Consider the following 72089-nt stretch of genomic DNA (forward strand, 5'->3'; position numbering starts at 1 on the left):
CTGTATAAAAACACTGAAAAAATGTGATTATAAATAAAACTACTTAAATATATTTTATCTTTATTAATATTGTAATATTAGATTTTTTTTTGTCTTAATTATATGCAACGGCTACCGATCATATGACCAAATTCATTTCCTTAGTAAAGCCCCACCCCTAACCAATCCTGTAATCACACCCCATGAAACCGAACAACCTCATTGGCCGTTTAAAATGTCGGGAGATCATTTTTGGTAGATACCTGGAGTGGCTTGCCAGCGGAAGTGGTAGGGTCATAACCATCTACAGTATTTTGGTTTTGGAGATATTTGGTTTAGTCGCGGGAAAGGAGCGGCGAGACACAAAAAAAGGAGGAGAGAGAGAGAGAGAAATGAATGAAAACGGGGGAAAAAAGAAGAAAAAAAGAAAATCTCAAAAAAGGAAAATGTTAAAATGACATTTTTTTGGCTTCGATGTAACAAAATCATCGCCACCTTTACCAAAAACCCATAAATAATCCCCTGTATCGTGTCCCTTCCATGTTGCGATCGAAACCTCTTAATAATTTATGTCAAATCCCCATTTTTAACAGAATATTGGGAAGAAAAGTCAGTTTGGGCTGTGCTTACAGAGCCACCTAGTGGTGACCGCTGTGTACTGCACGTCCGACCCATTAACCCGTAATGAATGGCCCAGGTTTACTTTGTGCCAATGTTTTGGAACAAAATCGCCCCGTAATTTAAGGTGAATTATTGCATCTCATCTGAAGAAGAGACCGCTGAGGCCTTTTTCTATTTAAGACTCCATTGTAAGAACCCCGTGGGGGATATTACGCAGACGCTCTCCACCAGAGATCCATCGGCCAGCGGACGAAGGGTGTGTACCCCGAGTCTTCTGGTAGGTTAGATGAAATACGGAATGTATAGTTGGGGTCTCCGCATTACATCGGCTCTTAGAGGTGCTGTCCCGCTTAGATGGTACATTCGTACATTAAGGTGTAATCGCATGAAAGGGTTACGTTCTGCAGAGTAGGTGGAACGGCAGCTTTAAAACAATTAATCAGGACTGTTGGAAGAACGTGGTGACCCGAGGGCGATTCAATCGAACCACATCGGTTAAAGTGACTTCCACGGCTTTATTGACTTGTCCATTTAATATTGGCGGCTTGTGCTGCTATTCTGCATTCCTGTTTGTCTCACGAGTCTCCCTAATGGGCATCTCATTATATACCTCCCAAGTGTCCCTCTTCAGGAGGGACAGTCCCTCTTTCAGATCCAAATCCCTCTTTCTTCGCCCAATGCTTTCGCTGATCAGAACTGTGCCGTTGGGAGGCAGTCACTCCCAGCCAGCTCCAGCGCTCGCCCATGCAACATTTCCAGGGGGTCCGAGTAGACCCCAATGTGCGAGAGCGATTCCTGCACAGCAATTGGCTGCATCGAGCATAGGGGCGTTCCTGTGCAGCCGCAGCGTTTTAGGGTAAATTTTAATGTTTTTAAGGCTCCGAGTACAAAATACATTACAGTGCTTACTAAGTGATATAAGTTTAATGAGGCTGTTTCCTGCCACTGATTGGTTACTGGGGTGTCGCTCCTCTATAGCAACATTTTAAATATTAACCATTACTCTGCTGATGGATTTTACAATAGATGCAAGAAGAAGGGATTTTTCTGTTAATTTGGCTCTCGCTGCACATCTTCACCGAATGCACTAAACGCTAACAATGAAGAGCTGTCCGTCCGAGCCGCGCCTGCTGGATCAACATAACAAGACTACTGAGTCCTGCCGCTCTGTATATACCAGCATCTTAAGGGAACAGTCCCGCCATATAGTCCTTAACCCAAATGTATCATAAACACGGTATATGAGCGGCTCGGGGGGGGGGCTTTACTAATAATAATGTAAGCTATTTATATGACCCATTGAAGAATTATGATTATTTACAGATCTCCTGCTGTTTCTATACTCATTATCGGGGCTTCTATGGCTTCAGGACCCTCCGACACCCTCATACCCAGCAAACATTCTAAGCTCCTGGAAAAAAGGGGGCATTGGGGAGAAAAAACGGATCGGGGTCCCAAGTTGGTTGTAACGATGGAGATTTAGTTAAAGGAGGCCCCGGCCGAGCCTGCTGGATGTCTGATGGGTTTGGTTCCTGGTCTCCGTAGCTGGGGTCTGACCTGGAGTCTCCGGGTCCTGTGTCTCTTTCTCCAGGCCAGGGAAGTTGTGCTTAGCCACGCCCACTTCCCCTCCTCTACTTAGCCCCACCTCCTCACAAAGCCACACCCCCAGAAGTGGGAGAGCCCCTGGCAGCCTGCCCTGGGGCCGCTGATCTCGGGTAACAGAGGGACTGCGGTGAGATGGCGCGCATGCATCTGCCCTAAGCATTTGTGTGCGCTCGGCTATTCCCTCCCCCCCGTGAGATCGAGGGGAGGGCAGTAAGTATTATAACAGCCCCCCCCTGAATAATATTGCCTGTCCCTTTAACATATTAACTGATACGATACATAATAGAATGTGTGAGTAATTGTGTAGCTACTCATTATTGCTGTATATCACGGCGCGCTGTGTGTTAATACTCAGTACCGTCATACACCGCGTGCACAGGTCCTTGTTATCATTATACGCTGCGGCCTGCGCTCTGCCCTCCCGCGGGGCCGCCGTGTAAATCTATCTTCATTACACTAATTGCTGCTTCATTAGCTGATGTTCTGACTGCGCAGACTGTGTACACCCAGCGCACCCACTGCTGCACACAGCCCGCCGCGCTCTATAACACCGCCGAGTATCCGCGCACAGCCCGCCGTGCTCTATAACACCGCCGAGTATTCACGCACAACCCGGCGCGCTCTATAACCCTGCCGAGTATCCGCGCACAGCCCGCCGCGCTCTATAACACCGCCGAGTATCCGCGCACAGCCCGGCGCGCTCTATAACACCGCTGAGTATCCGCGCACAGCCCGCCACGCTCTATAACCCTGCCGAGTATCCGCGCACAGCCCGCCGCGCTCTATAACACCGCCGAGTATCCGCGCACAGCCCGGCGCGCTCTATAACACCGCTGAGTATCCGCGCACAGCCCGCCACGCGCTATAACCCTGCCGAGTATCCGCGCACAGCCCGCCGCGCTCTATAACACCGCCGAGTATCCACGCACAGCCCGCCGTGCTCTATAACACCGCCGAGTATCCACGCACAGCCTGGCGCGCTCTATAACACCGCCGAGTATCCACGCACAGCACGCCTTGCTCTATAACCCTGCCGAGTATCCGCGCACATCCCGGCGCGCTCTATAACACCGCCGAGTATCCACGCACAACCCGGCGCGCTCTATAACACCGCCGAGTATCCGCGCACAGCCCGCCACGCTCTATAACCCTGCCGAGTATCCGCGCACAGCCCGCCGCGCTCTATAACACCGCCGAGTATCCGCGCACAGCCCGCCGCGCTCTATAACCCCACCGAGTATCTGTGCACAGCCCGCCGTGCTCTATAACACCGCCGAGTATCCACGCACAACCCGGCGCGCTCTATAACACCACCGAGTATCCGCGCACAGCCCGCCACGCTCTATAACACCGCCGAGTATCTGCGCACAGCACGCCTTGCTCTATAACACCGCCGAGTATCTGCGCACAGCACGCCTTGCTCTATAACACTGCCGAGTATCTGCGCACAGCACGCCTTGCTCTATAACACCGCCGAGTATCTGCGCGCAGTCCTGGCAGTTGACGTTATATGGCGGGTGTCCGGTATCTGGGCGAGGATGCCCGAATCGGTCACTACGCATGCATACAAGGTGTTCTGTGGGCAGAATCTCCTATGATGTCACAGCAGCGCCTATTGTAAGTGGGCAGGGCTGCACGTGACATCATACTGTTCAAAAATGGCAGTTCTGGATAATGATTTTCCTTGGAAAGTAACGTTGTATGATGTAATAAATCATCACAGAGCGCTGGGTGGCAGTTCCATTGTCCGCCCAGAGGCTCAGGTTAATCTGCCCCGGTTAGTTTGCCCCAGCGCCCAGCATAGTGAAGGTATATCTAACGCCCAGCGTGTATCATGCAGCTGAAGCTCCTGCTTGAATATAAGTGACTTAATTCACAAGTCAGAGCGTTCATAGTGAGTCACTAATATAGAATTCTTGTGATGGGCCAGTAAAGAGTTAATACGTCTCCAGGTCACCTCAATACTGATGAAAATTAAGGAAAGTGATGTAGCGATGACATCACGTGATTTATATGTTTTTAAAATTCATTGTGTTCCCCTTATAGCTGAGAGCTGCACATGTCTTCTGTTAAATTGTGGTCTGGCTCAGCCCAGGCTTACAAATGACACCTGTGGGATTGCTCCCCCCTGGCCCCCTGGACAGCCCCCTTTCTTATTCACTGTGCGGGGTGTACTAGAGCTCTGCGCGGGACCGTTTTCTTAATCCCGCTGAATTTCTGACCATTACCGCCCGCTCCCGCAACGTATGTGTTCCACTCCCGCTCCTGCAAACATCATTCATAAACATTCATTCCCTCATTCACAGATACTCATTCATTCCCTCAATCACGCATACTCGTTCATACAAACTCCCCCACCCCGTTACCTGAACTGCAGATTTGCCGCGCACTCCCGTAAGGCTGCCTTCGCGTTGCTCACACACAGCATCTCTTCTCTTGGACTGCCCAAGGGAAGCAGGAACGGAGCAGAGTCATGTGACTTGACGTACATTCACGTGACTCCGCTGGGTTTATGTGCGGAACAAGAGAAGAGACGCTGTGTGCGAGCAACGCGAAGGCAGCCTTGCGGGAGTGCGCGGGATTACTGGGACCCGCGGGTACAGTGCCTGACCGCCCGCAACACCCGAAAAACCGCCCGCACCCGCAAGTTTTTTTCCGGGACCCGCCTCCCAATGCAGCTCTCTAGTGTGTACCCTAATCCTGTGGACAGCAGTCATTCTTTTTCATAATTGCCCCTGACGACCTCCATCTGGATGAGCCCCCGCCAGCTACATGTACATTAATTGCCCCCGAACTCCTTGTGTTAGGAACAGCAGGGTGGGAGATCATTAGAAGCAGCGCCTTCCTACCCCCCACCCTGGAGTGTGTGTACTCTCTGTGGGGAGGGGGGGCATGGGTGAAATAATTGTCACTTTCTCTTTACAGCCACCCATTGGATAAACAGGATCTTTGGTTCCATAGCGGTCAATGCTAACAGTCCTGTGTTTGTGTGGACAGTCCCAACAACCCAGTGTTTACCCCAGGAAGTTTACAGACGCAAAAACGATCCTATAACTAGGACCCAAAAATCCAAACTAAACCCCCCGCCCCCCCCCCAGCGGATTACTGTTCGGGTAATGAATGTCTGTCCGTCCTGCCTAGAAGCTCACACCCTATTTGTACCTTGACCTCCTTTGGTAATTGTAACGTCGGGCCGTACCGGGAATGTCTTGTGTTATCTGTTGGACCCGTCCCAGGAGGCAGGAAAGATTCGGACCTTAATCAGAAGTCTCTGGGGGAAGACGCGTTCCTTAGATTCAGGAGCCGTATCCCTATCCCCTCACTGTATTAACCTCTACCACTTCTGCTGGGAGTCTGTTCCACGTATCTACCACCTTCTCAGTGAAGTATGCTAACATCGGCTCCTGAATCTAAGGCCGAGGGGACACCTGAGACCAAGGTTTGGGGTGTTTGCATCAGCACAATGTGTAGGTCGGTTTAGCGGGAGAGTTGGTTTAATATGAGTGTCTCTTTAATTTTACCTATTTTTCTTCTCTATGTATCAGCGGTGTTATTACCACCTCTGCTGAAACCCTTTTCCATAGTTAAGAACAAAATCTGCGCATGTGGATTTGATTACGGCTCGTTTGCAGGGCTCTGGGGTCTGTTTTGAAATGTTCGTGATGGTATTTTGAGAAAAAGAAAAATGTCTCATTGATCGTAATTTGTCCCAAAATGAATCCATATTTTTTTCCCAGAATGTTTTTTTCGGCTTTTCCCACATTAATGCCGGAGATTTATGACGCCACCGGCAGGGTGCGAGCGACTGGTTTTAATAATAATAATGCAAAAATCAAGATCATAGCACGGAAGATCATCCATAGACAGAGGAGGAGAGGAAAAGGGAGAGCTGGGGGAGAATGGAGCGAGAAAGTCGTGCCGCTATCCTTCCCAGCGCTCTGCTTTTTAACCATGCGCAGCACTATAGAAACTACTGACTCGGCACAGCCCTCCGTAGGGTTAACAGGCCGGTGCTACAGGGCGCCTCATTGCCCAATAGGGTGGATCCTCGTTATGTAAAAACTTGACAGGTGGCTCGGCAGCCGCCTCCACTGGATCCGGATCCTGACGTTTAAGTGAACACACAACAAAGAGACGTTGAGGAGGAAATGGAAAGACATCTACTTCCTCGGTCTGGCCACTTCTCAAGAGTTATGATTGGCTCGCGCCAGCCAGTAGAAAACTGAGCCTAGAAGCTGCTTGTCCCTGCGGTAGGTGGAGCTCTATAAGCCACGCCCCTGAGGTTCCAGCTGCGTGAGAGAGACAAAAGTGTGCTGGAAAGTGCCCACCGTGGGGGCAGTATAATTATCTAATTAGTTATTGTTAGAACAAGAGGCCATAATCTAACACTAGATGGTCAGGGGCTTAGATGTAATGGAAGGAAGTTTTACTGACCGCCTGAGAGGGTGGTAGGTAAGTGGAACAGCCTCCCAGCAGAAGTAGCAGAGGCTAATACTGTGCGGGGCTCTAAACATGCACAGGATAAGTTGGTATGTTTTTCTTTGCTCGGGTTTAACCCCCGATCAGTACGGTAACGACGGGTGGAAGGAGGGAATCTTCCATCCTAGACGTTTCCTCTTTTCGGAGGGTAGGCGCTAATTTACACGTGGAGGAAAACCACGAGCGGCCACGTGAATGAAGCGCGGTGCCGTCCTTCAAGGAGGATTAAAGAAACAGCGATACTTTGAACCGGTGAAAAACAGCAATAGAAAACCTGGTGAAAGAGCCGTTGTCATGGTAACCAGTAACTCTGCTCGTTAAAGGGGCAGTACAGTTTTCATATTAGAAAGCCGCGTCGGTCGGCGCACATGACTTTAGATTTTGCGGAGTTTGCAGCAGAATTGTTTTTTTTTTTTATATATAACCCCCGTTAAAGGACACAGATACATTCCCAAAGTAAGCAGAATCTGTTAATAAGTCTGGCCAGTGGAGCTTGCACTCTATTTCGTAGAGGAACTGCAGGAGTGGGGATCTAAAATAATGCAATACAGAGGAGAGAAGGCCCAGAGAATAGGAGGACATTATCCTGCAGAGCTAACACTCTAATAGCTGGCTGATATCGTTGTGATATGGGAGGTCTGTCTCTGCCATCTAAACGCGGTTTTCCTCCCCTGGACAGTCGGATGTGGCCGGCTCGCTGTTGGCAAAACATTTTGGCACGGACATGGCTGAGCATGTGAGCGTGGAGAGGGGGGAGGGCTGTCTTCTTGGTAATTCTTCACGTTCTGCTTTCAGTTACATGATGAGTGTTTCCCTTTTTCGCTGCCTGCCCTGTCGGTTGGGGTTTGTGAACCTGTCGGTGCTCTCAGCCCGTTCACAAACCCACAAGGCCGTCCGGCGTGGTATGAGTGCGGCAAGAAGGTTCAGAATTCCGGCAGTCAGCCGGATCTCCAGGAATCTGTCTCACGTGGGTTCCTTCACAGATACTCGATCCCGAGCTGCACCCCACCCATGTCCTTTAAATCATTTCTCGGGGATACTTTGTATCAGAAGATCGGTCAGCAGCCGGCAAGCAAGTCCTCAGCCTCCTCGACCTCAGGCCGGTCTACTATCCTTGACCTCAGTTGGCGTGCTTCAGCTTCAGCGTCTGGACCCCGCGACACACCGCCGGCCCCTTCATCTGATTAAATTATCCGATTAGCTTGTTTCTTGGTTTCAAAATGCACGTCTTGGAGGAAATCCAACCAACAGACATTTCCCCCTCTTCACCTTCTTAAAAAAGCTGATTCTTGAAGGCTTAAGCTCTCCCACCACCTACCCTTCCTGCTGTCAAGAGGGTTCCCCGGCACCCTCTCCCTCGTTTCTGTACCCAAGACCTACCACTCGCACCACAACATTACTTTCTTCCTCTCTCCAAGACACGCCTCGCCGTAGCCTCTCTCCTCTTTTCCTCCTCTTAAGAGTACTTTTTTCTTCCTTCTCCTTCCCCTTTCTCTCACTCCGGCTGAACTCCCCTCCCTCTCTCCTTCACTCTCTCGCTCTCTCCTCTTCTGCTTTATCACAGAAGGAAGCAGCGCGGTCAGACAGAGTGGGAATCCGAGTGCTTTCTCACACGAGGCAGCTGAGACGCAGAACCTTCCCGTTTCAGCGTTCCGCTGCTTTTTCTCAGGCGCCGGAGAGCGAAGGGAAGGACTTTAAGCGGAGTTGTGCTTTCAGAGCTCACCTGTTGAGTCTCGCAGCGAGGGAAGTGGCTGAGAGGACGTGGAACGCGAGCGTGGAAGGGAGGACGATCGTGGAATCAAAGGCAGAAGATTATTGTCTGCTGAGATGGCTTAATCATACGTCTTCTGGTCCTGATCCACGCGCAGAAGAATTCAACTTTTCAACAGAACTCAACCCCAGAAAACAAAGTTCAGAACAAAGTGTATCGTGAGGGTCTGCATTTTCTAGTAACTTTTTCTTTTCTTATCGTTTATTTTCTCTTTCGCTCTTTTCTGGAATTCTGGAATCGGTGCGGCCGACGCCGGCATCCCTCGGTCTGGATCGGATATTATACGGTCGTTGCATTATCTGGTCCTTATACTTTTACCGGGGCCTACCGATTCATCCGCCATTTAATTATTTCTCCATTGCAAAGCCAATATTCCTCTTTTTTTCCCCCCAAAATAATCAGATTTTTTAAGGACCTATATTTTTAAATATACATCTTTTTGAATTTCTGACACGCGAGCCGACAGAGGATTTCCTTCGTTTTTAACCCTGAGATGGGCGAATCGGACGTCCCTGGAGAAAACATGGGTGGGATGTCTGCCGTTCTGAAACTAGCGTCCAAAATGAAGTCTCTGGAGGAAGACGCGTTCCTGCCGTGGGATCTCGCGGCGGCGCGGCCAAAGATTCTGGACAGGTCTCCGCAGTCTCCTGTGTTTTTTCCATCCTATTCCCCGAGCTACCTGAAGAAACTGCAGATGAACAGAAGCATCCGCGAATTCCGCAAACACCGGAGCCTCCAATTCTGGTGAGAATCGCACGTCGAATCCGCGCGGGGTCTCCTCCTCGTGTATTCAATGTCTCACCGTAACTCCTCCCACCGTCTTATATTAGATTGTAAGCTCTTTAGGACAGCGCCGCTAACATTTACATTTTTCTCCCCCCTGTGTTATATTTGCTTTTGGCTTCAGCGTCCCGTGAAGATTTGTATCCGTTGTACATCGCTGCAGAATATGAGGGTGCTATATAAATCAGTCCGTATAATAATAATCCTCTCTGTTTTCTTTGTGTGATTTGGTAGCGTTCGTTATATTAAAGTGTAAGCTCTGCAGGCCTCAGATTTTGTATTTCCACAGCCGGCTATTCCTTAAGGAAAGCTAAGTGTATGAGGCGTTTTTCTGCGGGATTTTCTGCGTATGAAGCGTTATTTCCGTTTTTGGCGTTGATTGGAGGCGGCAGTCATCTAAATGGTGTGCAGTCCCTCTACTTACTGTGTGTTACGACCGCGTGTCCTGTGGGGCATGTTCTGCATGCTCTCCCAATCTCAATCAAGCTGTGAGCTGCCGACGTAAACTCAGATGTCAGCAAATTCAGGACTGTTGGCAGCTACTCTGTATGTTTACTGTTAGGCTCTCGGATGCCTCTTTCATTTGCTGTAATATACCGGGGGCCTGGAGACTGTTTGGGATAAAGTTACTATACCATCTAACACATAAGGGAACATGGATACTATATGGGAGCCCAAAGTGCGAGTTTCAATAATACAAATATTTTTCTCCTTGAACATACCCCCCAGCGCTGCATACAGTAATATAACCCCTAACAATGCATATGATAATATAACCCCCCCAGCGCTGCATACAGTAATATAACCCCTAACAATGCATATGATAATATAACCCCCCCAGCGCTGCATACAGTAATATAACCCCTAACAATGCATACAGTAATATAACCCCCAGCGCTGCATACAGTAATATAACCCTTAACAATGCATACGGTAATATAACCCCCAGCGCTGTATACAGTAATATAACCCCTAACAATGCATACGGTAATATAACCCCCAGCGCTGTATACAGTAATGTCGGTCAGTGACAGAAACCTGGTTTTATCTAATTTTGCTCCAATAAACTCCCTTTTTCTGCTGACAGTCGTGTGATATTTCCGGTGACTTTCCCACCTCAAACACCACACTGAGCTGATGCTTTATGGCGATGCTAATGAAGTCTAACCCTCCATAGACTTTAGTCAGAGTTAGAATTAGTGTCTGGCTGGGTGATTAAGACTGAGCCACTCTATTGTTCGCCACAGGCAGTATGATAAGGAGTCGGGGTGTTTGTCTAGTAGATTGGACTCGGATAAAAGAGCGAGAATTCATAGAAATGGCTGATGTGCAGCTTTAAAACTTTAATCTGCTACTAGTAATAAGGTGTGGTGAGCGTCCCCTTTATTATTTATTAATTATAAATATATATGATATGTATATCTCGCTGTGTAAAACACGGGGGATCTGGATACAATGTGGTTAAAACCCCAGAATTATGGGACTTGTATTTACCAAGATCATGAGGATGCCACCTTCTGCGCTCCCATGACGCATCCAGCTGCGTATCCGTGCCGGCGCTACGCAGAGAACTCACATAATATGAACAATTTCATGCCTCCGAAGCCCAGGAAATTACCTGTACACATGTTACATGGCTATAAGTGCTTATTTATCTATACACCCACTCAGCATTTATTTCTATACACGCTGCCGAACCCCCACATCTAACACACAACGCGTAATACTGCGTCTAATGCCGGAATTCTGATCAGATTGCAAGCTCTTCAGGCAAAAATGACCCCCCCCCCTCCCCCGGCTGTGAAATATTTTTCCCCATTGTATTGTTTTCATTGTAATGCCAGGTGATATGTTTGTGGGGGTGGCTGGTATTTTCTATGAGTACGTGACTAGTAGAAAGATCTGCCTAACAGATGAGTAAAAAGATGATTAACTTTAAATATATACCAAAGAAAAGCTGCCGGCCCGTGAACCCACGTGATACGTTACCTTCACGCAAGTAATATATACATATACATATATATTTATTGGCAAATAACCCTCCTGATCTCTGCATTCACACCAAATATAAATATATAATATATGAAAGGCATAATTTCAACCCAAATTTGTTGCATAAATTTGATTTGTTTATCTTGATTGTTGTGCAAATTTAAGGTAGGCATCCACCTATAAAATTATATTATATATATATATATATATATATATATATATATATATATATATAATGACTCAACGTGATCATTTCTCTTGTGTGTGTGTGTATATATATATATATATATATATATATAATTGTGTTGTGTTATTCAGATGTGATATTTAATAAAAGTATTTTTAATGGCTGTTTAAAGTTAATATCGATCCTGACATTAAAGTAAAGACCAATTTGCTCTGGAACGGAATGTTGGGTAGAAATTGTAACCCGGGCAGAAGCCACATGCAGAAGGTTAAGCTGATATTATGATAATAAATATATATATATATATATATATATACAATTAATTTCATTATATATCTTTTTTTAATTTCTATTAGTCTATCATTGACGAGTCTTCCCAGATCCTTCTCCGTAGTAGATTTCCCCAATAAGCTGTTTAGAATTGGAGACATGCTTGAGTTTCTTCCCCAAATGCATCATTTGACATTTTTGTATGTTGAAATGCATCTGTGACTTTTCTGCCCGGTCTCCTATTATGTCCACAACATCTTCAGGATGACCTAACTTTAAGATTTTATTGTGTCACGTAGTTTGGTGCCATCCGCAAAAGATTAGGAAATTGTTCTTGATCCCTGATAACTAAATTTAAAAGAATGGGGTGAAGGACGGGCCCTTGGGGCATTAACAGCATGCATCCATACGGCCTGAAGACGGACTCCCCCAACGTATCCATCTCTAATAACGGAGGGGTATATAATATCATGCGTTAACACATCTCTTTCCAGGCTCAGTCCATCAGCTTCTTGCCCTGTTGGGCTCAAAATCATTTGCCACCTTTTAGCAACGAGTGCGAGAAGACGTGACGATGAGCGGACAGCTCCAACACCAGGAGTGCGGGGGTTAACCAACATGGGCTCCTAGTGCTCCTGATCTTCATATCTCGTCACATCTAAGCGTTGGACAGTAATGGGGCGGTGTTCGATACCCTCCATCATTTCAGGTGTCCAAACTGGGGCAGCCTTGTTGGGTATGGAGCTGGAGGAAGGATTTGTGGGGCTGGAGGCAGAGTCATGGGGCATCTTCCTGCATGCCTTATCTGAAGCGCCACCCTGTGAGACCTCCGTCAAATTCACAGCTCCCTGGGCTGGTCGGAGCAGATCAGAGGACCTCGCCAACTGGCCCACGACATCCAGGGACAACTCCGCAGAAAATCGGGACTGTCCTGTAAAAACAGGAGGTTGGGAGGTATTGTTTTGAGGTGTCGCTCAATACCTTGCTCTTTTTACTGCATAAACATTGGCAGCGTAGGTCACTGCACATGCAGACAATCTTAATGAAAAGGGCTACAAAACCTTAGTTCCTGGCACAGTCTCCTCAAGCTCAGGACTGTTGGTAGCTATGCATGTGTCATAGTTTTAGTTTTCGTGGGACATCTATGACGCTGGGAGCCCATGTCTCTGAATGGCCGTACGTTTAACAGAATCACCTCTGCCTGTTATTAGCAGTGATATCCGAGAGCTATGTGTGGGGCATGATGGGACTTGCAGTCCTCCAGGGTTTTTTTTTGGAGGAAGCATTAGTCATGTGTCAAGGAGTTATGCAAGGAGAAATCAATCCTAAGATCTGTTATATGGAGAACTGAGAGATAGCCCTGTAAGGAGGTTTTACTTTACTAAAAAGATTGTGGATAAGTGGAAGAGCCTCCCAGCAGATGTGATAAAAGTCAATACAGTGAGGCAATTTAATCATGTATGAGATTGGCATAAAGTAGGAGAAACCTGCCTGCAAAATGTTTAGTGTCTGGGAAACAAGGGGTGTGGGACATTTAAAAAAAATTTTGCTTTTGCAACCACTTTTAAGGTGGAATCTAGTGACATCATAATGTGCCCGCAGTTCAGGTAGTAATGGCCATGAGGTGAGTGTGACATCACAGTAAAGTTACAGTCACACTATTATTCCTCACGTAGTAGATGGATTGTCATTCTCTGAGTCCAGGGGCTCGTGTATCTTGTAACTAATAATTAAAGCGATTTGTACTGATATTATAACACAAGATTTAATATGGAATCATTTACTGATGTCACAGCCGGTGCTGTGAAACTTCCTGTTAGCGTTAGAGCAATCGCTCGTGGGAATCTTATCTGATGTGAGTGAGTGATACTAAGGTTGCTGAAAAACATAACATAGCTCAAAAACCTGTTGTTTTTTTATTATTTTTGTTATTTTTGTGTCCTTATGAAAGCCGTTATACATAGTTTTGATGATACGCTCAGCTAGTAGTAAGTGAAATAATAGTGGATAAAAGATCTAATTCTAATATATAACATAATGATGAGTATTATTTTGCATTGCAGTATAAAGTTTGTTTATTATAGTGTAGTTGCAGCCCATTGCCAGCAGAGGGCACCATCCTCACAGATAAGCTCACTGCTGGAAACTAACAGGTTTCTGCTTGTAGTCTTTAAATAATCATTCATTTTTATTACTATTATTTATTATTATTAACCGCTTAGTAAACGTTAGTGCTCATCATTCAAACACTACCCCTCATGATATTGGAAGGGCAGCTCTCACCTGAGATGGTGCTGTATATGGGGTTTTAATGACATAAATTCATACTACATAGGTTAATATGGTTAAAATAAATAATATAAATGTTTGGAACACGAAGTAAACCCTTCTTTGTGTTTTTGTCTTGTAGGTAAGTCAACCCAAGCCTGTTTCTGCCTTCTTGCTCTTTCTAAAAGCTGACGGGTAAGGTAGGTTCACATGACCGCATCTATATATTCAGCGCGGTCCAGCGCACCCTGTCCATGATCTGTTCTGCATTATGGTGGCTCGGTTGGGATGGCTCTTCTCTCTGGGTTGAGAAGACTCTCCTGTTTGCAGTCTTCTCCCTTTCAATAAATATTTTTAGTGGGTTCGGTGATGTCACCGTGACATCGTCTCATACAAAGTCCCATAGTAATGTTTCACTGCTCCCCCTGAATATATATTGCAGTGTATTTTTGTCCCAGTATTTATTTTCTATATCTAAGTGCCAATAAATAATTTAGAAATTGTAAAATAAATAAAAACTGTAAATCGTGTTTGATCGATCGTATGCTACAGCTGGCAGAAAAAAAGCTGTTTGGGCATGAAGGGGTTAACCATACATTATATAGGGCCAGCCAGCTCAGCCCTTCTTGCAGGAGAAGCTCACTTATAACGCGTAGCGGTGTCAGGGAACGGTGAAACGCTCTGCTCATCTGCAGACACCCGCTTTAATGAATAGACCTCTATATATAAAGCCACCTGGCCAAGAAGGAACCTTTTCCCCAAAAGCTCGCAGACTTTTCCCGGCATCCGCCGCAGGACAGCCGGTTTTGTAATATATATAAATATTGCTTCACTCACCTCTCACACGCATCTCCATGCCGAAAGTGCCAGCGGCCGCTGCCAACTTGCTACATTGCGCAAGCGATTGTCTTGCGCGGTATTGGAGGTTAGCAGTGAATGCAGGCTCTTTATAGAATGTTTATATATATATATCCCATTTTACTGTGTGACTCATTACAGGGAAGTAAGGGGTTAAACGTGATTTCATTCTAAAATGTCAAAGACGGTACTGGAAGCGCTCCAGGAATGGATTCACCACGGAGGAACAAACAGTGTCTCCGGGCTGCGCATTGTTATAAAACACAATACTTTTATTAAAGGGACGCGCCGGCCATCGAATGCGCTTTAATGCATATGAGAGCTCGGAGGTCCCTTTAAACGAGGGGGTTCTGCAGGATGCCCATATGCATTTACCCCATTCCTGCAGGGATAGACTCGCCATCAGTCAGCTCCGCTGCTGGCTGGGTCAGCGTGTGGTTTGGGGGTCCCCCGGGCAGACGCAAGGAAAGTGCGCTCATTGACTTCTCCGGGAGCGCTTTCCTGCCGCAGAGCCAAGGAGGAGGAAGGCAGTGCTTACAAAGCACTTTCATATGTCTTTAGGGGCAAGACAGCTCCAGACAGCCTAACAAAACATTAACCTGCACGCTTTCTCTTAATATACAAAATAATAATCTAAATATAAAAATATATATATTAAAAACAATATAGTGTTCCATAGTGTGTGTGTGTGTGTATATATATTAATTATTAACAAGTAATGCGTATGAGGAGGTACGAGAACGGCCAGCATCTTAATAACCTGCCCCACAGCTCGTCCCTGTCTCAGATGTCAGATAACGTTTAGCTTTTCTCGGTGGATCCAGTCTCATGCCTCTTTGTAATGATAAACACTCGGACACATTAAACTGCTTCTGAGCACTGGATGGTGCCTTGACAAACATTAACAAAAAAATAACTTCAATACGTCTTAGTGAATTGGACATGCTGGATATCCAAAATATATGATTTGTATTCACACACTGAAATGTAAGAAAGTTTCGAATCACCGAGAGGGTGGTAGATTAGTGGAAAAGCCTCCCAGCGGAAGTGTTAGAGTTGGCTCTTGAATCCTCTAGGTTAAAGGCACCGAGTGACATACAAATACCCCGTACACATGTTACGTACCCCGCACATGCAATTAAATCTTCCCTCTGTTCATGATGCATTCTGCCGTATTTTGGGGTTTCCACAGTGAACTCCCTTAACCAAGCCTGCGGATGGTGGCATAAGGGATGGGGAGGGAGGCGCAGAGGCCTCGGCTTCTGGTGTTGAGAGTAGATATAGTAGAGGTTTTCGAGAGGTTAGGGTTTCAGTAGGCAGAAGGCGCTTCCCTGTAGTGTCCACTAGGTGGCAGTGCTGTACAGCCTGTTTTGTTCTGTATTTTAGAGATAAGATTTAAGTGATTTCACCTAAATTTGTCATAGAGGATGGGGAGCGACTTCTCCATCGCCTCAAAGTTGCAGTTTATGTTTTTGTTTCATTGTGTTACTAAATGTAGCAGATGGGAAACTTGAGCTGTGCTCTGATTGTAGGTCAGATATCAGTTAACTGCTTGGCTGGTGCTCCTTTGCTTCATTTCCATCCCTTTCGCCTGCTTTGTTTTATCTTGCCCTCCTTTTCCGTAGAGAGATGCACTCCCCCTTCCCCATGCCCTGTGTGGACAACTCTGTGCTGGGAGGAGTCAAAGTGCACAAGCCGAACCCCCTCGCCTGGCTCATTGTAAAAGCCGGATTGCGGAATCCAGAGTTATAGATTGGGAGTAGACCCTGAGCCAGTGAGCTAGCACTCCATTGTGTAGGTGCTCTGAACATGCGCTGTGATAACTCCAGATGTGATTGCGGGATGGGTGTTTGGGTCATCTTTACACCTGTGCTTATACAGCCAGCTTCAGAGAGACCACCGAGTACAGCAGGTGAAACAAACGAGGGTCCGGAATTGTGGCTGGGCTGGAACTCTCATCACCCTCAGCCATTCTATTTTCATTACGTGTAGATTGTATCAGCCTTCCTACATAGGCTTTGTAAACATAGTGGCTTTCCAGGCGGTAAATAAACATATAGAGTGTGAATAAAAGTAGATATTTTATGTAATCTTGTAAAAGTTTTTGTATCGTTTGCCCCTTTGTATGGTAACGGCGTATTGTATGTCTTCACTCTAGCAACTGAATGAGTAAAACTTCCTCTGGCTGAGAGGGTGGTGCATAAGTGGAATAGCTTCCCAGCAGATGTGGTAAAAGTTAAAACCATGAGGGAATTTAAACATGTATGGGACAGACATACGGCTCCTGTATTTAATACGAGACCGACGACTGATTAAGGCCTGAGTCTCTACGGCAGGAGAAACGGGCGACCAGACGGGGGAATGGGGCTGATCTGTGGCACATTCTGTGTGTATGTGTGCAGTGTATATATATATCTGTGTGTGTGTGTGTATATATATGTATGTGTATGTATGTATATGTGTGTGTGTGTGTATATATATGTATGTGTATGTATGTATATGTGTGTGTGTGTGTATATATATGTATGTGTATGTATGTATATGTGTGTGTGTGTGTGCCTGTATATATGTATGTATGTCTATGTATATGTCTGTATGTATGTATATTTGTATGTATATGTCTGTATATGTTTGTTGTCCTACTCTAGATTGTGAGCCTGCGAGCCGAGTCTCTCCACCTAATGTATCGGTTTGTCTCAGTCTGTGAATTCTCGTCTTGTCAGACCCCTTGAATATATGGATTGTGTTTAGCGCTGCGTTAAATGTTTGGTGCGATATAAAAGATAATAATAATAATAGTTTGTATTCATTATTAATTGCCCCTATGGTCCGGGTCACAGTGCAGACGTGTGGTTCTGTGTCCCTGTCCGTGGTACTGACAGGTACGTTAGTCCCGTTTAGTAGATCGTTGCATAGATGTGGCGCGGCCCGCGGTGCCCGTGGCTGTATTTACACGTTCTGTGGCTGCGCATGTACTGTACACACCCTGGGTTGTATATAGCGCGGTTATATACACAGCACACGCACGCTTTTGGCATCTGCTATATTTTGATGAACGGCGCCATGAAAAGAACGAAGCGCAGAAAGCCCGGCGGTCGGACGAGCGTGCGCGGAGTTCAGGATCCCGTGTTCGCGGGATGTGGGGAGGAAAACCTTTCAGACATTTGGGTGCCAATGATCCGGTTTTAGAAGCCACGGCCAATGATTTTTGGAATAAACATGCATTTTACCACATTTGAGGGTGGATAGAAACAGAATGGGCCAGCAGATAAGACCAATTCGACTTACAGGAGCCGTATGCGTGTTTAAATTCCCCTACTGCATTTACCTCTACCACTTCTGCTGGGAGGTTGATCCACTTATCCACCACCTTCTCAGTAAAACTTCCTTACATTACCCCTAAGCCTCTAACCCTCTGGTTTTAGACGGTGAGCTCTTTTTCTGACGTTTCTCCTCCTTTGAGATAAAGTTTCCTCCTGTTCATCTCTCCTCACGTTGGGATACAGGCGACGCCTGAAACATGTCAATAATACAGAAAATGTTTCCGCTTTATTATTGGGGTAACCCACAGGAAGCTGTTTTGCTGCAACTCCCATGACCCTTATGCCCTGGCTAAGCAACCGTCACTTTTCCTGTATTTTCTGTTAAGTTTTTTCTGTAAAGGGTGGTAGAGAAGAGGAACAGCCTCCCAGCAGAAGTGGTAGAGGTTAACCTATGTTTCTGTTGTTTGCTCTGACTTTGGTCTGTGTGTTAGAAAGGAAATAGCAAGAGAAGCCTTTCACAATGATTTCCCTGTGGGGTAAAAAAAAACTGGAAGCCAGCCTCCGTTCCCCATAGCCAAGGGGGTTAACAAGTCTACTGTAAGCTCTTATGTAATGGAACCGCCGCCCTGCCGCGGTAATCCATCTCCAGGTCTTGTGGCCCGGCTGGCGGGAGGGTGTGTGTGATGAATGCTTAGGACTTGTAGGACTGTGCCAGTTCAGGCTGTCTGCGCAGGAGACGCCACGCTCGCTCTCTCTCTCCTACTTTTTGGGCTTTAAACACCCATCCTGGGGGAGGGGGTGGACCACGGAGCCAAGCCGCCTTATGCCATCCAGAAGCCGGGGCGCCCTACGGGTCCCGAGGACACCCAACATGCATTTCTCCTTCAGCGAAGAGGACATCAAGAAGCACCGGCTCCTGAAATCTGTGAGGTCAGTGACTCCTCCGTGGGGTAGGCAGCCAGGAACAGGACCTCGGCTCCCATCACGCTCAGCCAGCCTTCGTTTACTGAGGCTTATGTATCTGTGGAGTTAACGTACTTTGTCCGGGACTGATGACGGTTCAGCTGTTCTATTCTACAGCTCACCCGGACGGCTGTCAGTATGCTGTGGCTGAGCTTAGTGGGAGTTGTAGTCTTGATCAGCCTTACTTGTGCTGTAAATTGGGAGCAGAGCCGCCAAGCGGGGTTATATTCCTGTCCGGACCGGTGGCAGCAGGTGGCAGGGTAACGGAGATCGCGCTCGGACGTCACCGTCTGCCCGTAAAGACCCAAGCGGGGCAGCATGAGTTTGCGGCTGAGTTTTGGCAGCAGGTGCGGGGAATCTGATCGCGGAGCAGGAATACTTTACTGAGAGGGTGGTAGATGACTTGAACAGCCTCCCAGGAGAAGTGGTCGAAGCGAATACAAAGAGGGAATTTCCTTATCTGCCATCAAATTCTATGTTTCTAATGTCTTTGCGGCTCAAAGTCAAACAAACGGGCAGAAACGTCCTGAAAGAGCCCGGGGGGGCAGGCTGGGTGTTCTGTACCCCGGAGATTTCAATTAAAGCCCATGCAGGGTCCGTCCGTCCGTCTGGTGGAAGCCATGTATTATTACAGATAAAATCAAACTTGTCTGGAGGTGCACCATCGGCATGGCTACCGCGATGTAAACTAACCTGCAGAGCTTACACTCTAATATAAACAGAGATGTAATATAGAGCAAATTTTTGTCATGCGTATATTTTGCGTGGAGGAATAGTGGTCCACAGAGCTTACACTCTAATACACAGGCAAGTGAGTGGTAGGGAACCCTGATCCCGAGTATTAACTTGCTGTCAGTTTCCTCTATGTTCTTTTAAACATATTTTGGGACGAGGGGGACTTCAGTAAACGAGGGGTTAATACCCCTGTATATGTGGCTATACAGAAATCTTACTATGGGGCCAGAGAGCTTTCGTTAAACGAGGGGTTAATACCCCTATTTATGGGGCTAGACAGAAATCTCACTTTGGGATCAGAGGGCTTTTGGTAAACGGGGGGTTAATACCCCTTGTTATGCCTCCAGGCGTGGAAGGCAAAGTATAGCGATTGTATAGACGGCAGCAGCGTGTTTATCGGCGGGGTTAGCGTGTGCGCTGGTGTTTAATGGTGGCGGGGTTTCTGTACACGGCGCCGTGTGAAGGTATGTGGCTCTGTGTAAGTAAATCTGCTTTATATGTTTGGATACACGCAAGCAGACGTGTTTAGAACGTGTTCCAGGCTGAGCCTCTCGGGGAAAGGCTTAACGCCAAGGAGACGGCGTTTACACTCGCTTTGTATACAGCCCTCCGCTAAGTGTTTGCGAGCCGATCTTCTGGGACTCCTGAGGCTTCGTTTTGCGTTACAAAAAGAAGCTGCCTTTTGCGGCCGGCGCCGCTCGAATGACATCGCAAATACACTTAATAATACATTGCGGGGGTCTAAGGGGTTAAATAATGTTATATTATTTCTGGGAGGAAAGGGAAGCAGTCCTGCTTTTCCCCACAGAGCTCTGCATTTTTAAGCAGGCATTTGGAAGAATAACTATGTGTTTTATCTGATTTTTTTTCCCTTTCACCCGTAATAGGGTAGTAGATAAGTGGAACAGCCTTTCAGCAGGGAGTGGTAATGCTAATTCAGTGAGGGAATACAGCATTAAAATAGTGTCCCTGTTACTCTCAAACACCCAAACCCTTCCCAAAATAATTCTTTAATGCTGAGAAATTTTTCTCCCTAATGTTTTTTTTGTAGGGCTTTTTTAATTGTCACGTGACACAAAAGCAAACACTGATAGGTTGTTGCTATGGAAACTGGAGAAAGCATCCAACATGTTTGTGGTTTTATGTGATTTACACTTTCAATGAAAGAAAAGAAAAATAAAAGGACACAAAGCAAGATGTATTTGCTTAATCCTTCACCTCCTCCTCCTCCAAACAGTAACGGTAAATCAACGGGGAGGAATAATCCTGCAGGTCTTTCTAGATTGTGAGTCCTGTTTAGCCATTGTACAGCGCTGCGCAATATGATGGCGCTTTAGGAGTCAATAGAGGCAAATCCCAAGAAGAGGACGTTTACATGGATGCTCCCATGGTGAACACGCTAGGTGGGTTACGTAGGGTTAACGTGTAAATTGTTGGATGTACGGCGTGGGAAGGAGGCAGATCTGCTTTAAATTCCCTGAAACTGCTATTATTGCAAATTTTCTCTATTTTGCGATTTTTCTGAGACTTTCTATTCACCGATACCTTCCATTTTAACCTCTTGTGTGCCAGACTGCTGTACACAGCACCAGCAGACTTCCCTATCCACTGCCGGTACTTTCGCCTCTCTGCCGGTAAGACGTATCCCTGCGTAACCGGTCTTTGTCTGTATTGCAATAACAGAGCGGGAGAGGCATCGACACGACTTAATTCTCTCCTGCGGAGCTTACACTCTAACGGACGTGCAGAGCTGGGAACCATGGGAAGTTAAACCCGACCCTAAAACACAATAAATAACACTAAAATAGTACATGGAGAAATAAAGCCGCCCTAAGAGCTTACAGTCTGATTCGGTTAATGAGAGGTAGGAATCCTTGCCCACAGAGCTTACGCTCGAATGGACAGTAATACTGTACAGTGTCATTCTTACAGCTGCAGAGGATGGCCAGCAGAGCTTACATTCTACATCCCACAGCGGGAACCAAAACTGGACCAAGTGTATACTTTTTGGGGCAGTTGCTATGGAAACCTTGGAATGATTCTAAGGAGAGCTCCAGGCTCTTTGTGAATCAGGGTGCAGCAGAGCTAGCATTCTAACTCACAGGGGGGTGGGGGGATTCATGAATAATGTATATTGTATACACATCCCTCCCACACCTCGCTGACACTAAATGACTTCCCTTTACAAATGTTTGTCTTCTCAGTTACACTTTACCAGCAATAATATACCTGGGGGCTATATAATAATAATATACCTGGGGGTTATATAGTAATAATAATATACCTGGGGGTTATATAATAATAATATACATGGGGGTTATATAATAATAATATACCTGGGGGTTATATAGTAATAATAATATACCTGGGGGTTATATAGTAATAATAATATACCTGGGGGTTATATAGTAATAATATACCTGGGGGTTATATAATAATAATATACCTGGGAGTTATATAATAATAATATACCTGGGGGTTATATAGTAATAATATACCTGGGGGTTATATAATAATAATATACCTGGGGGTTATATAATAATAATATACCTGGGGGTTATATAGTAATAATATACCTGGGGGTTATATAATAATAATATACCTGGGGGTTATATAATAATAATATACCTGGGGGTTATATAATAATAATATACCTGGGGGTTATATAGTAATAATATACCTGGGGGTTATATAATAATAATATACCTGGGAGTTATATAATAATAATATACCTGGGGGTTATATAGTAATAATATACATGGGGGTTATATAATAATAATATACCTGGGGGTTATATAGTAATAATATACCTGGGGGTTATATAGTAATAATATACCTGGGGGTTATATAATAATAATATACCTGGGGGTTATATAATAATAATATACCTGGGGGTTATATAATAATAATATACCTGGGGGTTATATAGTAATAATATACCTGGGGGTTATATAATAATAATATACCTGGGGGTTCCCTGCAGTGCAGGGGTTATGTCCTGTATATATAATAGGGTGGGAGGAGCTATAGCATCAATGGTATAATGGGTGGGAGGAGCTATAGCATGTGTATAATGGGGCGGGAGGAGCTATGTGGTAGAGGTTACTACAGTGAGGGTATTAAACATGCATGGGACAGACATACGGCTCCTGAATCTCAGACGAGACCAACGACTGATTAAGGTCGGAGTCTTTACAGCGGGAGAAACGGGCGACCAGACGGGCGAACGGGGCCGATCTTCCGGCAGATTCTATGTTTCTATATCCTGCATTAAAGGGCGGGAGGCGATAAGTCCCGTATATTAGCGGAGTGGTATGTCCAGTATATAAAGGGTGGAAGGAGTTATCTCCTGTATATTATAGGGGGGGTATGTCCAGTATATAAATGGTGGGAGGAGTTATATCCAGTATATTAGAGGGGGGTATGTCCAGTATATAAATGGTGGGAGGAGTTATATCCAGTATATTAGAGGGGGGTATGTCCAGTATATAAATGGTGGGAGGAGTTATATCCAGTATATTAGAGGGGGTATGTCGAGGATACCCCTCTCCGTAATGCAGCTAGGGTTAAACAGGATTACTGTCAGCGGTTGCACAATAGGCAGGAAATCAGAGGTATCGTATTATGATGTCATCAGACAGTTTCACAACTCAAAGCAAATGATGCGGCTTCATTTATTTTCCTTCTGTGCACTTTGGGAATCTTAAGGAAATAGATAGCCCGGCACCCAGAACAGCTACACGTATGACTTATTATACAACCATAACTCCCTGCACCCTCAGCCAGCATGTGCACACATCAGTGACAATATGGGGTCTCAAAGGATATCGCATGCCATATGTGTAAAATCAGCCCAGTGTGATCCATTTAATGATATAGCGCCCACACATTCTGTAGCGCTGCTACAAGAGGGGGCAATTAAAATAGACAATAACATTAAAATGACAATATGCGATTAGATGATAAGATTAACGCATTAAGACGTGCAGAAGGAGACGAGGGTCTTGTTCTTGTGAGCTTACAATCTATTAATAGTAACCCTTTCACGATGGAGGCTTCTCCTTTTAGGATTGTGTATAATAAACCTACATGACACGCTTCCTCCTTGGTGTTAACCCATGCAGTGCCGTTCTATACAAAGCTCTAAAGATAAATATCTACAGGTTACCAGAAACAGCATCCTGATTCCTGATACTGACCAAGAGGACCAGCAAGCTGTGTATCTAATTCACCACCGCTCCTTTAATAATAATAATAATAATACTCAGGCAATATTATAAAAGCATCCCCCCAGTGCTGTATACAGTAATAACCCCCCAGTGCTGTATACAGTAATATAACCCCCAGCGCTGTATACAGTAATATAACCCCCCAGCGCTGTATACAGTAATATAACCCCCCAGCGCTGTATACAGTAATATAACCCCCCAGCGCTGTATACAGTAATAACCCCCAGTGCTGTATACAGTAAGAACCCCCAGTGCTGTATACAGTAATAACTCCCTCCCCAGTGCTGTATACAGTAATAACCCCCAGGGTTGTATACAGTAATATAACCCCCCAGCGCTGTATACAGTAATAACCCCCAGGGCTGTATACAGTAATAACCCCCCAGCGCTGTATACAGTAATAACCCCCAGTGCTGTATACAGTAATAACCCCCAGTGCTGTATACAGTAATAACCCCCCAGCGCTGTATACAGTAATATAACCCCCCAGCGCTGTATACAGTAATAACCCCCAGTGCTGTATACAGTAATAACCCCCAGTGCTGTATACAGTAATAACCCCCAGGGCTGTATACAGTAATATAACCCCCCAGCGCTGTATACAGTAATAACCCCCAGGGCTGTATACAGTAATAACCCCCAGTGCTGTATACAGTAATAACCCCCAGCGCTGTATACAGTAATATAACCCCCCAGCGCTGTATACAGTAATATAACCCCCAGCGCTGTATACAGTAATAACCCCCAGGGCTGTATACAGTAATAACTCATCCCAGTGCTGTATATAGTAATAACCCCCAAGTGCTGTATACAGTAATACCCCCCATGCTGTATACAGTAATAACTCATCCCAGTGCTGAATACAGCAATAACCCCCCCAGCGCTGTATACAGCCCTGATAGCCACCAAGCATTTGCCCGAGGGGCCAGATGGCCAGTTCAGGCTTTAGATACACTGTATAGACCTTCAGATATAAGAAATAGGACAAAGTGCCTTTTTGTGTTATTTCTCTATGGGGAAGATGGTCAGCCGGTCCTTCAAATAAAACTAGTGCATGCGCCTATATGTGCTGCTTTTTATGTATATGGACTGTGTATATATATATATATATATATATATCTATATACCGGTGTGTGTGTGTATATATGTGATATATATATATACTGTGCGTCTGTCTTAATTGTGAAGAGTCCTAATTAAAACTCCTGGTATAATTAAATCGATGCCAACAGAGGACATTGGACTAAAATTGATTATGACCGGGAGGGCCGAAAGTGACATTACTGGCAGTCAAAGCGCATGATTCCTTGACCCAGCTTTATAATACAATACGTCATCAGAAGTGAGCGGTGGCCCACTGGGCTTGCACTCTAACACATGGCTGGGGACATACGCTTAACTGGACCATCTTGTTTTGCTTCCAGTCAGGTGTACCGGATGTAAATGCAGAGATGTGGTGTTTGCCTGCCCTGCAGAGCTTACAATCACATACGCAGGGCTACACAGCACTACATAAAGGAGCCACCGAGCTTACATGTTAAAGTATCGAGAGTTCTACGCAGGGGTAACAAGAAAAGGAAACGCAGCGGGGCAGATGGAGAATAAGCAGGTGTGGGGCTCGTCGTTTGCCTCCCACAGCCCCCGTGTGAGGATCAGGTCACGGTAACCCAGCCCTGCAAGCACAATACGTATACAACAGGACCCAAATACTTTACACAAGTATACTGCAGGCAGCGCAGGGATTGCTGCTGGGATTGTGGAGAGCTACATGATTTACGCCCGAACAGGGGCCGGATAAACATTGAGCCTTTTTTTTACAGTGTTCTAGGGAGCTTGCAATCTATTCTACTATTTACTCAGTAATTAAGGGGGTTATATATAAATCATGATTCAAGCAAAAGGTTTGAAAAGTTGTCTTATCACCATAGTAACCTATTTTAGATGTTCCAGTCGATTTGACCATTCGTTTGGGTGCAATGGCAATTTGCATCGGAAGAAGAAACCTCTGAGGTCCCAAAAGCTTTATGTGACATCTTTATTTACGCTGCCCCGATAAAACGGATCGGCTTTGACTAAAGACTCCGTGTTCTCTCGGACCGACACGGCTATATTTTCCTTATTTTGGTGATAAGACAGCCTTTTTTTCTGCAATGCCCCAGAGGCAGAAGACCTTGCCCGGCAGACACAGCAATGTCTCTTCCCCGTTATTTTGGCTTGGAGATGGCAGAGTGTCCTTCGTGGGCTACTTTATCTAAGTGGCCGCAATAATATAAATGTGCGTCTTATAACAGCATCTCGGGGGGGGGGGGGGGGGGGTCATGTCCAAAACAAACTTGATATGAAAGTAGGACAGGGTTATAAATAGGAGTTACAGGGGGGTTGTTTGGAGGAATGGGGGTTAGAAGGGGATATATGGAGTAATAGGAGGGTTAGAGGGAGAGGGTATTTGGTGTAATAGGGGGATTATAGAGATAATGTATTTGGTGTCGTAGGGGGAATTATAGGTAGAGGGTATATGATGTAATAGGGAGATTATAATGAGAGGGTTTATGATGTAATAGGGAGATTCTAAGAAGAGGGTATATGATGCAATAGGGGGATTATAGGGAGAGGGTATATGATGTAATAGAAGGATTATAGGGAGAGGGTATATGATGTAATAAGGGGATTATAGGGAGAGGGTATATGATGTAATAGGGGGATTCTTTAGGAGAGGGTATATGATGTAATAGGGGGATTTTAAAGATAGTGTATATGATGTAATAGGGAGATTATAATGAGAGGGTTTATGATGTAATAGGAGAGGTTATAAGGAGAGGGTTTATGATGTAATAGGAGAGGTTAGTCGATGCATAGGTACTGTCTGTATTGTTTCGTGATTTACAGGTTCTGATTCACCTACATGACTGAATGTAACACTATTGTAACTAAAATGCAGCTTTGAAAACATCCATTCCTAGTAACGGTGTTATCGGAGAAATGTATCATTTCATAAATTTGAAGGCAACACTTGATTGTCATCTGGCATAAAAACAGGCACTGATACGTTGTTGCCATAGAAGGTGAAAAAGCTTCTTAAAAGTTTTTGTGTTACTTTTATGTGATTAAAAAGATAAGAGGACAGACCTGCTAAGGTTTATTTATTGGGATGCTAAAGAGAGTGGACGAAATGCTGACCCTTATTACTCCAGTATGTGTTAAGCAGCTGGAGTTACTTCGGTAGGTAAGTAATCCCTCATGGCGGCATAGGTGGTGTTCCAGAGCCGAGTGCTTTCTGTTTGTGTTAGGGGACCAGGATATGGAGCGCTCTCCCTGGTGACCGATCGTGTTTGTTGGTGACTGAGCTGTTGGGAGTTATGGTCTCAGCGTTTCCAGTGACTTTGTCCCGGGAGACTGGTGTCAGCGTCCCCACCTTACGTCAATACTGTCACCAGCAGCACGCGGCGTGGCGTCAGTCCCCAAAAGACGTCAGTGCCGAGGGACGGACACACATCATTGTCACCCGTACACGTCTGGCTGGATATCTGTGTAGCGGGAGATATATGTCACATATATGTTTATTCTATTCTGAGTCATTTCCTAGAATGTGCGTGATAAGCGATAATATTTAAAGGGGCGGTGTAATGCCTGTACGGCCCCGACACTGAATAATGCATATATGGAAGCAATCCTTACCTGCAATCAGCAAAGAGAGAAGTGAACTAAACAGTGCTTATGATGGCTGGAGTGTCCTTTAAAAGTCTTAACTGCCCATATACCCGGCTGTATATCTTTTTTGCCCCTACCCATCTGCATATCGGTTGTGATCAACAGGTAACTACAATTCCCATCACCCATAATACCACACTAAGTATCCATAGGCTAGAGAATACAGCGTATACAGCAACTATATACGGTGAGCAAAGTATATATATATATATATATATTGTTTTAGGTTGATGACATGTCTTGGATACCTTTTCTTCAATGTGGGGATTTAACCCTCTTTCCTCACTCTCTTGCATATCACACAGCGATCAGGAAGCAAGTCTTTGCAGCCCTCAGTATCACAGTATGGGTGGTCAGAGACGTCATCAGAGACCCCAGGAGTGTCTGTACAGACCCTGCGAGGTCCTTATTACAAGGATCCACGTCAGGAGGATAGTTCTGTTACCCCCTTTGTTGCAAAAAAAAGAGGATTAAAAGTTCCTTGGTTGTCTTTATCTGATTAAACCTTCCGAGGAAAGAATTGACAGCTCTGCTAAGGTTAATTAGTTTAACATCCTGGGGCGTGCAATTCATGTTTGTCTCAGTGGAACAGCACCTTTAAACTGCTGCCAAGGCGTTGATTGCTTCTGCTGTTCTTACGCTGGGAGAAAGAGGTCCTACGACGAACACGCTCTGGACGAACACGCATGTGACTCGTAGGCCAGTTTTCCATGAAGTCACTCTTTCCGGTTACAGCAGCGAGAGAAGAAAGTTACGGAGAGCTCGCAGCTCCAAAATGTCATTTTTTTCCCCTATAATTCCGTCGAATGCTTGAAAATACATTCCGTGGTTATTTTAGACGTTTCCTGGATCCAGCTTCCCGTAGAACTAAACGCGGCTTCCAATCTAATGCGAGAATTGAAGTCCTTTTTCTCCTAATTGGCTCTATTCACTAAAGGGAAGGTCCGTCCCCAGCGAGCTTCTGCTGCAGGAAGGTTTTGGATGACCCTGTATAATGTATAGTTAAATCCGTGAGGTTTTTCTCCCCCATTTTTTTCCACCCATTTCATTCTGAAACTTAGTATGTAGGTCTAACCAGTCATTGAATGGAATGTTGTATTTTTGGGTGGGTCTCTTTGTCTTCTGTCCGGCGTGTTTCTTAATGTCGTTGTCCGTTTTTAACGTTATTGTTCGTTTTTGCTCTCCCCCCCCCCCCATTGGAATAGCGCTACGGAATCTGCCAGCGCTCTATAAATAAAATGTGCTGCTTTTGACCGCAAATCTTTGAGTGCTGGAGTGCGACCAGCTTCAAACCCACAAACCTCCCACATGTTCTGGAGCATGAAAAAGGCAGCCCCCACGTAAAGTCATACCCTCTCATTTGGGTGAAGGGCGCACTGTCCTGGGTAACCCCGTCGTTGCTGATGGTTGACTTGTATGCGCGTTAAGTCGGTGGAATGTGCAGAAAAGAATAGAATTTGCGAATGAGAATCCCCGCAACATTCATTTACACGGCAAGCTTACACGCGTGTTATTCCATAGGCAGTTAGCGGTTTCCTTAAAGGGACAGTTTAATGTTCAAGAGGCCCCGCTTAAGAAGAATGTATATTAAAGTACACTGGGATTAACCCTAACCCTCTGCGAGTTCTTTAATATTCATTCTTGCAAAACAAAAACCTAATATAATAAGACGGGCTTACCTGGGGAAGAAGATGGGCTGAAAATGGTTTAAGTGACCGAAAGTATGGCTCCCCGGTCACTCTCGGTGTGGTGCGGGTTACTTTAAGCTATAACATGCTTGTTTGGTTGTTGAGTGTAAAGAATATAGTTATAATAACATAAGTCTGGAAATTGCCTCGCTAAGACGCTGAATGATCACTCGAGCTATAGATTAACGCAGTGACCAGACTTGACCAAAGGTGCATCTCCTCGCATTCACCAATATACGAGCTGTTTGCAAGTGCAGGTGAGGGCATGCGAGTTGAAAGGGTGCATGTATGGACATCCAAGCCCTCTAGTTTTAGATACGTAGTGTACTGTGTCCTGGTTAAGGTTCCTATGGTTTGCATGTACCTGTTGCGCTGGGGGTGGAGACGGGGGGATTAGGGGAATCCTATAAGGGTTATACAGGACAGCCAGACAATCCTATTACTACGGCAGTCTCCTTATGTCACTGAGACGTCAGAGGGATCTCTCCCCGAAATCCCTTCTCAGTGACGCAGAAGCAAGAGTTTATCTTCATCGGGCAATTATCCTGCTCCGTGCTCTCCGGGACGTGTGCGGAGTCAGCTCGATTAACCCTGCGCTACCAGTGCATTTAACTCCTTCGTAATCTTAGTGTGAATGCCGGGAGAAGAGCGCCTTGCAGTATCAGTCTAACTCAGTCTTACAATTGTATGGCTCAAAATATTCAGCTAGCATTTACTATGCAATCAGTGTGTGGATCAAGTTCATCAGTAAGCGGCTCCTTTTGCTCTTTGCATGGCTTCTAGAGGACATAGTGTAACATATTTGTGATGCAGTTTAGTGACCCAACATTCATAGAGAAAGAAGAAGAGATCCGATGAAGAAGGGACTTCTGTGGTCTTAAAGATGTAGCCTGAGTACCTCGGGCTTCTAATAAAAAAAAAAATGAAATGGTGAATATATTGGTAGTGAGTGTCTTTCAGGTATCAGGCCACGCTGGATGTATATATAAGTGATGAGTATATTGCCAGTATACATCATTACTCAATATATCAGTTACTGTAGTATCTCACCAGCGTGTATATATCAGTAGCGAGTAATCCAGTTGTGTCCGACTGTGTTTGGTGTATATATGTCAGTATTTAGTATCTCTCCCATAGACTGCTCTGGGTGTATATATAAGCAGTGAGCATGCTGGATGTACAGTGCTGTGCAAAAGTTTTAGGCAGGTGCTGTAAAGAAAGAATGCTTTCAAAAATAGACATGGTATTAGTTGTTTTTTTTAAATCATTTATCAAAATGCAAAGTGAGCGAACAGAAGAAAAATCTAAATCAAATTGATATTTGGCGCGAACACCCTTTGCCTTCAAAACACCATTAATTGTTCTAGGTACACTTGGACGAGGTCAGGGATCTTGTAGTCATATATAGTTAGGTGTATAATAAGATGTTTATACCAAACAGGTGCTAATGATCCTCATTTTAATATGTAGGTTAAAACATAATCATTAACGGAAACAGCTGTGTAGGAGAAATGAACCTGAGTGAGGAACAGCGAAACTCACTAGCAAGTGATGTCCAAAGTCATATACAGGGTAGTCATACCTTATCAGTAAGGTCTTCCCAAGCAGACAGGGATTTCCAGATGTTCTGTCCAAGCTCTGCATTGAAGGCAAGGGGGGGTCACACCAAATATTTATTTGATTTAGATTTTTCTTCTGTTCCCTCACTTTGTTAAATGATAAAAAATAAACTAATACCATGTCTATTTTTGAAAGCATTCTTACTTACAGCATTTTTTTTTACAGCTGCCTAAAACTTGTGCCCAGTACTATATATATATATATATATATATATATAGTATATCAACGGTGAGTATCATTCCCGTATCAGACTTTGCTGGGTGTATGCGATAATCGCGCACAAGGGCCCTGTGTCCTTGTGTAAACACGCCTGCGTTCTTGGGAGAGCCTTTCACACAGTTTGTTAATTAATCAGCGATGTCATGTTTTGTGTATATAATCACTAACCCGCCATCCTACACGAGCCAGAGCACCTTCATACAGGTTACCGGAGTATTGCAAAGAGCTACCCCTGCCCCAGATCCGGAAGGCTTAAGTGTGAAACAAGTCCATTATACTGAAGGCACGCCTGCTGGACAGTAACATCCCCACGACACTCATGCTGTGTAATACTCTGGTGCATCCCCAGCACTCAAGGGGTTAATCATGATGTGTAACACTTGGGTCCTGCTGGACAGTGACATCTTGTGGCACATAAAGGGTTCCAGTTTCTGCATGTTGAAGGGGTTAAGTGGGCAATCCAGCGAGGGTACAGAGTGACCCCGGGGCAGCTTGTGTTTATCTCTGCATCCAGTTTGTGCCCACTGTCTTTTATTAAACGCACTGGTCCCAGCAGGGGTATTATTGACGGGTGGACTGGTTGTTGCCCCAGTCTGTTGCACTCTGAGGATCACCATGGATCCCAATGATCCTAACATTCTGCAGATATCTGGCCCCCGCCCACGCCCTCCACACACCTGTACCCACGGACCGCTCACATACACTGCGCATGCACCTCCGTGTGCATATAGAGGCAGCTGTCACATGGAGCTTATATGCATCTTCACACCTATATAAACTGTTTGTGGTCGACGCACCTGCCTATACTGTAAATATACTTCTAAATGCGTTCCAGGCTCATATACGCCTCTCATCGCCTCCATCAAAGAATTCCATCCCCTCTTCATGGATTAAACTCAATGCATTGCTATTCAAGGTAGACGTGTACTCCAGTGCGGGGTTGTGGGGGCTCCTCCAGAGGCTGGACCCCATACAGCTGTGCTAATGGCCGCCCTCACACCCCCCTTAAACCTTCGTACCTGACATGTTCACCTACATATGGCCCTCTAATGAACAGACAGATCTCCTAGCAGAGGGAGAGCCCCTCGCATGTACCCCCTGCTTTACATTCACAGTCCTTTACTGCTTGTAAAGTAAGCATACAGTACACTGCCAGTACCTATGTTCATATACATATCAAACATATACCCACGCTTTGTACATTTCCAGTATAGGGGGGGTCCCTGCCCCCACCGCGTGACGCGGGTAATCTGTCACCTCTTATCTGCTCCTGCCGGTCCCATGATTTACACGCAGGTTAAACACAGCCACTGGGATACACACGTGCCACCCACTCTGCCTCCTGTAGCCTGCTTGAGGATCATGGGAGTAGTAGGTTTTGACCCCCCCCGTATCAGTATTAAAGGTTGGAATGTGGGGGGGGTACACCATTGTGGGGGCCCTTCAGAGACAGGGCCCCATAGAGCTGTGCTGAACCCGACAGCGGCCTGAGGAGCTGACATTGTACAAGGACAGAGCCTCCACTTAAGGACACTTTCGTTTAGGGGGCGTGGTTAGAGGCGGTGCTAGGGGAGGGGCTTTAATGAGACTATATAATGTGACTTTGTGACTAATTGATAGCTATATACCCTATGTGACTGACAAGGGCATTTAACACAAGATTAATTTATTTTATTAACACAATTAACCCCAGAAACCCATTTTCTGCTTTTGTAGAAACATAGAATTTTCTGGCGGATCAGACCCCGTCGCCCGTCTAGTCGCCCGTTTCTCCTGCTGTAAAGACTCTGACCTTAATCAGTCGTTGGTCTCGTCTTAGATTCAGGAGCCGTATGCCTGTCCCATGTGTGTTTAAATCCCCTCACTGTATTACCCTCCACCACTTGTGCTGGGAGACTGTTCCACTCATCTACCATCCTTAGTATCGGGAGCCATGTGCTTATCCCACGCATGTTGACGTTCCCTCACTGTATTGACCGTGTATTGTTTGCGTAGACTTAGAGTAATAAGCCCCAGAGTTAGTTCCCACACTAACCCGCAAACATCTGCAAAGTAGGGATTAGGTATAAAGAGCAATTCTGATATAAAGTGGTAACTGTGATGCAATCGCCATGGAAACCAATGGAATATCCCTGCTTAGCCCCCAGTCTCCGTGACAGTTCCTGCCTGTTACTTTGTGCGTCTCCAGTGGAATTTCCTGCCCCCCCCCTCTCCGACGCTCCTTGATGCTCTCCTCCAGTAACCTTTATCCCCGTCTCTCCCCAGACCTTTAATCCCCTTCTCCCGTTCCCTTTCCCAGCTGACGGTGACGCAAGCGGCCGGCTCCAGATGTGCCGCCTTTAATATTGTAATTCGATAAAGCTGCTTCATCTCTGCGTGACGTCCTGCACCAGATGTGATCGTCCTTCCCTGCCCCCCCCCCTTACCAGGGAGCGGCGGGTACCTAGTACTGCTATGGGGTCACGGGGTGGAATAAATAATTCCATATGTGTTAAGCGAAAGATATAGGGAAACCTATGGTGTTCTGTAGTGTGGAATTTCCAGTATTTGACCTATACATCTGCCAGGGTGCGTTGGATCATTTCACATTGTGGGCATATATCGAGGAATATTTAGCTATATCTTTAAGCTGGGGGGGGGGGATCTTTTTTTTTTCCTGGGAAAAAAGTGATTCCGATTCTTCCTATAGCAACCCGCAAAACAGCCCAATCATCAGGGAGATTTGACCGGTTGCTATGGTGATAAGACAGTGGTCACCATTGATGCGTCTCTCCGCGCTGTCAGACCTCCTCACATGTCAAACGGCCAGAAAGGGGCATTTTTGTTGTTGTCTTGATTGCTCCTTTTTTTCAAGGAATTAAGAAGATTTCTTGCTTCTTAAGAAGAATTATCTCCCTGAGGTTTATGAAGAAGGCAGAAGTCTGCGGGGGCGCCTGATACCCGATACTCTGCGGTCGTGGCTGCTTTGCCTTTAAATTGATATTCACGTATATACCCCAGAAACGACGCAGTCTCTAGTGATATTGATATCGACATACGTTTTCAAGACCTCAGAGGTCTATTTTTTAGATGTGATGGAGAAGGGACCCCCGCGGTGCTGAAAACCCAGCTGCATGGGACTACAACTCTCATAAGGCTCAGCTAGTCCTAGAAACGCTCCTTTTCTTTTGGGTACCTGCAGAGCATCATGGGAGCTGTAGTTCAGCAGCAGCTGGAGAGCGTTCTCTATCGCAGATCTACATGCGCTCCTTTGAATACGTTGAATGCGTAACATTTAAAGGAATTCATTTCTGTAGCCCCGGCCAGCTGAACCCTGTAATACACTCACACCCAGTATACCCTTCTTCGAGAGCGCTGGGATATGACATCATACACTGTGTTAGTTTCCATGGAAACGATAGCACAACACAGTTCAACTGTAACCGTTTAAAGGGAGATCTTTCATCATCCCAAACGGCCCTTTGGAAAGCCATGGCACACTAGGGGGGCCAGTCACCCAGCAGGACGATAGGCCCCTAGTGGAGTGGCTACCATCACCCTTAGTCGGCCTTGGCCAGACTACACCACTACTCATACCCAGCAAGCAATCCAAGCTACTAGAAGCCACCGGACCCCTGATTATGTGAAGCGGCTGCCATAACAGGAATGCTCTCCAGGCACATTTTTTGTTCAGAATGTTTATTACGTATTGAAATGCCGCGCATGGGCTCAGCGCCCTGTCTGTCCCAAGCTCCTAAGTCGTCGTAACCCTCCTCCCTTTGCTTTGCTTCTTCCCCAGCTTCGATGTGGAAAATGGACCTTCTCCCGGTCGCAGCCCCATCGATTCGCAGGCGAGTCCGGGGCTGGTGCTGCACCCGAGCTTCCCGCAGAGCCAGCGGAGAGAGTCCTTCCTGTACAGGTCGGACAGCGACTACGATATGTCCCCCAAGACCATGTCCCGGAACTCGTCCATCACCAGCGAGGTGTAAGTATAAGGTGACGCAACCCATAGCGGCGTATAGTGATGCTGAGTACCCAGCTCTGTGTAGTGATCCGGTAATCTGCACACAGTACAGTAATTCTGCAGATATTACCCCTGTCTATACCTTGATATAATGAGGATCTGTAGACTGATAATCGTCTGTCCGTCTATCTGTCATACGCCATTAATACTGTTTTTAATTATTTTGCAGACACACTGAGGACCTCATAGTTACACCTTTTGCTCAGGTATGTTGCCCATATGTTGTTACCTATAGCCTCGTGCAGTAGGGTGATGCTGAGAACCTTTATTTCAATAAAAATTGAAATAAAAGTATTCAATAAAATAAAAAAATAAAAAAGTTTTTCACTACAAGTGCAGCCTTCATTGCCTAGCAGGATTCTGTTACCTCTAAGGTGAGTGCGCTGGCACCGTCCCTCCGAGGTGCACATGGACAAGCTCAGCTTTTACAGAGCGAACTTCAGCCCCGAGAGTTGGCTCTTGAAGGGGTTCTGGATGTAGAGAAAAGTGCATTTGCTCGAACCTCCACGTTCTCTTTGCAGCCATGTGCTTTACGGTCAACGTATACGTTTACGCTCCGCGCTCCGTCCGCTGCTGTTCAAACAGTGACACCCGGTGGCCATTGTGTGTAACTGACGCGTGTTATCCTGAGGGCTCCTTGCAAGCTGATCGTGTCCCCAAAGTTCATTTAGATGTCCCGACGCTAAACTCTGCAGGGACGCGGAATTCCTGATACTTTGCGGATTTCTGCTTAGAAACTGCTATTCACTTACATCTCCCAGAGAAGTGACACATTCTTTAAATCAGGAGCTTCCAAATCCATTCTATTGAATGAGGTCCTGAACGCTTACGTGAGTCGAAATCAGGGGTACCCAATAAGTCAGTTGTATGGAACTACAACTCCCATAAAGCTCAGCTGGTCATAGAAATGCTTCTTTTCTTTTGGATACTCTTTTCTAAGCCTGATCTCCTGTCGTTAAGTTGCTGGTTGTGCGTCTCGTAACTGCTTTGGATAAATGCAGATGAAGGTTCTTGTTCCCCCTGTGACATCACACTGTGGTTTTCTGCCCCCCCCCCCCAGGTGCTGGCCAGCCTGCGCAGCGTCCGCAACAACTTCACCATCCTCGCCAACGTGACGTCCCCGACGAACAAGTGAGTGTGTGCCCGAGCCAAGGGGACTAAGACCAGAGCCATTGTACATATATGTCTATATACCGTATATAATGTATATAGTCCATGCATTGTGCTAGCAAAAATGAAAGTAAATGTATAGCTTAAGAAAAAAGGGGGTTGATCAGGCGGTTCTTAACACCGTTCAGCGTACAAATGATGTCATTGTGAGTAATTTATTTGCATACAAGGTCGTATATTAAGGTGATCAAATTTGACCTTTCCTAGGGGACACGGGAAAAACATATTGAAATCATCGCGGGTGACATTTCAGAGAAGCAAAAGTTATTTTAGGTTTACTGGTTCCTTGAAGGAGACTTCTACATTCGCTCCCGGAAAATGAGGTCACCAGCATGACAGAGCCAACAATGTTTAACTCCTGAGCCGTACACTGGCAACTCTCCTAGCGAGCCTTGCTCTATACGCGCTATTTAGTTGGATTGCCTTTAAAGGGGTATTTGCTTCTCTTCGTTGTCCCAGCCTGCCAGGGTTTTAGCAACGAGTCTTTAAGAAATGCTTTACCTCGGCCACACGTTGCCTTATGATGTCACAGCTCAGGTGAATCTTTCATCACTCGGCATTGCCAGGTAACTGCGCATGTCCCGATGCTTCCAACCTTACCGAGCACATTACCCAGATTGACCCTAACAGCACCCAGTCCGATGCCAGCATGACAGGCTAGGGTGCCAACCGCAGAGACAAGCCGTAAAGGGACGTTAATCAGGGGAACGAGCAGCCCCAGGGCCTCAAAGCCTATCTTTTACAATAAATAATGTTTCAAAAGCCAGTCAATGTCTACTTTTTCTTCCTAAAGGAGTTTGTAACGTGTGTTTTTCCCGCGCAGGCGCTCCCCCGTAATGCCTCAGCAGACCGTTTGTAAAGCAACCCTCTCAGGTGAGCCTCGTTCTTTATAATCTGCATGGATTACAAATGGATTTACACGGATATTTCGGTTTTCTTCATCTAGTATGTTACCCTGGGCAGAATCTATAGCGTTATATAGATTCTAACCCCCCCCCCAAACCCATTCTTTTGTATAACAGTGCCATAAGGATAGATCGTAAGCTCACAGGTCCCCCCATGTGTATCTTTGTTATGTATTTGTTAACCTGCGGAATATGTTAGCGCTTAATAAATCAAGAATAATAATAACCAAGCGAAGGAAATCTAATGCATGAACGAATAGATGTGCAGAGAAGCAGGCAGGTGCCGCCACCTCTGCTGCTAAGGATTCTCTTTTTAGAATGTTTGTGGGCCGACCGTTCTAAGATGACCTCTTTCTTCAATTAGTGGCTTTTTTTAATATATTAAAGCTGTTTGGCTTTTTTTCAGCGATCTCTGCTAGAAAGTGTAAATTCCTTGGCACCGCTCATAGATAGTATTCTACGGATTTCTATATAAACGTATCTGTATTCTGAATTCTAGAATTTGTTGGCATAATTCTAGATAAGAACCATTGGCCCATTTTATAGACTAAAAGTGGAAAAATTATACTGGTTCCCATGGTGATTGCTCCTTGTTTAGCACCTTATGAGCATGGCCCATCATAACAAATTCTGTTTGTCTCTGCAGAGGAAACTTATCAGCAGTTAGCCAAAGAGACCTTGGAGGAGCTAGACTGGTGTCTGGACCAGTTGGAGACAATCCAGACCTATCGTTCTGTCAGCGAGATGGCGTCCAACAAGGTAAAAGACGATCAGAGCTTTTCAATCATTCGTACTCTGACTTTCCACGGATAAGCGGTATGCGGGATTGGTGAATAAGTAGGACAGCCAACCAGCAGATGCCAATACAATGGGTGGAATTTAAACATGCATGGGACAGGCATACGGCTCCTGAATCTAAGACGAGACCAACGACTGATTAAGGGCGCAGTCTTTAAAGCAGGAGAAACGGCAGACTAGACGGGGGCCGGATGGGTCTGATCTGCTGGGAAATTGTAATGTTTTAATACCCTAGAACTGTTCAAATAACTAAAGCGTGTTGGCCGGGACCTTCTTGGCTGCGTGACCGGTGATTTGGGAGCACTGCTCTGCGTTCTGGTGTTCTCATGCAGTCATTGGCCCCCCAGTCTTAGCGCCCTGCTGATGTAGGGGAATTAAGCTGGTAAAGGCTGACTTGGAGTGAACTACAAGAATGACTGCTGCTAAGCGGCTTGTGATGTCATGGCTCAAACTGGCTCATTTACCATCATATATTTATCAATGATCTGTTTATTGATAACTTACAGGAATGATCCTTTTCCCAGATCATAGAATAACTAATCAGCGGAAGTTCACGTTACATCGATGGTTAGGTTTATAGACTTGGGGTGACCAAAAAAGCAGTAAGTACGCTTTGGCCGGCAGAAGTGGTTGAGGCTAAAACAATGAGGGGATTTGAACACGTATGGGATAGACATACGGCTCCTGAATCCAAGACGAGACCAACGACTGTACATACAAAGGTTTGAGTCCTTACCGACCACACGGGCCGAATGGGTCTGATCTGCCATCACATTATTTCTATTACTAAGCATTGGAATGAAGAATCCGCTTCTCTTGTGGAGAGTATATGCTTGGCGTGTAACTGTGTGTAGAGTATATGCTTGGCGTGTAACTGTGTGTAGAGTTTATGCTTGGCGTGTAACTGTGTGTAGAGTATATGCTTGGCGTGTAACTGTGTGTAGAGTATATGCTTGGCGTGTAACTGTGTGTAGAGTATATGCTTGGCGTGTAACTGTGTGTAGAGTATATGCTTGGCGTGTAACTGTGTGTAGAGTATATGCTTGGCGTGTAACTGTGTGTAGAGTATATGCTTGGTGTGTAACTGTGAGTAGAGGGGTGGAATATGCTGGTTATTATTCAGTATCGTGACTATTATTGGCCATTCTGTTCACACAGTGCTGGTGGATGGGAACCTGAGATGGGGCGGGTGCCCCATTTAGCTTTTTTAGTAGGGTTATGGCACAGTTAGAACTATTTGGACCGAGTCACCCCAGCCCGTGGACCATGCCATGAATCCCCCACAAAGGCTGTGCGGCGGGTTGGAAATAAGAGAATGGTTGGGATTGAACCTCGCTGGCCTCCATAGCATGCCTGATCCTTTTTTGAATCTTTATTCACTAATAACTGAGCTCTTGTGACCTAAAGCATTGCACTTAGTAGAGTCCAGGCTGCTGAGAGTCTCCTCCACCTTCAGCTGTCACTTGCTTGGCCAGTAGAGTGTTTATGAATATCCAGGCTCATCGGTCTCCCTTTGGGATCTAAAAACATTGCTGGTTGTGTAGAGCAGATCTGGGGAGCTAAATCTGCGGTATAGGCCCCATTCATCAATGTTTTAAGTTCTTCCTAGCTTTGGCCAATCATAGTCAGTGTTTTCTAGGCCAGAAAAGGCTTGCAGTTGATGGACATCAGTGTCTTCTCCTGGATTCCAGCTGGAGATCTCCGAGTGTTCCTTAGAATGTATCCGACCTAGCTATGACTTCATCAGTGAGCAAAAGGGAATTCTAAGCCCAAAATGGGGCGATTGGTGCCTATTGTTTGAGATCACACTCTGGTAGCCATCCGGGTCTCTGTCTGCCGTAGGAGTTACCCATTTCAAACTTTTCTATGCCTGGAGTGGAATAGTAACTTTCTTGCCGACAAATATGTTTTTCTGCTGGCAAGTAAATGCCTAGTTACATTTTCCCGGCTTCTGTCCTCTACCTGCTAACTCATCTCCTTCCTGTATCAAATCTCTTTATATAATATCTCTATATAAATACATTAAAAAATCGTTGTTATATGGCCGTTTCAGTAGATTTAAAGGAAATGAATTTATAAAGATGACTTTGTCATTTTTCTTTTAATTAATATTAAAACCGCTGCAAATTTGCTGTTTGAAGGTGAGTGGAAAAAAATGAATGAAATAAAAATAATTAAATTTTAATGTTAAAAAAAACAACAACAACCCCAAAGATGTTTTTGGCCCACGATGTTGAAGGGTTAAAAATAAGTCTATATTGCGAGAATGGCATGCCTGGAAACACTGCTGGTCCTTCTCTCCTTCTCCCCCACCCCTCCTCCCTCCTCTCCCCTCCTTCTCCATTTTACATCACATCCCTGCCTACTGCAGTATGCTACATGAACAGATAACCGAGGAGAGGATACCAGCAGGAGAACGGCCCTACGGGAGACATCACCGGGCTTAGTGGGGAAGAGCAGAGGGAGAACCTCGCGTATCCTCTGCTGGATCTCCGCTCCTGGGGTTCTGTCTTCATTCCTCCTTGTGCATCTTTTCCATCCAGACGTCCTCTCCATTTGTGGTACCCAGCGAGGATGCTGCAATAACATGCAACCTTCTGTCCTACACTTAAGGATGCGAGAAGAGGCCTTACCTTGCAGCTCCTTAGGCCCTCCAAAATCCTGACTTGGTTCTATTTTTCTCCCCCCGACACCAAGACACGGAGGAAGAGGAAGAAGAAGAAGAAGAAGAACAACAGGGGTGGGGGGGTGGGAGGGTAAGGGGGAGGCACAAGATTTGGCAAAAGCTTTAAAAATGTAACCCCTAAAAACAACGAGAGGCTGTGAGGTTTCATCATCTCGTTAGAGATGGGTTAAAATCACAGGCCTGTCTTCTATTTTGGAATGTCTTATTTGTCGGATTTTTTTATTTTTTTTTTCCTTTTTTGCAAAATCCGATGTAATTTTTGGGTGATGCGGGACCCCTCACTCTAATCCCTGTCAAAGTGAGGAAAATTGTTTCATTTTTCCAGGGCCTTGCAGAGGGAGTGTGGGGAAATACCTATAGTCTGTTTACTACCTCCTAATGGCTTTATTTTCTCTTACTTTACCTCGGCCCCTAACAATTTGGGGTATTAACCCTTGGAATATAGAACCCCATCCCCTTACCCTGTAACTGGTCAGGAGAACCAATAGGGGAAACGAAAAATATATATATTTTAAATAAATAAAAATTATTTATTAAATTATACATTTAATAATTTTTTGAGGGTTTGGATAATTGTGTTTTAGTTTTTTTAACTGAGAGGTACCAAGATTTTTATTTACAAGTTGGTATAATGAGATTGGAATTTTCTTCAGCTTTAAGGATTACAAAGTTGGGAAATATTTTTTTTTCCTTTTTTTGTGGACCTTGAAGCCTTGGAACATATATATTTTTTTATAACTTTTTGCGGACGATTATAAAGCTTAAAGGGACATCAGAACATTTTTTTTTCGTCACTCTACGAATTGTGCGAATTGGAGGATTGTACAACGTTCTTGCAGCTCTATTTTGACCGTTTCCCCACATTTTTGAGCTGCAGACTGGATTCCTTCCCACATTTCCAGCTAGGATTGAAAAATGCCCTTGGTAGATTTCTTTTGTGAAACATGCTCCAGACCATGGCTGGTTGGCTGGTGGGACCAGGTAAAAAAACACCAAAACATAGAAATCATTTTTCCCCATCAATCAACCCTCTTCTTCATCTGCCTAGTTTTATCTCAGAGTGTCTTCCAACTCATGCATCCACCCTTCACGTTTAATGTAAAGAATTCATGTATTCGACATACAAAAATAATTACTTTAATAACTGTATATATTTATATAAAAAAAAAACTGGGAGGACAATAGAAGTTAGAAGGCACCTAACAATATAATATGATTATGGTATGTGAATGTTCGTAGAGCCAGGAAGAACCCTGTCTGTCTTTGAGTAGATATCGTCCTTATGGTCTGACATCTTTGCCATTAAGAACAGATCTTTGACTGGTATTTCTTATCTCCTCGTACGTGTTCTACAAATTTGCTTTTATTATCAACCCTGCTGTGAAGCATTTCCATGAACTCGACTAGACCTGGCGATTCGCAGCTCATGCCACCACATCTGCCTTAACTCCTCGCCATGACCTTCCCTGTCCTCCTTGTTTATATTCCTCGCTATTGTGTTACATAGAACATAGAAACATACAATCCGATTCCGGAACATGCGGCCAAACGCTGCGTTGTGGATGTGGCCCGTGGTGCCTCTTTGGTCGTAAGGCCCTTGGTGGAAATTCTTTGAAGGCATCTCTGTGCTTGGTGTTTTTTTAGGGTGATAGATGTCTCCCATACATTAAAGAGCAGGTCACTCGGCGTTCTGGACAGCGACCATCGTGTCCAATCTGAATTGTATCTGCTTCCAAAAGCATTCTGACCTTCCACCCCATACATTCATGAAGGAAACACGGTTGACCTTATCAAGCCAATGTCATCTTGGTTCACTAGAATTTGGAACTGTATCTCTGAGTGGGTCCTACAGACTTGTAATGAAGGGATTTCTCTTCGAGTGACTATTAGGTGCCTTTATGGGGAATCCAGCCTTGGTCGTAGGTGGGAACCGGCTGTCCGCTCAGTTGCTTTGGCTTGAAGGTTTTATTATTTAGCTTAAACAAACCTCATGGAGTATCGTAGTTCTGAAACAATACCTGTTTGCATGTTTACGTAGCTGTCCCGATGAAGGCATTCTACGTGTGGAAGCCCCAGATCTGGTTATGTATATAGTAGTAAGCTGTATGGTTTTACGGACATTGCTGGAGCCCCCAGCCCAGAGGTGGCTGCACTCTGTATAACGAATACCTGCAAGATAAAGTCTTCAGTCTTTTCGGATAAAGATCCCTCGGCCATTCTTTATTGATCTGGCCACTTTTGTAGGAGGCTTCAATGATGTTTAAAATCCAGATTAAATCTGTGCAAAACCTGCTATAACTTTGTTCAGAAATCTGTTTGCAAACTATGGTATGCACTGTTCTTGGGCTTAATAATTTAACCCATTGGTAGGCATTTATGTAAAAGGGTATCAAGTTGCCTAAGACGCCGGCACCCCCTAAAAAGTGTTCCTCTCGGACTATTTCAGATGTCAGGAGGTATGATAATGTGATTTAAGGGAGCTATGAAGGTTCATTTCATTATGAAAGGGAGAAGGGTGGCTCAGTGTCCCTAAAGATCAGAGATGGCAGAAAGTATAGTGTGTGCCCTGACCGGGAAAAGATATAAATATTTTGTGATCTATATCCAATCTTTGAGTCTTTTTTCATCCATGCAAAGGTGATCTTATCATTTTTACCTTAACATCATTACCAGTCTATAGAACTAGTTAACTTTATACAGCGCGGGGTTCATTATCAGTGTATAGATACTCGGTATTATTATACAGCGCGGGGTTCATTATCAGTGTATAGATACTCGGTATTATTATACAGCGCGGGGTTCATTATCAGTGTATAGATACTCGGTATTATTATACAGCGCGGGGCGTTCATTATCAGTGTATAGATACTCGGTATTATTATACAGCGCGGGGCGTTCATTATCAGTGTATAGATACTCGGTATTATTATACAGCACGGGGCGTTCATTATCGGTGTATAGATACTCGGTATTATTATACAGCGCGGGGCGTTCGTTATCAGTGTATAGATACTAGACTTGTGCATTCGTATTCGGGACAGCATGAAAACGAACACAAAGGGTGCGTTTTCGTTGTTCAGCCCGAATACCGAACATAAAAACATGGCGGCAGCAAAACATAGACGAAGACACACAACATAAAGAATCTCCGTGTTCGTCTTCGTTTACTAATGTCCCTGGTCCCTTTCCCATCTACCCTACCTTATCTACGCAGCATCGCAGGGGTTAACGGGGTCCGTAGGTTCATCATCAGGAGTTAAAGGGCCTAGCGAGTGAGCCTATTGGTCACCTGCAGGGCCTCCTCTGGCATCAACCAATTGGAGGCCCCTGCAGGCAACCAATAGACTCACTCGCTAGGCCCTTTAACTCCTGACAGCGCAACTTGGCCTGGGCCCGCTCCAAGAGTTACATTTCCGTACAAGCGACTCTATTGGTCATTCGTACGGACCTTTAACTCTTGGAGCGGGGAGACCAGTGGTCTCTCTTGGCCAAGTTGCGGCGCCAGGATTTTAAAAGTCTGTACGAGCGACTCTATTGGTCGCCAGCAGGGGGCTCATCTGCCATCAACCACTGAAGTGCAGGTGCACTTCATTGGTTGATGGCAGAGGAGGCCCCTGCCAGCGACCAATAGAGTACCTCGTACGGACATTTAAAATCCTGGTGCCAAAGCTGCTGCGTAGTGCATACCGCGTTAACCCCATATTAACCCCTTCTACAAAAAACGAAGAAAGCAACGAAAAACTAACAATGTACACGAATATTCACCCGAACCGAACACAGGAACGGGGCGAATATTTGTGGAATACAAAGATTTTTTCCCCCACAAAGACCCAAGTCTAATAGATACTCAGCATCATTATTCTCGCACTAGTGGATGCATTAAGTCTCCACCTTAACTGGTAACTTGACCCATTGTAGGCTCTAACCCGTCCTTCCTGATGTTTTAAAAGAGTGGTGGGTGGAGAGGGGATTCCCGGGAGGGGTTGTACGAGGGAAATGCAGGATGGTAAAGTTACAGGATAAGCTGAGAGGGTGAGTTATAGCAGGATCAGGGACGGACAAGGAGCTGAATAACACAGAGAGAAGAGACTACTCACTGGAAAAATATATCTGTGACGGTGGGGCAGAGAGGAGTGACCCCTCACCAGAGGGTGGACAAAGCAGAGAGACTCCCCAGCAAAAGGGAGGAGAGAGGACAGACCCCTCAACGAGAGGGGGAGAGAGAGGAGTGACCCCTCAGGGAGAAGGGGACGGAGAGGAGAAACCCCTCAGGGAGAAGGGGAGGGAGAGGAGAAACCCCTCAGGGAGAAGGGGACGGAGAGGAGAAACCCCTCAGAAAGCAGGGGACGGAGGGGACAGAACACGCAGGCAGGGCAGAGGGGACAGACATCCCAGGGAGAGAAGAAAGACTCAAGGAAAAGGGGGCAGGGAAGAGACATCTCTAGGAGAAGAGAAAGGAGGACACAACACCAGTAAAGTGGAACCAAGAGGGGAGGCTGCGAGCGGACAGGGGTCACTGGTAGTGGAGGCTTGTAAAGACGCAGAGGATGAAGGAAACCGTAAGAGAGGTAGCCAGGTTCAGGAACTTAGGATAGAAAGACTTCAGATATAGGGAAGGGATAGATAAGAGGGGGGGGGCACAAAAAATCCAGAACTGTGAGAGAGAGGAAAGGAGAATTTAATACTAATAAAGCAAGGAAGCCAAATAACGCAGAGCGGAGACACTGGGAATGGGGAGATAGGAGCGGGGTTTGATGGTGTAAACGAGGGACCGGTCCTGTCTCTGTGGAACGTATACTACCCTGGGCACAACCATCACCTTCTCACCATGCCGGATACCAATTACCTGCGCTCCGTATCCTGGGGCTACATCAAGGTACGCCGGACTTCCAATTTACCACCATACAATGATGCTGAGTATATGTTACATTATTTGTAATGCGCTGTAATCTATACGTTTAGATACATATACAGTTATATTGAAGAAGACGGAACATTCAGTATTTGCTACAATTGTTTTACTAGTGTGTATGCCGGAGGGTTGTGTGAGGCTCCAGAACACGTGTTTCATCCTTTCTGTATATTTTAAAAAGTGATCCCACTCCATAGAGGGTCATACATCTATTACAGGGATCCTCCCCAGAGGTGCCCCGCACTGTGTATAATGTAACAGAAAGGAGCTGTATGAATACAGATATTACTGGGATCCACCCAAGAGAGACCCTGCACTGTGTATAATGTAACAGAAAGGAGCTGTATAAATACAGATATTACTGGGATCCACCCCAGAGGAGCCCCGCACTGTGTATAATGTAACAGAAAGGAGCTGTGTAAATACAGATATTACTGAGATCCACCCCAGAGGGGGCCGCACTGTGTATAACGTAACAGAAAGGAGCTGTATAAATACAGATATTACTGGAATCCACCCCAGAGGAGCCCCGCACTGTGTATAATGTAACAGAAAGGAGCTGTGTAAATACAGATATTACTGGAATCCACCCCAGAGGAGCCCCGCACTGTGTATAACGTAACAGAAAGGAGCTGTATAAATACAGATATTACTGGGATCCACCCCAGAGGAGCCCCGCACTGTGTATAATGTAACAGAAAGGAGCTGTATAAATACAGATATTACTGGGATCCACCCCAGAGGAGCCCCGCACTGTGTATAATGTAACAGAAAGGAGCTGTATAAATACAGATATTACTGGGATCCACCCCAGAGGAGCCCCGCACTGTGTATAATGTAACAGAAAGGAGCTGTGTAAATACAGATATTACTGGGATCCACCCCAGAGGAGCCCCGCCCTGTGTATAATGTAACAGAAAGGAGCTGTGTAAATACAGATATTACTGGGATCCACCCCAGAGGAGCCCCGCACTGTGTATAATGTAACAGAAAGGAGCTGTGTAAATACAGATATTACTGGGATCCACCCCAGAGGAGCCCCGCACTGTGTATAATGTAGGGCTGAAACAACTAATCGATAATAATCGATAATGAAAATCGTTGTCATTTTCATTATCGATTAATCGAATCGATTTTTATCGATTATAAAAATTATAATCCGACCTCAAACAGAGATCGGATTATAACACTAGAATCCAGATCCCCCGCAATGCTGCGGGGGACCTGGATTCCCCTCACTGTCGGCCAGTCTCTCACTTCTCTCTCCCCCTCCCATACACCCCTCTGACTCCTCCCCTCTCCCATACATCACTCTGCCTCTCTACCCGGCTCCGTTACTGACTTCATAGAAGCCTCAGGGTAAGTGAAGGGCAGTAACGGAGGCTGGCTGTGCGCATCGTTTAGACCCCCACCGGCTGACAGAGAATCATCCTCTCTGTCAGCCGGTGGGGGTCTGCATCGCACAGACAGCCTCCGTTACTCACCTTCACTTACCCTGAGGCTTCTATGAAGCTGCAGTGAAAGTTCCTGTCAGTAACGGAGCCGGGTAGAGAGGCAGAGCGGTGTATGGGAGGGGGGAGGAGTCAGAGGGGTGTATGGGAGCCACCCTCCCATACACCACTCTGGTTCCTCCCCCTCCCATACGGCACTCTGCCTCTCTACCCGGCTCCCTGGTGTCTTGTGAACCTCCGTGGCTGACAGGAGGCAGAGTGGAGTATGGGAGGGGGGAGGAGGCAAAGTGATGTATGGGAGGGGGAGGAGCCAGAGTGGAGTATGGGAGGGGGAGGAGCCAGAGTGGAGTATGGGAGGGGGCAAAGTGGTATATGGGAGGGGAGGAGGCAGAGTGGTGTATGGGAGGGGGGAGGAGGCAGAGTGGTGTATGGGAGGAGGCAGAGTGGTGTATGGGAGGGGGAGGAGGCAGAGTGGAGTATGGGAGGGGGGAGGAGGCAGAGTGGAGTATGGGAGGGGGAGGAGGCAGAGTGGTGTATGGCAGGAGGAGGAGGCAGAGTGGTGTATGGGAGGGGGAGGAGCCAGAGTGGTGTATGGGAGGGGCAGGAGCCAGAGTGGTGTATGGGAGGGGGAGGAGCCAGAGTGGTGTATGGGAGGGGGGAGGAGCCAGAGTGGTGTATGGGTGAGTTATAGTGGTGTATGGGGGGTATTATGAATTTCAGGGCATATAGGGGGTATAAGGCATATCGATAGTAGGCATATCAGGGGGGCATAAAACATATCTGGGGGTAAAAGGTATATCAGGGGGCTCAGTGGCATATAGGGGGTATAAGGCATATCGATATTAGGCATATCAGGGGGGCATAAAACATATCTGGGGGTAAAAGGTATATCAGGGGGCTCAGTTGCATATCACTGGCATATAAGAGGTATAAGGCATATATGGGGGCAGAGTGGCAAGCTGGGGGGCAGTTTGGTAAATAAAAAAAATTTAAACAAGGCTTTTTTCTCATATTTTTTATTAAATATGAAAAATAGTTAACATATGAATTAATATTTACTAATAACTTTGTATTAAAACCTAGTTTGAGAAACACAGTGTTTGGGTTCTTGTAGCTTTTATTATTATGTCAGTAAAATAAGAAGGTGAATAGAGAGAGAGAGGCCATTGTGATAAAGAGATGAAAGTGTAAATTGTACGTTTTTTATTACATTATTTTAAATTGAAAAAAAAATTAATTTTTTATCCGATTAATCGAAAAAATAATCGGCCAACTAATCGATTATTAAAATAATCGTTAGTTGCAGCCCTAGTATAATGTAACAGAAAGGAACCCCAGTAGTGGCCACATTTCTTGATATACTCATTAATAATCCATATTAATTTCTAAACCACTTTTTCCCACAGTTCAAAAGAATGCTGAACCGTGAGCTCTCCCACCTGTCTGAAATGAGCCGATCAGGGAACCAGGTCTCAGAATACATCTCCAACACCTTTCTTGGTGAGTCTGTTTTCCCTCTGGGTGTCTCTGCACCGTGTGTGACATTTAAGCATGTTGTTCATGGAATCATTGTCTAAGAGACCATGTTCATCCAGCAACTGGTATGGTTCCTGAATATCAGTGTCCAGTAAATTAGGTTATTCCCAGTCCGTCTCTTGGTTCTGTAACATGTGTCTAATACGCTTTAGTGGAGCCCCAGAGTTATAGCATATAGGGATGAATTGATTGTGATCAGGTATGTAACACTCGAGTTATCAGTTATCATTTAACACCACTGGTATATCTGCTTTTGACATCTCCTATATCTCCTGTATTTTACGTTGGTCCTGCCAGTTCTTTCCCACCTTCAGTCACACTGTATAATGCAGCGTAGACATGGATTCCTCCATCTGCTGGGGATCAGTCTTGGTGGACATGTGTTTCTTGAGATACATTGATGGCTGATTGTTTGCCATTTTTGTGGGTAGATTAGGTACTATGTTGTGTTTGGCCGATCTGTAATTGAAAAACACAATTGGATGTATTTACTAAGAAGCTGATTGGTCAGTTGATTTAAGGGTTAATACCAGACTGAACTGAAGTCGCATCTTCTTCAGGCAGTGCATGCAATGGCTTGTGACTTTATGTGTTGCATGTTTTAGTCAAGGGCATGCAAGTTGAATGAAACCCTTCATGTCCTCTCCTGAAACTCAAAAAAATAAGACAACCATCACCCATCTCTCCCTTAAAATAACGAAATGAATACTAAAAAAATAAAGCAAAGGGGGATCAGTTGTTTCCTGTGCACATTGGGGCAGGGAATAAATGAAAGCATCCTGGGGGTTATGGTTCCCTAGTATACCCCATGCCCCCCTACTGATGAGTGCTGGATTTGTCTATATTCCTTTTTTTGTTGTAGAACTAGCAGAATCTGGTATGGCAGTGATAGCCTCTAGAAACACTTGAAAATATATTTTATTCTTCATCTGAAAAACAACTGTCACTGTGCTATTAAACCCCATCTGTTCCTTGTGATGGAATGCCTTCTGATAAACCTTAATCCAGACTAACTTTTGCCTTTGACAGAAATGATCCATGTTTCTAGGAGGTAAGACACCTCTTTTCCCTATGTTTTCCTCTGTTTAGTGGGGTGATGCAGTTGCCACAGATATCACCCTTCACTTTTATGCTGGCCCAGAGAACTACGGAAGGTCCTCACCTTGCTCCGCGAGTCTCTCCACACATATGGGCCGGCTAGGTGAAAGGGAGCGGCTTTGCCTGCAGAGACTTGTGGCCTAGTCACATTTGGTCACGCTTCCGTCCGAAAAGCACATGTTCCCGGGTATCACACAGTTAATGACACCAGCGCATGCACGGGTTCAACTTTGGTTTGTGGGGTTTGTTTTTCCTTTCGTTCTATGTTTTTATTCCTTTATCGGTAGGATGTTTAGACTAATGGATAAGTTATAGATGTCATTCTGCGCAGATAAAGTCAAGGTCATGAATGTGAGGGACAGAAATAACTGTGCCATTTACAGCGTCTATGGGAATAAACAGAATTGTTTGGTAATAAATGTAGTGGCGACAGTCTCTGCTCATTGGATAGGACCTCCAATTATGCCACATAACCCTCCATGTAACTCCTCCCATTACTTTTATAAGCCTCCCTGTAACACCCCCATCAGTCTATATTACCCTTCCTGTAACTCCTCCCTTTTTAAAACATATAACCCTCCCTGTAACTCCTCCCATTGCAACATATAACGCTTCAGATAACCCTCCCTTTAACCCATCCCATTATTCATATAACCCTCCCTGTAACTCCTCCCATTATTCCTATAACCCTCCCTGTAACTCCTCGCATTATTCATATAACCCTCCCTGTAACTCCTCCCATTATTCATATAACCCTCCCTGTAACTCCTCCCATTATTCCTATAACCCTCCCTGTAACTCCTCGCATTATTCATAACCCTCCCTGTAACTCCTCCCTTTATTCATATAACCCTCCCTGTAACTCCTCCCATTATTCATAAAACCCTCCCTGTAATTCCTCCCATTACTCCATAAAACACTCCATATAACCACTGCCTGTATCTCCTCCCATTACTCCATATAACCACTGCCTGTATCTCCTCCCATTACTCCATATAACCCCTCCCTGTATCTCCTCCCATTACTCCATATAACCCCTCCCTGTATCTCTTCCCATTGCTCTGTATAACCCCTCCCATTACATGTTTAACTCCTCCCTGTATCTCCTACCATTACTCTGTGTAACTCCTCCCTGTAGCTCCTCCCATTTCTCCATGTAGCTCCTCCCATTACTCCGTATAACCTCGGCAGTATGTAATAAGAAGGTCAGAGGTTTTGTTCTTTTTTTCTCACGCATACGGAAAGTTTCCAGTTGCAGGCGGTAATCCCATCATGTATTAATAAAGCTCTGACGTGGGAATGATGCAAAGAGCTCTATTATTCATCTCTTGCTGCTCTTAATGTATGTTTAGTCCTCCTTTAAAAAGTCCCAGCTGTGGGAACGTTCTGCTCCATCCCCCCGGCCGGATCTGTAGACCCCGGGGAGCACCGATTCCTTTGTCGACTGGAGACCTTTTTTTTAGCTTTTAGTCCGCATCTAAGAATTAACAGAAGTCTTCATTCCGCTCGCCAGCATCAATTAAAGTTTGTTAGTACTTCTTAAGTATAGGGATAAAGACGATTTAAAGATCTTGGAGATGGGTTTTTTTGGGGGGTGTAAGGGTTATGTGAGCCACGCAGTTCAGTTTAAGTAAATGAACCCCTGCTTGACTACAGGTGACAGGTGATTCTGATACATTTTATCTTGTGATAAAGAAAGACATTGCAGGAAGAAAGAGCCACATTCCTTGTACTTTTCATGTGTTCTTTTAATGTCCTTTGTCCCCTGTAGTGCATTATTATTATTTTGCTTTATATAGCACCATCATATTGTGCAGCCCTGTACAATGGATAAACAGGACAAGCATTGAATCACCAAACAGTTTGGGCCTATAGAAACAAAGGCCCCAAGGAGCTTACAATCTAGCAGACTTTAGGTCCGAGGCATTGTGCCGTTCCCCACAGTGGATTCAATATATATATATATTCAATATATTTACATCTTATAGGCAGCTTCCTGTCGCGGGACTCGTTTTACTCGGACATTGAGGTCACGCATCCAACCCCCTTTCCTCATTTTGGCACCGGTTCGGAAATAGAAACATTTTAAAATATACAGAATGAGCTGAGGAGAGGAGGTCTGTAGGCAACGTAAAGCACCCATGCCCCTGCTGTTTGGGGCTGAGGGGTCTCTTTCAGAAGGAGACAACCCCGGTGCTGGTAATTCACACACGTCTACAGATGTGTTCTTTGATTCATTCCGCAACCTCGGTTTAATTATATTAAGAACCAAAACACTGCTGCGTGTTTGTTGGGTTCGAATATTTGATGGCATGTCTGAAGCAGGGGTGTCACTGGCGGGGTAAGGAAGTCACCCTACTGGTCCCAGCTCTTGGTTGTTTGGGTGACCAGATAGTCGTGATGCCTCCCGTGGCACAGATGTTTACACGCGCCCCTCTGCGCCATTGCTGGTCCCAGTCGGCATCTCCTGTTATGTTCTCATCCCCTGACGACCCTGAGTCACCTTTAATATAACCAAAGAAGGACGGAAAAGGGGTCATCCCGTTACCCCCTTCGTGTCTTCACAATGTTCCATGCTGATGATGTATCCCAGCATGCAGTTCACCTCTTCATGATTGGCTTCCCATTTTGTCTCTATTCATTAATGGCAAGTTTATCTTTGAGGAATCCGTGCACATCTGAGGCTTAAATATCGGCGATTCCGTTACTCGGTCATACATTGCTTCGCCCGCCACTACGTCAAATGACCCCAATTGTGCCGGGTCCGAACGTGGCTGTCCCATGGAGCTGAATTTAAAGCCCCCTCTGGACGCCATAAACGAGGCACCTGTGTGGTAGGTGGGGTGCTTAACCCTACGATCTGGTCAGTACCTGCTAATATGCTCAAGAAAGTGGGATTTGTCTGTTTTCATTTCGATAAAGGTTGATCAGATCTCTGAATGTGGCCCCATGGATTTCGTCACTTTGCCGTCACTTGCCGTGTTTGTGTGCTGAAATCTTCCCAGTATAGCCTTTACTGAGTTTACCGAGCTAATAAATCTGGCCAATTTCACGAAGCTTCCCGTAAAGTGAATCTGTGGAAAGACAGGGCAGCTGTTCTTGTAACATACACCTCTCTCTCTCCCTTTAAAACGGGGCCCCCAACACACCAACACCTCACTTCCCAAAGCAGCACCCGCCATCCACGCGCTTGGCTTTGCTGTACCCGATGGAGACCCTCGAGAGACCATTTATTCTGTCCCTTGGAACCCGTTTTCTAAGGCTTAGCATCTCAATGTCGGAGAGCGCAGGTAAAGTCCTTAAAGCGAAGCAGGACGAGGAGTGAGGTGGGTTGGGTGCAGGCAGCTTGTGCTCCTTACGTTGTCTTGTTATTGAGCCGTCTTCTGAGAGATGTGTTGGTTGTCCCTCGCAGATAAACAGAACGATGTGGAAATCCCGTCCCCAACACAGAAGGAAAGAGAGAAGAAGAAGAAGCAGGAGCCGATGTGCCAAATAAGCGGAGTTAAGAAGCTCATGCACAGCTCCAGTTTAACCAACTCCACCGTCCCTCGCTTTGGAGTGAAGACAGACCAAGAAGAGCCTCTTGGCCAGGTGGGTACACCGTAAGAGCGGACAAAAGGAGAAACGGGGGACATAACCATGTAAGAGGAGGATAAGAGCACATCGGGGTTTAGAAGGTATAGAAGATAAGATTGGTATAGAGTGTGATCAGAGTAAGGGTTGTGGAAGTAACGGCTAGAGCTAATCGATGGCTACAGGGCTATCATTTTATCTTCGGGTCCCAAGACTGAGTTCACAGTTCGGGTACAGTGAATCCTGATGTGATACCTGACCTAGAGCCCTGTGAGACCTCCAGGTTGGTTGAGAAATACCCCAGAACAGGGTTCTCTGGACATGAGGGAGACAGATGGAGAGAGAGGCTGATGCTCCGCTAACCTCTTCACCGTAATCCATAACATGTTTTTCTATTGTCTCTTTATTCTCAGGAATTGGATAATTTAAACAAGTGGGGCCTTAATATATTCCGGGTGGCGGAGTATTCCAATAACCGGCCTCTTAGCTGTATAATGTACACCATATTTCAGGTAAGAATATTGTGATTTTGTTGCCGCTCTATTGAACTACAGACTGTATGTTCCGGGTGCAGAAACCGGCGCCGGAAAACAGAAGTGCTTATGGGAGGACCGAATCGGGCGCCGCGCATGAGATAGAACCAAATTATTAAAGCTCTGTATACAGGCAGCGTAGCTGGCGGTGTGAGGTTGTAGAGACCCCCTCAGAGTGCAGGGAGCTTTCCGGATTATACCCCGGCCACGTGCATCCCTATTACCCCCCCGAATATCAATAATGTCTGGTGTAAACAGTGAGGCCTAGTAACAAGATACGTCTGTAACCGTACCCAGCACCACGACTGCCCGACGATGCAAGCAGATGTCTCATTTACTAAACGCATGCTGCCACGTGTTCACCGGCTGACCCGTAACACGTTACACACGTGTGTTACTGTACATGGTGCATGTGTACTTACCGTATTTGTAAAATACTACAAAAGTTTTTTAGTATTTAAATTTAAACACATTTAAATGTGTTTCTAACAGGAGAGAGAGTTACTGAAAACGTTCAAGATACCGGTGGACACGTTGATCACGTACATCATGACTCTGGAAGACCACTACCACGCGGACGTAGCGTACCACAACAGCTTGCACGCGGCCGACGTCATGCAGTCCACGCATGTCCTCCTGTCCACGCCAGCGCTAGATGTAAGCGAGAACCGTTTTTTCAGCGTCCTATTGTCCGCGCGGGCCGTGGTTATGGGTTCTGGGTTATTCTGGGTTAGGAGGTTGACCGAATTATTAGATCCACCAGCAGATAGTCGGCCAGGTCGGGATACATAGATGATCGGAGCCTTACAAGTCCTTCTGGTCTTTTTAAACCCGGATTAGTGACGTTTGAGAGTTACTTGAGTCTTATTTGGATAATCTCCTCAGAAGGAGATAAGGATGGTCCGCTGTAGTTGCTAGAGACTCCCAAGCCTACCCCCAAGCAGAGGTGGTTTTAGGACCAAGTCTCTAGTCTGGTGCTGGCTGTATGAACAGCCTCTTCTAAGACCCAGCCCGGCACGACATCCCACATTAAGAGCCTACGGGGGAAGTTAAGGACATCAAGTATTAATAATATACCGCCGAAACACCCGAGGCTAGCAACCATGATGTCATTCGTAACGATACACCACACCTCGTTGCTTAACAGCTGTCCGTGTACAGCAAACACTGCTTCAAAGTCCACGTATCTTGGTTTCATTAGCTATTCTTTATTTAATTTTTTTGCTGGACTTTGTCTTTTTTGTTTTGTATCGTGGTGACCGATTCACAGACTACCGAGTACACGTATCTAATGAGAAATGAGTCTGTGGACCCCTGGCCGCCGTTTGGCCATCTCGGTGGAAACGTTCAGAGTTGGTTGCCCTTTGGGCTACATGCATGCTCATGTACTCTGGTTGTAAGGAAAGTTTGCCATTACGTGTGCGTTTTCTGAAGGTTCGGTGTATTGTGTGGTTGGAACTGGTTAACGGAATCATTTTCTCCGCTCTCTGTCTCCCTGCTAGGCGGTGTTTACGGATCTGGAAATCCTGGCTGCTTTATTTGCAGCTGCCATCCATGACGTAGACCATCCCGGCGTTTCTAATCAGTTTCTTATTAATACAAGTAAGTGGATCCACCATGTTCCGTTTTTGAGAGAGCTTATGTCCTGTGTCACGAGGAAATCCGCCGCGCAGAATTGGCTCAGATGGGCTCGACTCAGAACATCTGCCCTGTAATAACACAAACCGGCAGACAGACTTCATTCCTCTGACCTTTTTTTCTGCATTTTTCTTCGTGCCCATAGGCTTTTTCCCTCTGTTTTTTGTTTTTAATAATGCTATCCCCGTTAGTGTTTTACATTTGTGAATCTGGGAAAAATTTCAAGGTTTTATGGCCTAAAATGTATGTTTGTAGAAAATCCTTTTGAGTCAACAGCGAGGTCCACTCCAGTGCGATGACGGCAGGGCACAGGAACACCTGGCAAGGGTGTTTTTGGTTATTAATTTGTTGTATACATAAATAATACTCACCCGACGGATCGTCACTGTTGGTCCTCACTGGCGCACCAGCTTCTGCGGACCGCTACTCCCATCACATTCGTGTTTTTCTGTCCCGCAGATTCGGAGCTGGCTTTGATGTACAACGACGAGTCGGTTTTGGAGAATCACCATCTGGCTGTGGGTTTTAAGCTGCTGCAGGAAGAGAATTGCGACATCTTCCAGAACCTGACCAAGCGGCAGCGACAATCAATGAGGAAGATGGTGATCGACATGGTATGGGGGCCGTGTATATGTAAATATGTGTGCTAAATGATTCCTCAGCTAGCCCAGACCTCTTCCCCAGGATCAGCCTCGCCGTAGGGTCTTCTTCAATATGTACAGAAATCAGGAGAGAGGAGGACAGAGGGACCAAAATACCTCTAGTATACAATAATAAAAGATATTTAACACAACCTATAGATTTTTCACTATATCGCATAGGTTTTAAAGATTAAGCCAGGGGTTGCCAAAGCTTTCAATAGGCTGAGTGTAGTTTTTCTCTACTGGCTGAGCTTCATGGGGGTTGGCTTTCCCCTGTTGGTTGCCCCTTGATGAATATACACAATTTTTGGGATGTCTGGTTACTACGAGGAGCCGTTGAGTGCAAGCTTTTATGGAGACAAAATAGTTTAAGATCTGATACCAAAATGTCTGCCGTGATCACAGAAATCGTTTTGCGAGCAACGCCGGCAGCTGCTGCGTCCTCTGCTGTAAAACCCCGGGAGTGGGAATCAATGAATGGCTCGCTAGAAACATTTCAGGCAACGACAGTACAGCATGTACCTGATCTGACACCATCAGAACGGGGATAACTTGTATACGCAGCTGCTTTCCTGTGCTATAAATATTACATGGAACCAACTCCCAACAGAGATGGTGTGAAGGAAGGAAAGAAAGCCAGACAAATTGTTCTCAAGAATAAGCGGGTAGCATAAAAGCGATTTAAAGGTGTGAGAGATCCAAAGGAAGTATAGAATAGCCGTATAATAATATTAATGATATTTCTTTGGTTTCTGATCCTTGTTTTGGTTTCAGGTCCTGGCGACAGATATGTCCAAACACATGAGTTTGCTCGCTGACCTGAAGACCATGGTGGAGACCAAGAAAGTAACGAGTTCTGGTGTGTTGCTGCTAGATAACTACACAGACCGGATACAGGTAATGTCCACTGAGCTCCGCAACAGCCCAAAGGTACAACCATCTGTATCCGCCTGGGCTGCAGAAATTAACATTTCCATCGGATTAAAAGAAAACAATACAATTGTAGGACGTGATTGAGGATTTTTGGGTTTCCCCACCGTTCTGTGAGGCAAGGAGGTCTGGATCCCGCTTTAAATGAAAGGGCTGAGTGATGCTAATTGCAATGTCTTTAATGGATGAGTTTCCTAGGTTTTAGGAAGGAATACTGCACCTTTGAACCAGATATTTCTTTATTGTTGTGCTATAGGTCCTCCGTAACATGGTACACTGTGCTGACTTGAGCAACCCGACCAAGCCTCTGGAGCTTTACCGCCAGTGGACCGACCGCATTCTGGAGGAGTTCTTCAGACAGGGGGACAAGGAACGAGAGCGAGGGATGGAGATCAGCCCCATGTGTGACAAGCACACCGCCTCCGTGGAGAAATCACAGGTAAGAGGTCATCGACCGTCCTTAGCATCCAGAAGACGATATCCAGTATCCTGGAAGAATTTATTACTCAGGAATTGATGCAAACTTTCTGAGAACAGGTTCACTTTAGAATTCACAGTATTGTTGAAATTACACTTAAGATACTGAAATGACTAAAAACAACAGATGAACCTCTTTATACACGTATACGTACGAATGTTAGCATGGGATTAACGATCTGATACATCTGGCAATAACCACCACACACCTTAAAAGGGAGCCATGTCAATTCCCTGGCGTCTTTAGGTTCTGGTTACGTTATTGCTGACGGTCATCCAGCAGAATGTTCTGGTTAAGTTATCATTAAAGGTCATCCTGCAGAATGTTCTGGTTAACTTATTCCTGAAGAGTCATCCCATAAAATGTTCTGGTTAAGTTATCGCTGAAGAGTCATCCCGCAGAATGTTCTGGTTAAGATATCATTGAAGGTCATCCCGCAGAATGTTCTGGTTAAGTTGTTGCTGAAGGTCATCCAGCAGAATGTTCTGGTTAAGATATCATTGAAGGTCATCCCGCAGAATGTTCTGGGTAGTTCATCTCTCAGAACATGCTCACTCTATTACAGGCATAAAGAGTATTCCAGGTCTGTTACCAGTTGAAAAGCTAGAACAGCGTGTTCTAATCGGGTCTCTTATATTTGCAATCCAGAACCTGTTTTGTTCCACGTACACAGAGCTGGGTGTTCTGGCGACATCGGGTCTCTGGAGACGGTTTTGATGTCAGTAATGCCGTGGGTTAGAAGAATCCTTCTAACCCCATATATATATATATATGCCGCTAATTAAACATTTTTGACAAAGATACTAGGATTAATAAAACCATTTAAGTAGTTGTCATGGTAACAAGGCATAGAGAGCATAAAGGAAATTCTTCACGCATGCGCTGGGCTACTCAGGACACAATAGGAAGGCAGCATAACAGAGCGATCCGGAATATTGGCGTTTATGACGGTAATGTGAGTTCTGGAGGCTGGAAATACAGACATACTCTTTATATAACGGGTTGGGGAGGTCGGCCGAGCAAATATTCAGCGCATTTCATCTGGAAACCATAAAAGTTTTCAAAAACTGGTCATTTAGGGTGCAGAGCTTCAGGACGACCCTCGCGTATCTCCTCGTAAAGATTACATCTCAGCTGGTTCCCTTCCCTTCACATTTAACCCGGACGCCTTAAAGCACCTAGATCTTAAAGTGAGGGGACAGTCGGTGACCAAGGATGGCAAACATCTTCCGTTGGAAATCTGTGGCTGGGAAAGTTATAACAGCAGCAGCTTTAGATCCATGAACAGCCATTCTCACGTAGCCTGGTGACCTCTGCGTGATTGAGCAGAGGGAAAAAATCTCTACGGAGTTTATTCACTAAACGGCGAGTCAGCAGGAGAGTCGTAGTTTCTACTCTCTCACGTCACCATTCATTATGAAGGGACAGCTCTGCCAAGTTTCTCCAGTGTGAATGGCAGAACCGGCCCTGTATAATGCATAATTCAATGAGGAAAGAGAAAGTTCACTGATTTGAGCATACGTTTTACGGGGCTGGCCAAGCTCTAAAATGGAACATGGACATGTCTTTATAAAATACACTTAACCATTGTTAGGTGACGAGTCCTTAACTTTTAATATTACTTGTGCTTATAAATAATGATGTCTGAAGCATGTGCGTTTCTTTTAACCGACAGGTGGGCTTTATCGACTACATTGTACACCCTCTGTGGGAGACCTGGTCAGATCTGGTACACCCGGATGCTCAGGATATTCTAGACACATTGGAGGACAACAGGGATTGGTACCAAGGCATGATTCCACAGAGCCCCTCTCCGCCACCAGATGACCCCGACAAAGATGAGGACGCTTGCATTGAAAAGTTTCAGTTTGAACTCACCCTGGAGGAGGAGGCGGAAGATTCCGATAAAGACAGGAACAGCGGGATCGAGGACGAGGAGTGCGGCAGTCCTCTGGAAGCCGCCGACATCCAAAACCCTGAGATTCACGAAGACGGAGCGGACGACGCAATGCAGGAAGGACAAACGGAACAGACTGAGTTCTCAGACATCACAACTCCTGTGGATTCGTGAACTTTGCTGGAAAAATTAAGATAAAAACCTTCTATAATAACAATGGGAAAAAAAACTGTTTTACATGGAGATCAAAAACTTTTTTTTTCAAATTTCATATTTATTTATTTTTTGTTTTATTTTTTTTATTATTATTTTTTGTATTCTCAAGGGGAACAAACACAATTACTGTAGATTCAGATACTTTGCACAGAATAGGAGTTTGTTGCCATAAGAAAGTTACAACATGCTCTTAAAAAAAAACAAAAAAAAAAACTTAACTTATTTTATTTTTTAATGTTTCTTTTTCTACATTTTCTTTTTATTTCCCTTCAAACGGATGCAACAAGGAAATCGAGTTTCGTTTCTATTTTTACGCTTGCTGCGAAAAGCCATTTTTTTCACAAAAAGAAATATCAAGAATTGAATAGAAATGTGATTTTATTTAAATTTTTTTTATTCTATGGAACTTCATATATTTTTTTTTTATTTAATCAGTAGAATGTTCGTGACACAAAAGGAGTCCTTCTCGCACAACCGAGCCGGTTGCGTTTCCATGGGCCAACCGTCTACAAAAGGAGGTGAAGTAGGGGGGAAAAAAAGAAAGAGTGTGCCTTTTATGTAAATTGTGTTTTTTCTGTTTCGTTCTTTGTGTGCAAACAACACTCCTGTGGCAAAGGCTTCTGGGTAAACCATTTACGTCATTAACTCTGCAAGCTTAACTTATAAAACATGCACTTTCTTCTGTGAAACATGAGCAAGCAATGGGCAGACTGAAAGGGCCGAATGGCTTTTATCTGCCGTCACTTGCTATGTTCACGTTTAACCCTTTCCTTCGTCGCGCTAAGAGATTGCAAATCGTTGTAGATCGAGCCCTTTTCCTGCCAGTTAAGGAGGACGGCGCTGTAGCCTCCTGCGTTGGTGGCCAAACGGTCCGGGAACGTGAGACGCTACATTATCCAGCAAAAGACAATTTTATGGTTAAAAAATGCTATCTATATAAATATATATATATAAAAAATATAGTAATATTTTAATTCTATCTATCGTTCTCTTTAACTCTAAGACTTAGAGATATATTTTCAAAATGGTCTTAATTTATTGATCCCTATAAATGCCATATTTTTTGTTGTCGTCGTTGCTGCGGGGGGGTATATTTTAGGGGGATACACAGGAAAGTAGCGGGAGATCCGTTATGGCAGAAGCTGCTCGCGGCTCGGCTGAGAGTCTTCCTCGATGTTTCTTTGTCTCCTTTAGTTTGCACATAAAGGCAATACACTGACAGTCAAGTATAAGAATTAAGGTGCCCGTGAACTTTAACAGCATCTGCAGGGGGGTGGAAATATAATATAATTTCATTTCCCACCAGCAGATTTTTTTTATTTTTATTATCGTTTTTTTTTTTAATTTTTGCCAAATATTTGCCCGTCTGTAAGCAGCGTTTAATATCGGCGAAGCAGTAAAGACTTCAGGATCGTATCAAATCCTCCCCTAAGAACGCAGAACACTTATGATCAACGTGGTAACTTTTAAAACTTCGTGTCCATCCCAAAGATAAATGTCTGGTCTCTCCGGTTCCATTCTTCACCGCTTTTTTTTTTTTTTTAAATCACAAAAATGCAATAAAATCTCTTTAAAAGCCATTCGGTGCATTTACACGCAGATGTATAGCCGACGTCACACAATAATTCTCCGTTTGTTCATCGTGTCGGCAGAAACAGTATATTTTTATTTCTTTCAAGCATTGTTGAAGGAAGAGCCAGCCAATGGAACATGGTCCTTCCCTTCTGTTGTTGAACTATAACTCCCGTTATCCAACTATAATTTGTTTCGGCATGGGTTGGAGAATGGCATTTAGGCTCTTGGCCCCCGCTTCAGCCTTAAATACTAAAAGAGCAAGCAGCTTACAGACGGTGCCGTGACATCTTACATCTGCCTTAAGCCACGTTCCAGGCAGGACCTCTTTCTAGGATTCAGCGTCTAGAAATCTGTTTCATGTTTTCTTTCCATGAAAGGGCTGTCCGGAATCAGAAAGAAAAGACCTGTTTGTCTTAATTTAACCGAATTTCACTTTTTAGTTGTTAACGTCTGCAATGACTTGCATCCATCTAGAGAATAAGATTGTGAATCAGCGTGGTGGGGGGGGGGGGCAGGGGTCTAGCGTACAGTTGGTATACCACCGGCAAAATAACGATATGAAAAAACATTCTCGATTAAGGTAGTAATACTAAATATAAAAATATATCACTGCTTCAGTTTAAAGGGCTTTTCCTGCTGAATAAAATGGGTTTTCAGAAATCCGTCCTTTTTGGGGGCCTCTTTGTCCCTTTAAGAGTATTTCTTAAGTATCCATAATAGACAATGAACGGAAAGGCTCTCCGTGTTGCATGCGTAGCCCGTCGTAAGGAATGGGGCGGTTTCTAGGAATTACCCTGGTTTCGTTTGGAGGGGAAAGCGAGATGTAAGTCATGCTGAATAGTGAAAGAGCCTTTAAGGCCGGTCCGCCCTCTCCTGCGGGTATAACCCCTGCCTGCTGTGGTTTTTGCCCAGCCTGGGGGCAGGTTGAGTCCCGTGGCATGTACATCATCATTTCCTTTATATAATTCTTTGTTGGTGACAGGTTTTATTTTGCCTTTGTGTACGCGCCCAACTGGTCATTTAAGAAGAGGTGGCGATTTAGTTTGAGCCATGCCAGATCAGCAGAACATTTCCGATGTGCTCTCCAGGACACGGCAGAAGAGCAGCCAACCTCCAGGCAATTTGAGAAAGCCCTCCGTTAGCGCTGGCCGCACCTCATGCCTCCCACTGAATTCATAACCAGATGTTTGCACCATCGGGATATCTACGCATTAAGCCAGGCTTTCAGTGTAACGTTACACAATGGTTCCCGGCCCTCGCTGATGGGGGCAGAATCATAGTCTCAGGAGAGTCTACTAGCAGTTGACAGAAGTATTGTGTTTTCCCAATGATTTCTTTGTTACATTACAAGCCATTCAGTGTTCGGAGATATTTTGGCCTTATACAGGGGCGTGTGGGGTAAAGTTGCTGGTGATGTGTGTGTGGGGGGTTCTTACAATATCCTTTTGTTGTGCTTGGGCTCTCGTGTGACCCAGGTAGACCCCCAGCTAGGATGTGCCAGAGGGCCAGGCTACCGTCTAGTAGGGCTCTGCTTCGGTAATGGTTTGGGTTGTCCAAGCAGGGATATTATATGGACGGACTAGGGGAGGACATATTTATTTTGCCACCAAGCCTCACGCTGGAATGCATTTTTTTTTTAAATGCTTTGGGGTTCTTCCCCGAAGGTCTATCCCAGTCTCTTTATCACTTCCTAACATCACGTCCATCATTTTGCTGAATACTGGGGTGTATGTAAGAAGCATGTAATACCTGACCTAGCACAACATGTATTTCGTGTTTAATATATGTAGAGGCCGGTGAGTAAAGTGCAAAGATTACATCTTTATTCTAACGTGAATGTAGGCTGCCTGGAGAGCCGGACTGCTGTGGAGCGTTTTGCTCCACCTCAAATCTTTAAATACTCAAACGTCTGGTTCGGTATCCGGATGCGAGCAGAGCCGTGTCCCCGAATGCTTTCTAACAGGGAGATTACTTCTCGAGCCAATTGCTAGAAGAGAGCCGGGGGGCTCATGTCTCGGATATGAGAAGTCAGCCCTGGACTGTGTGCCCCTGAAAAATCTGCCCATTCACCCCGGGATTGAGGTCCAAACCCCCGACGGTTCTCAGGTATGCCTGAACATTAAGATCTCCATATGTACCCTCCTGCACCCGCTACAACACGTCCACGATTTCAGGATCTGCTCACATGAACACAGGTGGCACTTTAAGGAGTCTGGGTGATTTTAGGTATTTCTGTACCTGTGAGGAGATCCTGAAACCTTGTTTGGGTTTTTGAGGACCTACAAGATGGTGAAATATCCCTTCCACAAGCGAATCTAATCCATGCGCATCCCAGTTTGGAACTCAAGTAAAGTGCTGACTGTTCACCCCCTCGCCCTACTGGCTTCTTTCTAGCTTTAGCAAGGAGGACTTTACAAAAGTCCTCTTTGGGTCTCTCCTCTCTAGTTATAAGGCTTCAAATATCTATAAGATCAAAGAACCACGACGGTCATCCCAGGTTGTTTAACAAACTCTATATAAAGCTGAATTATCGGAGACTTCTTAAGAGCGATCCACCGGAATCCACATTCTACAATAACATTGGGGAAAAGTCAAAGGATAAAAACAAAAATCTTGCCTTTTGATGTTTGTTTCACTTTATTTGTATCGTCATAAAACACAAATCTCAGCCCCCCCCCCGCTGATACATCTATTTTCTGTCTTTCGTTGGTTACGTAGAGCGTTATTTACCTTATTAATAAACTAAAGGGACGTATATAAAGTGCTTATTTTTGGAAGGCAAAACAAATAAGTAAAAGCAGAAAAGATGAAATGCCATTTCTGTACACAGTACTGTAGCAATTAATTTCTATTTCAGCCATCAATTTTTTAATTAACTCCTTCAGCATCGTGGGGGGGGCTATTAGCCCGTCCGCGGTGCTGTGGGTAGTTTGCCCCCCTGGTCTGCTGGAAGAGGCGACGCACAGGTACGTCTCCCTCCCTCCCGGCTTGCCTGGGGGTTAAGCCTCAATCGAATCCTTTAACGGTTCCTGTACAGTTTTACATTGTTTTTCCTCATTTTATTGTTTCGCGAGTGGTTGGTTACAAAAAAAAAAATGTAAAAAATAAAATTTTAACAACGTGAAAATCTGAAATGTTTCTTTTTATTTTGTTGTTGTTGTATATACTGCAATGTTCAGATTGTAAATGATTCTATGGGCGGCCGCCTCTGATACTGTCGATGCTCCTGGTGAGACATAGCGCTGCATTCTCCCTGTATATTTATATGGTGTAATATAGACAAATTGTAAGAGTTGTTTATCTTTACGATGGTTGTATCGCATTGCACTGTTCTCTGTACCTTACCAAATCATGAATTACAATTTATGGACAGAGTCATGAAATACATATTGTGTCTGTGTTCAATTCTAAATGATGTCATCGACCCGACCAGTCTAAATTATTTGAAGGTGGGGTGTTTGGGGTGGAGCTTTTTGGTTCAAATGTAGAAGGGACGGTAAAATACTGGATATGTTTTATGCTTTCATTATTGTAAAACTTATTTTACGTTATTAATCATTTCTTTATGAACTAAGGAGATCCAGTTAGTCTTTACCATCTCCGCTGGAAGGCGATTCCATGGTTTAACACCTAACATAAGAGCACATGTGTTTGTTTCGGGCACTCACTATCCATTTGTTAAAGGGACACTCCAGCCGTCATATATATTTTAATGTCCCTTTACGTTATTTTCTTACCCTTGTAAATGCATGGCGGGATTCGGCAAGACAATCACCATTTGGTTGCTTCGGATCTCGTCTTGCTGAATTTGCCCCAGGCTTTAGTTTCTTAGTATTGTTTGGATGGTATACTGTGAGCCGCGGACGCTGTTTGCTTTGGGCCTTCGAGGTTTGGCCAACTTGGTGTTATCTGCTCAAAGAACCTGTCCCTGGAACGTTCTAATGCTTCGTGTCACACTCCAGACACGCTGTCCAATTGTACTTTTTGAGTGACAGCTTCTTTCTTGCAGCCTCCCATACAGGCCGGTGTTACGGACAGCTCTTGATACGGCCGACTGCTGACCATCACTCCACACACAGTTTACGGACAGGGGCTGATCCTTGATAATGCAGAGATTGGTCTATGAGATGAATTGTTCCAACTCATAATTCACTGTTTACTCAAATTCCGCAGGTGTGTGAATGAATTGGCCTTTTTTTTTTTGAACGAGGAGAACCAGTCTAGACCGTAGAGTCTGCCCAAGGCTCTTCTTTCATCTACCGGCAGGTATCAGGCACTGCAACGAGCAAGACAATCTACTGGAAAACACGACGGCCGGAAAAAGCTGGCCGTATTCACATTCGATCCTTCCGGATCCTTCGAAAAATACATCTATTTGTAGATTGCATACTGGATCCATTGTATTCTCTTCACGCACTATAAGGTTATACAGCTGCTGTGTGCCGTCATCTGTGCAGCTATCTCATTCATACGGAAGTTCTCAGTATTCTTAGTATCTGGAAATGTGATTGGATTTTAAAGATGAGCCTGAAGTGCTGATTCTGCGCTTAAGTCAGTTTGCCTATTTAAAACGGGTCATATAGTAGCAATAAAGCGGTATTTTCCACGGTGCGGGCATTAACGAGAACTACCGATTCCCTCTATTAAAGAAAAAGGAACCAACGGGAGAAACAGTATAAAAAATAGGGCGACATAACGACCCTTTCAGGACACACATCCATTTGACATGTTGCTAAGCAGCACTTATAAAGTAATAGGCGGGATGCGTAGGCTCACCGAAGGGAACAGAACAACCATTTATTATCCTTGGAATGGGTCAGAATCTTTACTTTCCTTTAAGAGATATGACAAACGTTAATAAATAAACTGCTGGACTATAGCACGTTACAGACGCAGGACAGCACCCCCCACCTCCCCTTCTGCAGAGGATATCACATCAAATGCCAGCGCCCCACACTGGGTGATCGGTGCTTTATAATGCACCCTACGGGGGGGGGGGGGGGGGGCGTGCAGGCTCAACACAGTCCTCCATAGTGCAAATGGGCTGGGTAGGGGGGCTCAGAGTAGAGGACTGCATTGGGAGGCGGGTCCCGCCAAAAAACTTGCGGGGGCGGTCTTGCTGGGGTTTGCGGGCAGGAGGGGGCGGTCAGGCGATGTACCTGCGGGTCCCGGTAATCCCGCACAGTCCCGCAAGGCTGCCTTCGCGCTGCTCCCTTGCAGTGTCTCTTCTCTTGCTCCACCCAGGAACAAAACGGAGTCACGTGATGTGACGCCACTTCCTGCGACTCCACCTTGTTCCTGGGCGGAACAAGAGAAGAGACGCTGTCAGGGAGCAACTCGAGGGCAGCCTTTCGGGACTGCGCGGGAAATCTGCAGTTCAGGTAAGGAGGTGGGCGGGATTGGCCACAAATGTGGCGGGAGCGGGGGGGATTGGGAACACATGTGGCGGGAGCGGAACACCCACATGGCGGGAGCGGGCGGGATTGGGCAAAAAATCCGCGGGAGAGGGATTAAAAAAGCAGCCCCGCGCAGGGCTCTAGCTCAGAGATCCAGCCCATTGAGCAGTGGTACCTCTTGGGCAATCTGCACTTATGTTGTGCAACCCCCACAGACTTGCTCTCCTAGACCTAGGTAGCCCTGGCCGGAATATGTTGCCTTTTATATCGAAATAAGAAAAAAAAAAATGGATGTAGCCATATTAGCCCAACAGAAAATGGAGTCTTTAGTTAAAGTTAATACCCTATCTGAAGAAGAGACCAATGAGGTCCCACAGCCTAATTAACTTTACATCTCTTTTTTTCTACGCTGGCCAATAAAAGGTGCCGATTGCAACAAAAAAAACTGCATATTCCATGGAATAATGATGAAAAAAAGACATGTTTTATCTTTAATAGTTAGACTTTGTATAGCTACGAAAATACACACAGACCATGTAAAGGGGATCGCGTGAGACCGAGAGGACACGAGGAGCCATAAGAAAAGTGTTATTTCTTTTGGAAAGGACGAGTGTTCGGAAAAGTAACGACTCCTACGGGATGTTCAGACAAACTATTTACGGGAGCCACACGGCCCTTTCCATGGCTCTAAAAAAAAAAAAAAAAAAAAAAACACGCTAGGAATTTACTAGAGAAAATGCATTTGGATCTGTGATTCTCAGGGGGGGCCTAATGACGTGTTTGAGACTCTGAAGGGTAGAGTAAATCTAAAAAATATACAAAGCAGAAAAACTTCAAGAATCGGATCTCCGAAAAAATCTGGTACATCCAGCGGCACAAAGGCTGGAACCCTTCATAAATTTGGACAGTTTCAAAATATTTTTTTTATCATTTTAAAGCAACAATAGCGGGAAGGAAGACAAGTCACTTTTCTGTATCATTTTTTTGGGCTTCAAATTAATTTTGGTAAGTTTTTAGAATTTCAATAAAACGGGTTTATTTTAAAGTGGATCCCAAGGCAGGAAATGCCAAAAAGCTGCAATTTTACTGAAACATAAATAACCTCCGTAAAAAAAAAAAAAAAAAAAAGCCTCACTATATATTTTGCAGGGATTTTGTTTTATTGATGATTTTTTGTTTCCCTGCCTCTTTAAAACCTCCATCCAACAAAAGCCATCACATTGTTGGTGTTTTACAAACACACTTCTTATAGGGCTTGGTAAAGGGACAGTTGAGTGTCCCATGCAGTCTCACCAACAAAGAATGCATATTAACCCCTTCGTGACAATGGCTGTTTAAACATTTCTGCCCTGCTCGTGTTTAGCTGTAATTTTCTACTTTCCCATTTACTGAACCCACACAAGTTATATATTGTTCTTTTCAGGACAAGAAGGGCTTTCTTTATATGTCTTTATATTTGATTGCATCATATTTACCATAGTAATTTTTTATTTTTTTTTAAAAAAAAGGTACTCATCTAAAAAAAACTAATGAAAAAACCTGCTAAATAGATTCTACTATTTGTCCTGAGTTTAGAAATACCCAATATTTTTATGTTTTGTTTTTTTTTTGCACGTTATTGGACAGTACAGGTAGCATGTTGATATAGCAAAACTTTTTTCAAAATCTGGTAATTCTGCCCCCATGTGCTATTTCGGGTATCTGAAGCCGACCAATGCAATTCATCCCATCAAACCATATATGCACTAATTCTACCACTAGCCTTTGATAAACATTGCGGTAGTACAATTTCTCTGCATTTTTTTTTCCCACACACATTTTATTTCAGGTATGAATTTACAGGTCCTGGTATATGTCGCTGTCACACAACACCCCATATGTGTTCAGTAACATCTCCTCAGTACAGTGATAACCAACATGCATGGGTTTGTCTGGTTCTTTGGGGCTAAAAGGCCACATTTGGGACATGTGCAAAAAATTTTTGTGAAAATTGTTTGAGGATATAGCGCTAATTTTAGGACTCGCGCATAAAAATAAATAAATATATATATATATATATATATACACATATACATACACACACACCGTATTTGCTCGATTATAAGACGAGGTTTTTCCCCAGAGCAAATGCTCTGAAAAATACCCCTCGTCTTGTAATCAGGATCGTCTTTTAATCAGACCTCAACTAGGTCTGACTATGAGACTAAGATCCAGATCACCCGCAGCGATGCAGGGGACCTGGATCCTCCTGCCCCCCCAACTTACCGGTACTTCTGAGTCCCTGGTGCTTAGTCCGGGCAGCGTGTAGAGCTCTACGCAATTCGCGTAGATCAGGAGTTCCCCGTGATCTCTGACAGCCGGGGAAGGTCTGTGCGATGGAGCTCTACACGCTGCCCGGACTATGCACCGGGGACTCAGAAGCTCCGGTAAGTTTGGAGGAGGGAGAGAGTGTTAAATGGGGGGCATAAGGCATTTCTGGAGGCAGAGTGCTCTGTGAAATGCCTTTTAACCCCCTTAATGCTACTCTGCCTCCTGAAATGCCTTATACCTCCCTATATGCCACTGTGCCCCATGATATGCCTTTTGACCCCCTATATTCCACTCTGGCACTTAGGGGGTTAAAAGGCATATTATGGGCAGAGTGGCATATAGGGGGTCAAAAGGCATATCATGGGGCACAGTGGCATATAGGGGGTATACGGCATTTCTGGGGCAGAGTGGCAAGCCAGGGGGCAGATGTGCATAACTTGGGTGGGGGGGGCAGGTTGAAGGGGAAAAAAAAAGGAAATTAAAACAAAATATTTTTCTCAATCATAGCTTTTATTAAAATAAAAATTCACATAGTATATATGAATTAACATTTACTGATAAAACTTTTTTCCTATAGGGTCATCTTATATTCAGGCTTTCTCTTTTTTTCCATAAATTAATATTCAGATTTTGGGGGGTCGTTTTATAATCTATATGGTATATATGTAGGCTTAAAACAAATTTATTTTACTAATCACAAGAAAGCTGGGCTCCATTGACTTGCATGGTCAAATGCAGTACCTCTATTCAACCTACAAGGGGAGCCAGACTTCTCAAGAGGGTCTGGAGAGATTGATTTTCTTTTAAACAATGTGCCTCCATCTGTGGCAGTTGTGAGTGCTCTCCGGAGCGGTCACAGTGCATCCTGGGGTGGGTGTTCGGTGTCGCTGAATGCCTTGCTATTGAGGCATTTCAGCAACACCATTGAAGTTTAGAAGGCATCTGTGGCCATACAGTGTATGGTGGATGTTGACGCCCCAAGGAGGGGCCAGACAGGGCCCCTGATGCCGATCTCGGTGTTTGGCACCGTTTGGGTACAGAAACTGAACGTAGATCGCTTTCTCCACCCGTTTAAAGCCAGGATGGACCCGGCCCGTCAATGGTCGTCGAGGGGTTAAAGCGCTTTCTACACATGTGGACAGGGTGTCCGGTAAGACCACCTTGGAACTCTTGCATGCCCCTGCGCTGACAAACAAATCACTCTCAACCTCGGGAGCTTGTAAGTGGAGAATTATAATTTTAAGGGGACACACCTCTCATATACCATAATAGACATATGATGACAGGATGCGCCCCTTTAATGTGCTTGCAATCTCCACCCACCCAGGGCCATAGACCACCACTAGGTGGCATTACTTGCGATGTTAAGACACAGATGCTCTGCTTGTATGCTTTTTATTTTTAATGTATATTAGCATCCTTCTCGTTTGACTCGAATACATTTTACTGCATGCAAAGTTTATTTACAAGCCAGAGACCCTGATGAAAAGGGCAGGTAAAAGGGAACCAAAAGAAAGGAAACAGGAGGCCGTTTTTACACCACGTTCTGTAGGGGATTTTCATGTAATACAAACCAATCAGTGTGACTCCCAGGGGTCTAAAACACTCTCTGCCCGGCCCAGTTACATTACATTTATTTATTTATATAGCGCCGGTAGATTCCGCATCGCTGTTACAGTCAGAAGAACAATAGTTGCTCTTCATCCTGCAGTCAGTAGGAGGCGTCATTGTCCTGTCTTTTCCATACTCACTGAAATTAAACAAACATCCAACAACATGTAATCTGCCAGTTTAGTGTCTCGAGGTATTACTTAAGGGCCATAAAACCTTCAAATCAAAGAATTCATTAGACTGGAGTCTACTTAGTAGTGCGAGGAGCACCTCAGCGTAGGTCTTCTGTCCCGAGTTTCCGTAATTGTGTCTGGAAACATCCAGGAACTTTTCTCCATCATTCAGGACACTAAGCGCACCGCCAGTGATTTTGTACATTTTTTTTTAGTACTCTTGTGCAGTGACATTGTTTTTCACCAGACTTTCTATATGTGATCCTCCTTGTTGCATTTATAGCAGGCTACATTTTGGAAATAACATGTTATTCCACAACTATGAAACAGAACCATAGCAGCTCTTTGTAAAGGTTTTGCTCCAGATGAGGATTACATATATGTAAGTGCGCCATCTTGCGGTAGAAATCGGATTTTGTTTTGCCAGACGCCGGAGTAGCCGAGCTTCTCTCTTAACAAGGATTCCAGACCGGGATTATAATTGCCATTTTCTGACAGCCCTTGCAGCATAAGGCATTACTTTCAGCTGGTGGTTCCCGCCGAATCAAGAGTTCTTTTCCCACCTGTTGAAACGGACCCACTTCGCAGTTTCAGAGGTGGTCGGGTACAAAACAATTTTTTTTTCGTAGTAATTTCCTTTAGTGAGCGTTCCCTTGGTTTAGCAGCAGATAACGGCAGGCAGACAATGGTTTTTTATTGCCAATGACACATCGCTTACCTCGTTAGCTCCCGAGTAAAACACGATCCCGTCAGTATAGGAATCGCAGGATGATAGGTCGGCCAGGTCAGGAGAGGAGAGACGATAACAGCGTCCCATTCGCAGGCTAAACATTGACTGCAGTGTCCTGCTCGCTAAATCCCATCCTTGTCGCCAGTTTTGTATATTAAACAATTCTTCAGAGATGTGTACAATCATTTCAGTTACAACATTATCTTATCTGCCACTCTATCCAATTTTTCTATATGTGTCTTCCTACACCCCATTCCCTGTAGGTTGTAGACGCTTACCTAATGTACGGGTTTGTCTTGGCCTGTAAGTTTTAATTCTATCAGACCCTTTCGATGTAAGCCATATAAATAAAAGATGTAAAGCGAATTGCTTCACAACCCAGAGCTTATTTCAGACCGGCGGCCCCCTCGTGGGAATTACCAGCAAGGGAGATTGTTAAAGCACATCGTGCCGGCAGCGGAGGTTGTTTACGCACATCGCCGCTGCCGGTGAACGTCTGCACGATGCGCTTAGACAATCTCCCGTGCCGGCACTCCCCCCGTGGGAAGCGCTGGCAGGGGAGGCTGTCTGAGCGTTATCGGAGAGTAGGAT

At 45.1% G+C, this 72089-nt stretch overlaps 1 protein-coding gene across 1 annotated transcript; it reads left to right on the forward strand.

The window, feature by feature from the left end:
* Positions 1-18899: 18899 nt before the first annotated feature.
* Positions 18900-59661, forward strand: LOC149277914 (3',5'-cyclic-AMP phosphodiesterase 4B-like). The gene is made up of 15 exons (XM_089502533.1): positions 18900-19006; positions 35017-35202; positions 35411-35447; positions 36302-36372; positions 37235-37284; positions 37963-38075; positions 48570-48663; positions 53210-53388; positions 53784-53882; positions 54396-54560; positions 55406-55505; positions 56001-56155; positions 56957-57079; positions 57369-57551; positions 59266-59661. Exons 1-15 carry the CDS (start codon positions 18900-18902, stop codon positions 59659-59661), a joined length of 2058 nt encoding a protein of 685 aa, XP_089358659.1.
* Positions 59662-72089: the final 12428 nt, after the last annotated feature.

Source organism: Sceloporus occidentalis, unplaced genomic scaffold (assembly GCF_023333645.1).
Source record: "Sceloporus occidentalis isolate IW3139 unplaced genomic scaffold, rSceOcc1.0.p SCAF_205, whole genome shotgun sequence".
In the NCBI taxonomy this organism is placed as follows: Eukaryota; Metazoa; Chordata; class Lepidosauria; order Squamata; family Phrynosomatidae; genus Sceloporus; species Sceloporus occidentalis.

Bases quoted from the DNA above. Each gene is read 5' to 3' on its own strand.
- LOC149277914 (XM_089502533.1), top strand. From the start codon at position 18,900: ATGCCATCCAGAAGCCGGGGCGCCCTACGGGTCCCGAGGACACCCAAC. The intron at 48,664-53,209 runs GTGAGTCTGTTT...TGTCCCTCGCAG, and splicing joins CATCTCCAACACCTTTCTTG to ATAAACAGAACGATGTGGAA. The intron at 57,552-59,265 runs GTAAGAGGTCAT...TTTAACCGACAG, and splicing joins CCTCCGTGGAGAAATCACAG to GTGGGCTTTATCGACTACAT.